The sequence below is a fragment of the Danaus plexippus genome, chromosome 19 (assembly GCF_018135715.1).
Source record: "Danaus plexippus chromosome 19, MEX_DaPlex, whole genome shotgun sequence".
Taxonomy (NCBI): Eukaryota; Metazoa; Arthropoda; class Insecta; order Lepidoptera; family Nymphalidae; genus Danaus; species Danaus plexippus.
This window is the reverse complement of record NC_083549.1, coordinates 412090-484178: the sequence shown is the minus strand read 5'-3', so window position 1 is coordinate 484178 and position 72089 is coordinate 412090. Positions and strand designations below refer to the sequence as shown.

The 72089-nt window shown below is 32.5% G+C and overlaps 2 long non-coding RNA genes across 2 annotated transcripts; both read right to left on the bottom strand.

Moving 5' to 3' along the window:
* Positions 1–16995: 16995 nt before the first annotated feature.
* On the bottom strand, positions 16996–22441 carry LOC116768026 (uncharacterized). Its single transcript, XR_004353355.2, has 5 exons — positions 22054–22441; positions 21707–21924; positions 21085–21230; positions 19500–19717; positions 16996–17135 (listed from the first exon to the last, which is right to left on the bottom strand). It is a non-coding gene; the product is annotated as an uncharacterized LOC116768026 (long non-coding RNA).
* Positions 22442–67684: 45243 nt separating this feature from the next.
* Positions 67685–69330, bottom strand: LOC133319389 (uncharacterized). The gene is made up of 2 exons (XR_009753020.1): positions 69248–69330; positions 67685–68042 (listed from the first exon to the last, which is right to left on the bottom strand). It is a non-coding gene; the product is annotated as an uncharacterized LOC133319389 (long non-coding RNA).
* Positions 69331–72089: the final 2759 nt, after the last annotated feature.

Genomic DNA, 72089 nt, shown 5'->3' with positions numbered 1-72089 from the left:
TTGTCCATTGTGTGTTCACACACTGCTGACTTCGACGCGCGCCTGTTTTTGATGTCTGAGATGTGTTCCTTAACTCTTGTACCGATGCTCCTCTTCGTCTGTCCAATGTATGACAAGCCACAGTCACAGTCGAGTTTGTATACACCCGCTTGTTGTAAAGGAATGTTACTCTTGATTGGTCTCAAGAATTGGCTCACTTTCTTATGTGGTTTGTAAATAGTTTTAATGGAAACCTTCTTCAAGATGTTGCCTATTCTGTCAGTAACTCCCTTCACATATGGTAGTATCGCAGGTTGTCGTTCAACTGTGGGTGTCTTCAGGTGGTTCTTGCGATGCTGGCGAGGCACGGGCAGGTTGTTGATAGTGAGAGCATGTTTTACATGCTGCAGCTCGGCCTCTAGGTGGTCAGCATCACAAAGGTGTTGGGCTCTCTGTAACAAAGATTTGCCAACGGTAGCTAACTGTATAGGGTGGTGGTGCGAGTTACCGTTGAGGTACCTGTCCGTGTGTGTGGGTTTCCTATAAACAGTATGTCCCAAAGTATTGTCAGGATTCCTAATGACAAGTATATCAAGGAAAGCTAAAGAATTATTTGCCTCCAATTCTATAGTAAACTGAATCTTACTATTGATAGAATTAAGATGGTTCAGAAAAGCAGATGTTTTATTTTTATTTAATATTGTGAAGGTGTCATCTACATACCGTTTATATATTAAAGGTCTTATAGGAGGAGAGCAAAGGGCTCGCACCTCGAAGTCTTCCATGAATATGTCAGCGACAACGGGGGAAACCGGCGAACCCATTGCAACTCCATCTACTTGTATGTAGAATTCATCCTTCCACATGAGGTAGCCAGATGTTAGGCAATGCTTTAATAGTTCTGCATATTCTATAGGCATATTGTTATCCTTTAACTTACCTCTTACAATCTCAATGCAGTCAAGAACAGGTATACTAGTGAATAATGACTGTACATCGAAACTGACCATACTGTCATTGTCGCTTAATTTTAGGTGTTTTAAATCTTTGACAAATTGGTAGGAATCCTTAACAAATGACTTTGTGTGGCCCCGGAGTGGTGATAATATCTTTGAAAGAAATTGAAAGGACAGGTACCTCAACGGTAACTCGCACCACCACCCTATACAGTTAGCTACCGTTGGCAAATCTTTGTTACAGAGAGCCCAACACCTTTGTGATGCTGACCACCTAGAGGCCGAGCTGCAGCATGTAAAACATGCTCTCACTATCAACAACCTGCCCGTGCCTCGCCAGCATCGCAAGAACCACCTGAAGACACCCACAGTTGAACGACAACCTGCGATACTACCATATGTGAAGGGAGTTACTGACAGAATAGGCAACATCTTGAAGAAGGTTTCCATTAAAACTATTTACAAACCACATAAGAAAGTGAGCCAATTCTTGAGACCAATCAAGAGTAACATTCCTTTACAACAAGCGGGTGTATACAAACTCGACTGTGACTGTGGCTTGTCATACATTGGACAGACGAAGAGGAGCATCGGTACAAGAGTTAAGGAACACATCTCAGACATCAAAAACAGGCGCGCGTCGAAGTCAGCAGTGTGTGAACACACAATGGACAAACCAGGCCACTACATTCGTTTTGATAAACCTCAAATCCTCGCTCGGGAAGACAAGTATATACCGAGATTAATTCGCGAGGCTATTGAAATTAAAAAACATCCCAATTTCAATAGAGAAGATGGCTGGAATCTATCAAACACCTGGGACCCCGTTCTTAAAAATATAAAATCCCATGTCCGAAACCACACCGCAGGACCTCAAGACACCGTGAGCGCATTCTGCCGGCATCCAGAGCGGTACGCCAGAAAATTAAGAAATCGATGGCGGTAGATGATAAATAACAAGGACCAACTGACAGACATTCACACCTCGTCTGCCCGTGATCACGGTTGCTGCAAAGTAACCGAAACGTCGGGATTATGTAGTTTTTAAATAATAAAATCCGCGTAGTAAATCCGAAAAATACTAGTTTCATTTAAATGAATACTCGCGAAAATCTTAGATCTCATTATGTGAACCAGTACGGACTGGATATCGCAAATAGAATACGCCGGTTGGAGTACCTCAAGACGAAGAAAGCCAAACTATTACCATCCTTGAATTTCCTCAAGAGATGCCGGGATCACGACATCATACCAACATGTGTCAAAATATCACCAAAAAAAGACATCAAACATAGCGGCAGGATACTCCATCAGGCAAGTAAACGGTTACTTTGTCATCTTATTAGACAACATCGGTCGGATGCACGGCAGTTAGATTTTGAAATTGATGTTCTGAGTTACGAAATCGAAAAATGTTTGTCAAAGACAGATTGGCAAAAATGTTTTGATATTATTAATAAACGTGAACAATTCACGTATAATCAATTGAAAAATAATAAAATTAATAAATTTAAAAAATTAACGGAAAAAATTAAAAGTTGTAATAGTAATGGCAATAATTATAATATTAATTTAAGTCGGGCAACACAAACATCGGTAACTGTTGTCAATCTGTCAAAACAAACTTTAGATAAAGAAACCGTTGAGATCCTTAAAAAAGGATTGAATTTTGCACCAGTGCCATCTAAATTACCGTTCGAAGACATTATCTGTAACGTTGAGGAATGTCTTCATAAAAATCATGTCACGAGAGAAGAGTCTGAAGCAATCCGGCAGGATGTTTCGTATGTTCTGCGCCGGAGCAAATTGCCTCGACAAAATATCTCTCGTCAGGAATCGGTTGCACTCAAACAACTTCGCAACAATGAAGACCTGACTGTCCTCCGTGCAGATAAAGGGAACGCGACCGTAATAATGGATACGAGTGATTATGATAATAAAATAATCGAAATACTTTCAGATAATTCTATTTATAAAAAAGTTAACAAAGACCCGACAACTAAAGTTTTAACAGAAACAAAATTTTTAATAAACAAATACAGTTCAAAACTTAATCTTGATATCAAATCACTCGTACCATCGTGTGCAAAACCTCCAAAATTGTATGGGTTGCCTAAAATCCATAAACAAGATGTTCCATTACGCCCAATAGTAAGCCAGATTGACTCACCAACTTATAAACTGGCTAAATTTCTTTCAAAGATATTATCACCACTCCGGGGCCACACAAAGTCATTTGTTAAGGATTCCTACCAATTTGTCAAAGATTTAAAACACCTAAAATTAAGCGACAATGACAGTATGGTCAGTTTCGATGTACAGTCATTATTCACTAGTATACCTGTTCTTGACTGCATTGAGATTGTAAGAGGTAAGTTAAAGGATAACAATATGCCTATAGAATATGCAGAACTATTAAAGCATTGCCTAACATCTGGCTACCTCATGTGGAAGGATGAATTCTACATACAAGTAGATGGAGTTGCAATGGGTTCGCCGGTTTCCCCCGTTGTCGCTGACATATTCATGGAAGACTTCGAGGTGCGAGCCCTTTGCTCTCCTCCTATAAGACCTTTAATATATAAACGGTATGTAGATGACACCTTCACAATATTAAATAAAAATAAAACATCTGCTTTTCTGAACCATCTTAATTCTATCAATAGTAAGATTCAGTTTACTATAGAATTGGAGGCAAATAATTCTTTAGCTTTCCTTGATATACTTGTCATTAGGAATCCTGACAATACTTTGGGACATACTGTTTATAGGAAACCCACACACACGGACAGGTACCTCAACGGTAACTCGCACCACCACCCTATACAGTTAGCTACCGTTGGCAAATCTTTGTTACAGAGAGCCCAACACCTTTGTGATGCTGACCACCTAGAGGCCGAGCTGCAGCATGTAAAACATGCTCTCACTATCAACAACCTGCCCGTGCCTCGCCAGCATCGCAAGAACCACCTGAAGACACCCACAGTTGAACGACAACCTGCGATACTACCATATGTGAAGGGAGTTACTGACAGAATAGGCAACATCTTGAAGAAGGTTTCCATTAAAACTATTTACAAACCACATAAGAAAGTGAGCCAATTCTTGAGACCAATCAAGAGTAACATTCCTTTACAACAAGCGGGTGTATACAAACTCGACTGTGACTGTGGCTTGTCATACATTGGACAGACGAAGAGGAGCATCGGTACAAGAGTTAAGGAACACATCTCAGACATCAAAAACAGGCGCGCGTCGAAGTCAGCAGTGTGTGAACACACAATGGACAAACCAGGCCACTACATTCGTTTTGATAAACCTCAAATCCTCGCTCGGGAAGACAAGTATATACCGAGATTAATTCGCGAGGCTATTGAAATTAAAAAACATCCCAATTTCAATAGAGAAGATGGCTGGAATCTATCAAACACCTGGGACCCCGTTCTTAAAAATATAAAATCCCATGTCCGAAACCACACCGCAGGACCTCAAGACACCGTGAGCGCATTCTGCCGGCATCCAGAGCGGTACGCCAGAAAATTAAGAAATCGATGGCGGTAGATGATAAATAACAAGGACCAACTGACAGACATTCACACCTCGTCTGCCCGTGATCACGGTTGCTGCAAAGTAACCGAAACGTCGGGATTATGTAGTTTTTAAATAATAAAATCCGCGTAGTAAATCCGAAAAATACTAGTTTCATTTAAATGAATACTCGCGAAAATCTTAGATCTCATTATACAAGGTGTTGAAAAAAAAAACACACTGTATAGTTTTAAAAGATATTTATTATGTAAAATTTTTTGTTTGACATCACTTCAGAATCTTTTTCAACCTACTTTAATATGCGGAACATAAGCATAATGTGACATTTTATTTTAACGATATCAGAGCTGTGTACAATTTTAATTGCGTCCCTGAAGGTTCATTTTCTTAAGAAAAAGTTTTTATTTGTATTTTTGAAGTTAACTCCGCGTCTGGGGCCTCGTGTATTCGTAATGTTTGTAAGCCGCTGTTCCAAGAATGAAATCTTAGTAATTAAATAAGATACTCCATCATCATAAGTGGTTTCTAACGAAAGAGAATGTTTTAGCGTTTTAATTTTTGTACAAAAACAATATTTTTTTTAAATATCTCCCAACAGTCAGTTATTTTATATACTATAACAAAACATTTCAAAAACTCTGTTAGTTTATTTATTTTTTTATTATTTTGTCAATATATGACCTAGAGATAGGTGAAATAAATATACTATAAATATTTCCATAAAAGCAAGTGCTCATTAATTAATTTTTAGATAATTGAAAGCCTCGTTTAAGCAAAACGATACAATTGCCCCTTAAGTTAGTTTTAAGACGTAAATATTTTAATAATCTCTTAGATATCTTGCTTACAGCTTCTATAATGTTGTCTTATTTATAATTATGGATCAATATATTTAAAAAGAAATTTAATTACTTAGAGTATATCATGTATATATACGAATACTAAGCTTATTTGTATGTCAATGTGAAAGCCTTAATTTACCATATTACTGCGTGTTCAGTGTTTACTAAGAGTTTGAATTATCGTATCACAGTTTTTCACTTATAAATCTTATCATATTATAGGTTATTCAATGAGGAACGTGCAACGATTCTTATTCAGCATGATATTATAATCTTGTGGTAAGTATACTGAATGAATCTATTAATGATTTGTAGCTAAAACTGCATGACTTTTAGTCTATATATTCGGCCGCTATTCATTTCAAAGTATTGTTATTAAGAAGATGATGTTTGTCGTATGCGAAATATAACAGTGTACAGGGAAAATATCTATAGGTTTTCTAAGTTTGTATAAATATGTACATGAATATATATCGGATCCAGAGGATCAGATCTCCACTTTACGAGGCGGTCAGGGAACCATCCCCAGTACATCTCGTTGAACCATGTCGGCAGCAAGCAAAAGATGACTAAACACAGAAAGGTGCCTTAGAGGAGCAAATGAGGCAGAGCGTTTTCTAGTCGTTAGAATAGCTGTGTCGTCTATTTGGCTAAATGGCTAAAATTTATCACGTGTCAAGGTTTTTCATTCAAATCTCCAGTGGCGGGCGGTTGTCATGATCACGGCGTTCATGATGTCAGTAATGTTGACGTCATGTTTTCTAATAACATCTGCGGGGTCGCCTTATCATATATCTGAGCGTCTAAGGCTCTATAACAAAAAAATAAAATTGCGATCATCGGTCAAACGAAGAACTCCCAAGCAGATGGTCCCCGTCACCGCTAAAGATAAATCATACCTCAGCTCGGTCTGGATTATCTCCAGTTTTATTTAACAATAGTTGTGATAAAGTTATATGTATTAAATAATTGTTATTCTCATATTGTGTTAGTGCTATTGATACTGCTCATTTCAATTTATAATTAGTTAACGAATTGATGAGTGTAAATTGAATTTATTAGTTACATTAAAGCTATTGCTAAATTTATAATTTTGATAGCAAAATGTTAATTGTTTGCTATATTTAATTTTAGTATATAATTTTTTATGATATTCATATTTGAATATTTTGCTATAATGTGTATTAGAATACTCATTTATACAATGAACATATGTATTTTTGTTGAAATGCGGCTATATATGAGCTGTTTAGAAAAACGAACTTTAAGAATTTTTAAACAGATCGATAAATTTACACCGGTCAAAGGTTAACAGGCTCCTAAAAAAGGTCCAATATTGCCAAGTGTATTGGAATTTCATTAAAACGATAAAAAAGTTCTCGATCACGAATTAATTACAAAAAAAAAACGGAGGTTCAAGTCTTATATAAAAAATTGTATAAAATACATAAAGCAAAATTTCATAAAAGTATTTATAAATGAACATATTTTAGAAATTAGTTTTTTGTAAACATTTAAAAAATTTAAAAATAAAATAACGAGATTCGATATTTGTTGAAATATCATGTTGTAATATAATTTTCAAATCAATTTTTAAAGAGTATTATTTTGATGAACCGAGTGATAAATAATTAAATTACTATTGAATAAATAAACTGCACTAGTTAATAATCATGGGTTTCAATTTGATTTCAAATTTAATTAGTAGAAGGCATCCAGTCCTACGTATACAATATAATGATACCATAGTTTGTAGTGATAGATTTCAACCATATGATAGTCTACAATGTCCATTGTAATAATGTAGAAGCTATGAATGATGTATCACACAGAATCAATACGATGCAGGGTTAATTATATGGGATAAGCCAGGGCAGTGAGCCGCAGTATTCCTTAATGCTGTTAAAAAACCTTATGTTAACATGTTATTATTATTATTATTATTTTGAATTCTTAATTAATTAAAGCATCCGGGTATAATGGCCATGGCATTAGAGGTAATATGGTTATATCCTATATTCTATTCGTGGTATGGTTTTTGGCCTTATTTCTTATTACTTGCCACCTATTTTTCTCTGCACCACATTCAGATCACATATCTTCAACATGAGTATAATTTTCGTTTTTACTGAGACACGTTGCATTGGAGCCAGTGCTTGCAGACTCGAGTTTTCTCTACATCAGACACCGCACTTTTTCGAGAAAGTACATGTCCTGGTCGATTAATTGCAGACCTGGCTCATCTATTTTAAATACACAACTTGGTGTGCAATATTCCAGTTGCAAACATGCACGTATTTCTATTTTACTCATAGCATTGGCTCGAGCCAGGAGCCAACTGTTTTTCGTAGTGGTATATCTGTATTTCTGCCCAAGAACATTTTTAACCTGTTATATCCTGCCATCTGATCTTCTTTGTTGATATGATGGTTTAATTGCAACAGCAAAATAGTAAGCAATTTTTCTAACATCAGATATAGTGTCTGCACCTGGTATAAAATGGCCATATGGCCATCGTATACCAATTAATACTTGCCATCTCTGCTATTCGTGCGGAAGAGATGTTACACCTAAAATAAATAAGTCGCAATACGATATAAGTAAATTTGAGGTTAGAATTTTTTATAATTATATACTTTGCAATTTAACTAAAAAGAACCATTATTTTAAGAAACTAATATATCAACAACCTAAAACAAGAACCGTCTCAAAATATTTCTACCAAACAAAACAAATAATAAAAAAAACTTACTTTTTGTTTCTTTTCCGCAAAAAATTTGAACTTACCTTTGTTTTTACACATGTCACGAAGCAAACTAAACTATTACTAGTAACATCTAGTTAACAGTTCAGGAATTATTTGGATGAGCCATGTCTCACTTATGGCCATCTATCCCGGAATTACTCCATATATATATATATGTTCAACATAGTATATATATATATAATATACTATAGAATTAGCAATCTGTTGGGCTGGCTAGATCGGGGAAATATCACCTTCTCATAGAAGATCGGCGTGAAGTAGTCTTAAATGGCTGCGTTTCGTCCGATGAGTGAGAGAGAGAGTTGAACTTTTCCTGTTCCCACCCTTTCCTGCCATCTCCGTATTCCCACCCCTCCCTCTTCCGCAAAAACCAAGGTTGGCAACGCATTGTATCATTTCTTATGCTGCGGATGACCACGCCGTCTGCTCGTTTGCCACGTTTCCCATAAAAAAACCTATAATCAATTGTGAATGAAATAATTATTCTATACTATATTTTATTGAAATTTTAACATAAAAGCTCTGTAGCTATCGTCGATCTGTCCGGATGTTTCTCATTATGTTTATTAAAATGTTCCTTTTATTTTGTTCTCAATAAAATATAATTAATTTAACGGAGAAAATAATAAATCGATCTGAAAGTTATTTGTTATAATTAAAACTAATTGTATAAGTTAACCGCAAGTCAAGATGATTGATGGTAGTATTCCACGTCTAACAAATCTTACCAACAAATTATAGATGATCGCGGATTTCCTTTAGGGATGTTGTCACACCGAAGTACAATAATTTGTTTACATTTAACAGAATAAATACAGAGTTCATAATCAAAAAATTATTGAGATAACGTCTAAAGGAAATAATTGTTTATCTTATCTTATATATAATTAAATCATTTTTCGTGTTCATGTATGTTTTTAATATTAACATATAGTAACTATTTTAACAGTCATCTAATTATTCTTAAAACAAGCTCGCACTCACAAACAATGTTTTACATAGATAATTGCATGATATATTCAATTAGTCAGATTTAGTGTCTATCAAATGTGGGTGTCGGTGTGAGATTGAGGCCGTTGGCTATAAGTTAGTAGCCTTCAAACGTAAAAAAAAACTCAAAGAAATTTACAAAAGAAACTTCCCGTAAAGTTAGAAAGAGGAATAAAAAGTTATCTCATTATAACAGAATTAAGCGTGTTCCAGAACGGGGTGAAAGGGGTGTTGTTCTAATATTCGACTCGCCTTGAATGTTAAACACATCTAGAAACATCTCAAATATATAGCTATGTAATAAAATTGGCTTCGAGGTATAATACTCGTTACTTACTTATTTTACTAACGCCATTGTTTTTATAAAAATAGTATTTTATTGAAAAAGACAAGAGAATGTAAGATGGAGATGAAGAAATCGCGACTGAAGCGGTGACCTGGGAATATTCTTTATATAAAACTGATGTTTTGTTGTCACGAAACAATATTGTTGTTGTTTTGTTTTGTTCATACAGATCACGGCTATTAATACAATCTGAATATTATATAAAGATATGAATATTCAAGGAAATTATGATTAAATAATTAGCGCTAATTAGTTACCCTATATGGATTATCTGCTTAACTATCCTGGGGATGAAATAAAAGCATTATTTCTAATAGAAATAATTAAATAGCTATCAAGCTAATATCAGTAGCCAATTAAAATATATCTATAATATAAATAACTAGGTACTTATACTCGTTCATAAATGTTAATGTTAAGTTTGAAATGACAAAGAAATGTTCATAATTCTGTAGATCTTATAGTAGCGATGAGACTCAGTAGTTTAACGAAAGGATCATTTTTTTAATGCACTGAGATCACTCGCCACTCTGATACCGCCGAGGTAGCTTTTGTAGTCTTTAGACGTTCTGTTAAAATAAATATTTATGCTCTTCCAATTATTACAGTTTGCTTCTTGTAACTCCTATATACTTCAATATTATAGGTAATAGTTTTGTATTTGAGGTGATACATTTTAAGGTTTTTGGGCATGAAATTTAATTTTAATAATATTTAAAGTGAAATTTTAAAATAGAGTATTAAAAAAAAAAACAAATAATTTGCATACATTTCTCATATATTCCAAGTGGGCTTAAAGTAAATAAATATTGTTACTAGTCAAATGGTTAACAAAAACTAAACCGCTAGTGAGATGAATCTTATCTCGTCGGGCCGCGTGTTAACGTAACGTGACGATCGTCGGGAGTCGAACGAGAATCTCACTGACAGTAAACCACTACACTATATTGCTGCTATAATATTCATGGAATAGCGGATTGAATCCACTCCGTAATATTAGTAATGTTATATAAATGACAAAAAATGTCCGCCATCCGATCACGGCGGTATTTCAAAATTGTGTTGCTATAAAAGCAGACAAATAATATCGCTTATTTTCCTTATGGAAGATCGAAGATGATAATATTTTATAAGACTATTAGAATTCATTTTTATGTCCTTTTTCTATATTTATAATTTATTTTTTATATTAAGTCGTTGGCAGTGTGTTATAATGAAATGTGTTCTTCATATGATTTGGCAAGAGATAATTACGAATCAGAATAATATATATCAAAGTTGTTGTTTAATAAACCGTCTCATTCATTTTGTAAACAAGTAATGCTAATTTATCCGAGTTCTGAAATGACGTTTCAAATTTAAATTAGTGCGAAACTCGTTAATAGGTATTCTAGAAGTTGTGAACGAACATCCTGTTTGAACGTAGGCCTCTTTCATCTTGATAGTTCAAAACACCCACAAAACTTTGATAACGACATTTCTTGTGCTTCGAGTCAAAAGTTTTATATGAGTCAATAATACTTTGTGATTCTTATAAATTTCGTGCTATGGATATTCGTGGTATATTTTACATTGCCAATACTCCTGATAGAAAAAATCGAGTAAAATTATTAGTTTTTCATCAATCTCAAATTGTTAACAAAGACTATTCGTCAAAAGCGATTCGTCGTAGCTATCATTGTCTTTAATATCTTACAGTTCGAGACAACAAAAAATAATACGACGTTGAATATTACTTTGTGATTGGAAACAGGTAATTTTAAACAAGATTACAATATTAAACGAGTCACAAACAGAGTTTCATATTTCAAAGTTATTTTAATGTTAAAGAAATAACAAAACATCAAAGTACATTTATAAATATTAAATAATTATTATTGGAAGCTATATAGCTAATAATAAATACTCGATCCTTCGTGTTTGTAAAGAAATGTGGAGGTTTAGTATATATATAAAGAAGCTGTAAATATATTATATTATATTCTTAGAAACAAGGTAAGAATTGACTTTTTAAAAAATAACATTCGATACAATTCCACTGCAAATTTATTAAATTTACACAAAAATAAAAACAATTCTAAATGAATAACTTTCAACTATCTTGATTTAAACTAATCGTTAAATGAAATCCGAATATAATACAATCGAAAGATTTAAACGCACTTCGAAAATCTACTAACGACTAAACTATCACACCAACGCGCGTTACGAACGAAAAAAGAGCCCTGATGTCCTCTGACAACGGCTTATATGTCGTTTGAGTCTCTCCTACCCTCTCATATTCCTACATTGATTCTCTTCTACCCTCTCATATTCCTACACGGCCTTTCCTGACATGAGCACGTCCCCGGGCTCCTTTGTGTTTAACTTTCTTGACGTCCAAAACGTAGTATTAGCACCAAGGGCAGGAAATTCTTTTCATTCGCCCTGGACGTATTCAGTTTTGAATGTCTTGACATTCCAGACGGGCTTGATTGCGGCTCAGTCCCCTCCACAGGCAGGTCAACCTCCGGAGGCAAGTTGGCGTCATGACACAACTCTTCTCCCTCATTGTCTATGTCTGAAATTGAGAAATATAACGGCAGAAATCTTTTCGATTTTTGATTTAACTCAACAGTAACATCATGGTTAACGTCAATGTAAAGTGAGCTAAACAAACATAGCCCACACAAAGTGGTTGTAAAACATCCCAATAACCAACCACTTGGGGCGGGACTTGTCGGAAGATCGCCCCCTCACACCTCGTCAGAGACCCACAAGGAATTGCTTGAGGCATGACTTGGTGTGTGTGTGAAGGTTATTATAAAAACATGTTCCAAAACATACCATCTGATACAGGCAATGTTGGCCGACCAACATCCCATAAATAAACTCATGATCTTTTACAACCACAGCTCGATAGACAACTCACTATCAAAGTCAAGCTTCCGAACATACTAAATTAATTCCTAACCAAGAGACCAGATCCTCAGGATAACGTATCCGATGCACTCCAAGATAAACAATTATCCCAGGCCTATGGTCCCTCCTGGGATAACCGAACCCGATGCACTCCAAGGTAAACGGCTATCCCAGGCTCAACGTACCTCTTAGGATAACCGGCCCGATGCACTCCAAGGCAAATGGTTATCCCAACCTAAGCGTCCCCTCCGGGATAACCGGCCCGATGCACTCCAAGGCAATCGGTTATCCCAGACACAACACCACTTCTAGGACAACCGGGCCCGATGCACTCCAAGGCAAACGGTTGTCCCAGGCACAGCGCCACTTCTGGCATAGCCTGTCCGATGCACTCCAAGACAGCTATCCCAGACCCAGAGATCTAACCTCTAATACAGCGTGTCCGATACACTCCAAGACAAACGCTCACATCGTAACAAGGAACTCATGTCTCCTCGCTTTAACCCCAATACATTTAGAGATTTGTGTCAAAACAAAATTAAAATAAATAACACAATGGGATTAAGTTTCAATAAAATCTCAAAAGGAGTTTTAGTCAAAATTTCAGGCAGAATAAGGCAAATACCTCACCATCAAAGAAAGCAGAACACACATCGGGAGTCCATTCTCACTTCCACGGGACCATATATTCCGCAGCTGCTCGAGTAGATTTGCCGTATGAGCCAGCTAACATCTGCAGCTCATATCGGCAGTGTGATAGTGTCTTCATAACCCGGTATGGTCCCCGCATACATGAGTCCAGCTTCCTTGTTGACTGAGCCACCTTGCTAACAAAAACTAAGGAATTTAGTTCAAAAGAGTGAGCTGTTTACGTCTCTAGTTAGCATAGGCATCTTGACGAGTTTAGTTGGCATGAAGGAGTTTAGATGCCCTCTGACGACTCATTTGACGAAGGACTTCTCGATTACCACTTGAGCCTTCAACAGTAACGTCTCGTATCAAACTACGTATGAGCGGTGTGGCAGCTTCAGCACCTATAAGCAGGTTTAAAGCAGAATATTGAGTTGTCTTGCGTTTTGTTATGTTTAGGATCAGCTGTAACCTCAACAAAACAGCTGGCCAAGTCCTTGACCCAATTAATAAAATCAGTGATTTGAAACATTGAAACATGCGTCCCCGATCAGTGACAATTAATTTTGGAGTTCCAAAGAGAGACACCATGGTAGTGAAGTGTTGCTTTAGTTCGTCAGTGTCTTGTCGGAACATGGGATACAATAAACAAAATTTTGAAAACGCGTCTATAATAATAAGTACATGACGGTGACCGTCAGTTTCTGGTAGGGGGCCCAAGGTGTCCATATGGACTGCCTCAAATGCTACGTCTGGTTTTCTCCCATGAATGAATGAGCCGTGAAAGAGCACGAGCTACCTTTTTATGAGAAAGGCAAACCAAACAATGGGAAATGTATTTTTTTTTTTCTTTGCAAATGTTCTCAACTCTGGGAACTAAAAGTGTTTTGTTATCAAGTCTACAGTTTTATCAACCCCTTGATGATCATGTTCGTCGTGAAAATACACATAAGACAGTCTATGGCCTTTTGGAATATAACAACAAAAATTAGGATTTTCACCAATAGGTGAGAGCTTGACTTAAAGGATGTCATAACGACTGAGGTTTAACTGCCCATTCACCAGTTTTTGTTTTAGAGAGTGAGTTTTCTCGTCAGAAGCCTGAGCAACTTGCGCCCAATTTAGCGGTCTTTTAATGGTACATAAGTTAACCGGATTGCGGCTAAGATAATCTGCATGGGACAAAAAACAACCTTTTCTATATTCCAGGTTAGAATCGAATTCTTGGAGGTATACCCACCACCGAGCCACCCTTGGCAACAGGTCTTTCTTACGTTGGGTAAGTTTTAACGCGTTACAGTCAGTAACCACGATGAAGTGTGCAACCACAAGATAATGCCTGAAATACTCTAATACCTTAATCACTGCCAGCGTCTTCAGTTCGTACGAGTGCTACTTCCTCTCAGCCCCCTGAGTGAGTCTACTACAATAAGGCAGTACTCGTTTACGATTTCCCTTATGCACTCTCATCATGACGACTCCGTAACCAATCGAGCTCGCATCTGTGTAGTATTTCTATTGGCAGCGTAGGATCATAAATGGCGAGTACTGGCTCACTTGTAAGACAATCTATGATGTAGTCACGAGCGGCCTGTTTTTCAGCACCTCAATGAAAGTTAATTTTTAGTAAGTGCCGCTATGCAAGCAGCCCTTTGGGCAAACCCAACTATATACCGCCTAAAATAGCTAGCTAACCCCAGAAATTGCCTTACTTGCTTAAGATTTTTTTTGTTCGGCTGAATCAATTAAGGCCCGCACTTTCTGACGACTTGGCCTATCCTGACCTTTACTAATCGTACGACCCAGGTATTCAATAGTGGTAGCTAAAAACGAGCATTCCTTTATTATTTGCTTTTCAAGCAAATCTGTTATTATGTCACGACCACGGATCGTTTCAGCGTGTGAGAGTTGATATGACCGATTATACACAGGAATGCTGGATTTAAGTTTAATTGACATGCTACCTATGTTTACGGTTGATGTAGCAGTTCCCGTAATCAAGTACCGAGAGAATTCATTAATTATCCTCTTAGTAACCCTCTCTAAATAGTTACCTACCAGAGGTGTATCAATTGTCATCGAAACATCAGACTGAACAATCATCACCATTAATTCATAAAATATGTGCATGATTCGAGCCTAGATAACTTAACGCCCTCACTATTTGATAAACTCCCTGATAACCGTTCGATTTTGGGTCTCTTACTACACAAAGCTTCTTTTTGCCCCAACTGCCCACAGAAAAAGCACCTGATATCACTCAGATTACGTTTACGTGAATACTCCAGAGATCGTCTATCTGTCGTAACGTTTCACAATTCCGAACGCGAGTATAGTTGTCTCGAAACACTAATTGTATTTAGTTTAACATAGATTGAAAAGAATTCGACTAAATCATTCGGAAATAGTTTAGCATTTGTCGCCGTAGCCCTAATATTTGGATCAATGACACTGCGAATAATTATAACCGAAATAAGCTCCTCACCGAGTCCTTTGCACTATACGTAAGCAAAGTATCGACCGGCGTACATATTACGCGTACGTTGGAGAGTGATCGGAATTCTTAGTCATAACTTCAAACAATATTCCAGCAAAATCTAATACTTCAGGACATAAAGGTTTGAATTCTTTCTTAGAATTGGTCCAACTACGGTAGCTAGACACCCATTCATTGAGCCAAGATTTCGCATCCCCTAACAAACAATTTCCTATTCGTGAAAGGCATTCTAAATCATTCCAATTGTTTAAAACTTTCGCGCAATCAATTTGTATGCACTAATCGTCAAAATTGTGTAGATTTGGGTCAAAGTTCGAAATATAGTAATACCGAGATTTTTCAGCCATACTAATTGATCTGATGGCACTAGCAATGCAATCGGTAACACTCGCCTGTACTAATTCCAACGGTATACCCGCGTCGCCTACTTGTCGTGATCGAGCGAGGTCTCGGATCCTGATGATGATAACATTCTGAATGGTAGCTTCACGTCAAGTCACATGCGTCGGAGAAACCAGATGCCCTATCGACGATAATTCACGCATTCTATAGGGTACACGACGATCGGAAACGCGAGATATATCGCGGACGCGCGTTGGTGTCTGCAACTGTCGTGATGACTGCCTATTACAAACGCTACCGGGCGTCAAACCTTTGTAACGCAATTCCTCATAGTCGTGTGAATTCAACGACGCGCGGTGCAGCATGGACGAAGCCCTTGTTTTCGCCTCTAACGTTTTAAGACGAGACATCATTGCCTCCATATCAAGTCTCAACATGTTATTCTCATCAAAGGATTACTCACGGGAACTATTACCCTGACTCTAGCTACGATCACGACGAGGATTACTATCAAGACCACTGCGGCTACAATTGCGTTCACTTTCAGACATTTTAGTAACAAAATAAAATAATTAAATAAGTATGATCGCTAGAAATTAACGTATCAACAAACAAACGCAATAAAAGCTTACTCACCGCTTAATCAAAGTAATTAACACAAATTAATATTCTCGATAATAACGTAACACGATATTTAAAATAACTCAGTGTCTAAAAAAAAAGTTATAAAGAAATATTTAATAAAACACAAAAAAAAATAATGTGTGGGTAAATTGAAATAACAAGGCCTTACCAAACGGGGTTCTCAAGGTACGTATCCCACTTCTGATCTTAGAAACAAGGTAAGAATTGACTTTTTAAAAAATAACATTCGATACAATTCCACTGCAAATTTATTAAATTTACACAAAAATAAAAACAATTCTAAATGAATAACTTTCAACTATCTTGATTTAAACTAATCGTTAAATGAAATCCGAATATAATACAATCGAAAGATTTAAACGCACTTCGAAAATCTACTAACGACTAAACTATCACACCAACGCGCGTTACGAACGAAAAAAGAGCCCTGATGTCCTCTGACAACGGCTTATATGTCGTTTGAGTCTCTCCTACCCTCTCATATTCCTACATTGATTCTCTTCTACCCTCTCATATTCCTACAATATATTATTAAAACCATTTTCTTTTGCGTCATACTGTTAATGTGGCTTTCGGTCCATTTTCTCTCCCCAAACTTCTAAACTATAGAAACATTATTATCTGGAGCTTTGAGCGTCAGTCTTGAGTAATTTTTTTGGTAAGTCCACGTGCGACATGAAAAAGTATATATCTGTAATTTCAAATATAAATAATTAATTACGTTAAGAACGATAAGATCAAATGGGTACATTTTTCCTCAAATAAATGATGACAAACATACCAAATGACACGAAGGACTGGAACATTGTTCATTTCGGTACATGGTTCAAGGTGAGTGTGAACCACACCTTCATTGATTTATGGGCGTATGATATCATTAAATATAATACAGCCTGACCTACTTTTACCAATAAATTTCTTGATAGACTCTGATTTATATATTTGATCGGAAACAGATCTCCGTTCCCTTTGTACATTTAACGTAGAATAATCTCTCAGTGTTATCTAATAATAAAAAAGACCAAAAATAGCGTTGTCTACTTCCAAATAATTATTTAAACAATATTAATTATGTTAATTTTACATTAACGAAAACAATATGTCAATTAAGGAGCTTAACATAAAGTATAATCTTTATTTCCTGAAATGTTAAAGTTGATCTTATCGTTTAGTTATGAAAACAATTCATAATAGATATCAAAGTTAAATTATTATTGTTCTTGCTCCCTTTTAATGACTAGTGCCTTAACTCTGTATGTTAGTGACTTTCAGGCGTACTCAGGCGTATTAGTATCTCCGCAATTAATCAATATAATTATTTGGCTAGCCGCACGTGCCTCTGCATACTAACAGTTATCATGAACGTTCAAGGCGTTATAATTATAATAATTGTGTTACGAAACCACTTGCCTTCATTATAATTACTTCATTTATTCCTAATAAATTCAAGTCTCGTTATATTTTATTTTCAAAATTTCATTTTCTTAAATATCGAATAACAAGAGATTTCCGATTTTAATGAAATTATGACGAATTTTTAATATGTTTCCTTTGGCTGGACTAATAATAATTTATTAATCTATTTACATGCATATTAATGTATTTTTTTCGTATGTATGTATTTTATAGTGAAACTTGCCTACATGACAACATTTTGATTTAATTTTCAAACAAATACATTATTACCAGTAACCAAAAATTTTAGAAACAAATTGTTTAGGTATTCATAAAAAAATCCAATTAATTCTCGTTTACTTTCAATTGTTTTAGTCCTCGAGCATGTAGATAAAAAGAAAAATATGTACCGAGGCGCGTGGCTGCGTAGCGGAAAATTGATTTGGGCAGGTGTTCCAGAACAAATTTCTATCCGACATAGCAAAGTACCAAAAACTTGTTCTAGTGGAGAGGAAATCTGTTATGAAATTATTCGTATTTATTTATGTATGAAATTGGTCTTCCTTTAGTATTACGATAAAACCGCTCAATAGATCTAAAGAAAATCAAATTTTTTAAGTACGTCTGAACAATTAATTTATTATTAGACAGAAGGCTGTGATTATATGTTCTACAATCACCAAAATATATTTTGTAATGATAAGACTATTTTGTCGAAAGTCTGGTGTGTGCTAGTATTTTCTTTAAATCTATTATTATACACTAAACGTAACGGAGAATAACATATAAAATGTTTGGATTAAATCTGTATTCTGATATTATAAACTAAAAAGTTTGTGAGGATATAGGGATGTAAGAATGTAAGGATATACGGATGTTTATTGCAATTTCACACAAATACAACTAAAAGGATTTTGATAAAATTTTATAGTAATGTAGTTTAGAGATCAAAATCAGATACGGGTTAAAATTTATCCCGGGTTTCCGTGTAGTCGCTAAGGAATCAAGACGATATAGTTTTATTTGGTATGAATCATGAACTAATGATGTTGCTGCCGGTTGGTTACTATGTCTTTTGTTTTAATACATTTTATACATTTTTTTCTGAGCCCCAGGAGGAAGGTCACGCGAACATGACTAATGACTTACAAACGTATAAGAATTTGCAGAAAAGATTCAGAAGTGGAGGTAACAGTGGAGTGTTTTAAATAACTGTCCATCTTAGAAGGAGCCCTATTTCAATTTGGATTGTTTTAAGATACAGTGCATATTATTGTATGTTTCTTGTATTCCACATCATATCATTAAAACATGATCTCTGTGACAGTTTTGATAAATATAAAATGAATAGAATATATGCATATATAAATTGTGCACTTCCAGAGAAACGAAAAAACTAAAGACAAAAGACAGGCGTCAATAGCCGGTTGGCGTCTTTAATATTTTCCAGTTTGAGGCCACAGAAAGCTATGTTACGGCAGCTGCAAACCCTAGATTACTTTGCAATTGAAAACAAATAATAATAAATACGGAGCGCTCGGAGCACGCCCCGACAAATTGGAAAAAGGGAAAACATGAAGTACTTGGTAGACCAGCTCTGAGATATTGAGGCGTCGCCAGATGTTGGAATATGAGTTTTATTTCGTGAAGATACACTTACATTGTCTTCAGATGAAGATTCGCCAGATTTCTCTCTCTCTCTCTCTATGGACTATTTATGTCATAAAGTATCAATGTTATTAAAACTGCTGGGTTAGTAGTTCGTATAAATTTACGGCATTCTTTTTTATTTTATTCATTCATATGTTGAAAGTATATTATGATTATGCTGTAGCAGAAGACTAATCGCACTTGTTACAAGGTGGACCCTGAAAATAACTGAAAGATATTTTTTAATATATCAGTACACAGACAGTGCAGTAAAGTCTTAATAAAAATTTATAACTTTGAAAAGAAGGGACAAGCACAGTGTAAATTTGTGGAATCAGAATGAATTTGTTGCACCTGAATATTAGATTGTTTTTGTAATCGTATATAATTAGGAGGATCGTCTATTAAATTCTACTGAATGAAGCATTTTACATTTATATATATAGAAAAGATAGGTGACATAACGAGTAAAGTTCTTTCTTGGAAGTGATATCAGAGAATGAAATATACACCTATTTCTTCTTTTGCCCAAATACATCGGTTAAACAGTTAACGAAATATTAAGTCCTTTGATGTCTTCAATATATACAAATTTGCTGGTAGTTAAAAACTAAAGTTCGTAAAAGTTTAAAGTTTTATATCGCGGCACGGCGAGACCAAGTTTTGAAAACTAGTTAGCAGTTTTGATACACGCATGTATCTGATGCTGTTTGTTATACAAGATGGATGAAAAAAACGAATACTGTTTCTTATATACTTATTTATGTTTCAACAGCTTTTATACTGATAAATAATACTAATAAACCCAGTGAGATATAAAAATGTAACAAATTTAATGTGTTTTTGGCAACCGGATCGTTTAGTACCGCAGTAGCTGACATTAAAATAAAACTCGGTTTAGAATGTTCACAACAACATGCCGCTCAAAACTTTGAAGGCACTTAAAGAAGTTTATTTAAATTGCTAAAAATTTTTCCGTTACTTGCTACTTTGTCTTTATTATGTGGAAATAAAAAGTAACTGTTTAAATTTTTTCACCAAAATATATGTATGCATTATTTTAATCGAGGTATATGTAGTTCTAGAATTACGTATTTTAAAATGTATTAAAAATATTGTGGCACTACTGTATTTTTTTTTACTTCAAAGAACTATTGTAAAGAACATGAAATTTGCCTGCGATTTAAGGAAAAAATATATATATGTATCCGTCTTAGTACAGTTTAGTGTAAAAGTTTAATCCTGACATACATTTAGGTAAATATAAATAATTTTAAAGGTTACTTAATCGTCAGCCCATAACAACATCGACTGTTCCTTTTTTGTGTTCTATAACAAAATAAACTAATATTTTATCTTAGACTTTGTTAAATTGCATTCTAGTTGACCCGGTTGAAATCGTACCTTTTCATGAAAGTAGTAATCAAATTTTGACGCTTTCGACTTTTTTAAAAACTACGTGAATTTATTACATAAAATTACACATGTTGAAATTTATTAAAAAGCCTTTACGTTCTTATGAGATTAATATTTATACATTATGTTCGTGATTTTAGCAATAGTTTAGAGAGTTACGGAGCTTGCACTTCAGTTACCTTTGACTTGTGGACAATTAGTGACAACGTTCGTACATGTCAAGTGTGTATGTGTGTGTGGTTGTATACTAGTGTGCGCGGTAATTGTGTTTGTTGTAGCTAAGAATCCTTGCCTCAGGCCGTGGACTGAGTACCACCAGTATTGACTGCGAAAACACAGTTTAAGTTGTAAGAGAAAAGAGATCTAAATGCACTTACATTTTAGTAAATTAGTAGTTTACAGTAGTTTAGTAGTTTACAGTTTACTTAAACTTAAAAATATATCTTCTATATAACACTTATATATTATATAGTAAATCTGTTCTTTAGTTCCCGGTTTTGATTTTATTGTTTTTCATAGATGTGTTAAATATTTGTTAAAGTCTTCTAAATAATCGGCTAATAAATGATACATCTGTAATGAAAACATGTAGTATTTAAGTATTACCAAGGGCGAGTTAACCTGTAAAAGGAATGCAGTCAGTAGACTAATCGAGTTCAGTGAGGCTTTATCGTCGTGTTTTCTGGGATATGTAGTAGATTAGTTTCGAACTCCTCAATCTCTACCACAACTAGTGGACTTCCTACGTATTGCTAGATTGCGTTATGTAAAATACAAACCGGTCTAACATTTTCAACTTACACCAAGCACTAATACTTCGGTATTATTGGCTTTATTTAAGACAATCAGCTCTGTTTCCTCGAGTAAATAATCAAACATATATAAGTTGAATTCCAGATCATCGCAGAGTAAATAATTTATTCTGTTTACATTTTAATGACTTCTTCAAGATTGAGTTTCCATTATATTTTGTAAGATAAAGCTTAAAATATTGTGATTCCTTATTCCTTTAATTATGTCTGAAAATTAAAGTATAATAACTTTTACGAGTGCGGCTTCACCTGTACTTAGTTTTAGTATTTTTAAACATACAATATTACAAAAAGAAATTGTCATAAATCAAGTAATTCAAGTAATGTTGTACCCACATGCGAAATATAAACCGTTAGAGGTTTTATTAAAGACACAATATAAAACACGACTTCCTTTATTTCTACATTTGTCACGAATAAATCACAATTTGAGAGCGCCATAACCGCACTCCGCCAAGGAACGTTGCTAGATGAGTGCTCTGATGGCATTGACAATATACAGATATGTGTTTGGTTCCGCACCTTATAACACTCATTATAAATTGCTTTTATGTTATGTACTTACTTAAATAAACTTAGAAAAATACATTACTAAATTGGAACTTACTTTCAATAAATTCATTGTTTAATATCAATAAACTTTGTAAATTCGCGGCTGGTAAACATATTACAATGATTTTTTTTGGTAAATAATTCCTAAAAATAGTGGAACTGATAAACTAATCACACGGTCTATTGGGTATTTTTATATAATCAATGTTTTTGAAATTAATAATTATCACAAAGTAATCAAAATGTGTTATGGGAGAAAGAATTTAACAGTCGTGTGTTTTACAACCTGCCTGGTTTCGCTTTGCCCGTGTTGATATGAACTTTATATTCCTTAAATTTACATAACCTATTTTACGAAAGACATTTTGTTTCTGTGTGAGGCTCAGAGAATGTTACTTCCTTACTTATTACTATAATAGTGAAATGATTTATTATAGTTGTATCGAAGCCTGATGTATGTTTTAGATTATAAAGCGGAGAATACTTTGTCACAGTTCCATGGTTAATATATTATGTCATTATAAAGTGTTAAAACCTAACAAGAGCACACTCGACGCTCAGGAGTGATAATTGATCGTTAAAATAACACGTAAATGTATTAATTCACATCACTCTCTTTGTAATTACGTTATTACGAAGGGGACAATTTTATGTCTGCAATATTTAATTAACGTCAGAGTTTTGCTTTTACTTTACACAGTATTTATTATAATAAATATATCGAGAGTATCGCCTTCACGTTTATTTAAAATTGCCTCGGCAACAATTTATAGGGTCCGAGATATTTTTTTAATCCGAAACCCGACGAAGAAATCTTAATTTACGTTAACTATGAAACGAAATTATTAAATATTTTTCAATAGAATTTTTTATTCCGGATCTTAATTTAGATTTTTCTTTTTTAAATATGAAAGAACGAATAACTACAGTATTTCAATTTATATTTAAACATAGTATGTTAATATTCCGCGGCGGTCAGTCTTGATGGATGTGATGATAAGGGGCCCGTCCTAGCTAAACCAATCAACGTACGATCAAGTCTCAAATCGGCTAACGTAAAATGGTTTACGTGTAATCCGACAGTTCGTTCGTGCTATTCGGTCCATTTCCGGTCTGTAATCGACTTCCGCTGCCGTCCTGTGAGGGATTAGTCGAATATTAACGACCCGATCCCGTCCGGGTGGACATCTGCTCATTTATATAACATTATATATTATAATAGATACCGCAGTGACATGTCTGGTTAGTTCAGCAATAAGTCCGACGGTTCATTCGGAAGACCGACAAAGGAAAAACAACTTACGGTATTTGGAGGAATCAACCCCGACGAAAATTAATGATGAATTTTTTCTAATTGGCCAAACATTTATAATATCAATTACAAAACAAAATTTTCGGTACGTTTTGTTTAATTTTTTTTCTTGTAAACGTTAGTCATAAGTGTAATAATCTATCTTCTCCACTTTATTAATAGAGAGTTGATTAAGTTTTTTAATTTTAAAAATTTCTCACCATTAAAAACAGATAATCTTAAAAGCAGCGGTTTAATTCCTCGGAGAAATCAGGTGAATCGCAGCACTAAATTCCCTTTCTATTGAATTTTTTACAAGAAAAGGTTTTGCGGGAAATAAGTAGATAAAAGATAAACAAAGTGTGGTCTGGAAGGTAAAAATAATGTTAAGTTCATTTACATTTGGTTTGAATGAATAAGTGATATACAAACTGTAAACAAACTCAATAAATCGTATGAAGAACTTTTTCTGATAGAACCCGAGAATGTTTTGAATTTTTTACCAGAGATTCTATGGTTCAGTTGCAGTGGTCCGTGTTAATAGACATTTTTAAAAATTGATTATTTCGCCATAGAAGTTAAATTAATATTTGATAAATTATTACAGTATGAAACTACCAGTACTGCGATTTCACTAAAAACAATGAATAATGAATGATAAACATATTTTTTTCATGTTTTAGCTACCATCTCGTTGGAAATGAAAAAGTTACATGTCAATAGAGTCCTGGTAGTGAGATAATGTACATACGTAATTAAGTTTTCTATATTCATAGTCCTAAATGTTATAACTTTTAGTTATATCTTTTTCTTCTATAGCTTTACAACTCGCAAGTTATACGAGCAATTAGTATTGCTGGCGTCCATAGGCGGTAACCGCTTCATATAAGGGAGGCCTTACGCTTACTTGCCACCGGGCGGGAAAAAAAATTGAAGAAATTATAAATAATTTAAATAAATTTGATAAAATAAATTACTAAAATAGTATCAAGTAAAATTTTAATACTCGTATAGGACATATAAGACAATTCGAAAAGTAGTAGGTAAATATTCGAAAGTTTATCCAAATAACATAATCCAAAATTGTCGCAACTAGTCACCATTGTTTGAAAGTATGTTTAATGTTTTAAAAATAAAACCAGAAATACAAAGCCTGATACAAACTGTGCTTTACCAGTTACCGAGACGGCATTTAGCTACAAGCTGAACATAAAGCTTAGATTCATTGCACATCACTCACCCATGTGAATATGATAACTTTTACCGCTTCAGCCTAATTGAAAGCGGTCATGACCATTCCAGCCTGTATCTTCTTTCAATATCAAAACCCAATATTCTCTTTGTCTTCAAATTTTTCTACCTGACTCATAACCAACTTCCATATGTCTCCAAGGATCACAGCTTATTGACAGACATTTAATTTTATTATAATTATTAGTAAACCTGACAGAGCAAAATAATTGTTGGTGAATGGCGTACAACAGTTAGTAAAACAAACACGCGGATAACATCAAAGGGCCGAGCTCGAATTCGACAAGTCGATTTGTAGGCAAATCTCAAGAAGATCATAATCATTCCCTTTATATTCATGAGGAAAAAATCTTTTGCCGACTTAAAAACATTTCCAAGCTTAAATTGAATGCCTACATAAATATTCTCTATTCGGACCCAATAGACTTCGTAACGTATGAATCTAAAAGAGCCGACTGGAAAGCAAAGTCATTAATTCCTCCGAGAAGAAATTAAAACCCGATACGACACAAATTTTCCTTCTTCCACTACTTAATTGGAAAATCTTAACAAAAAAACTGTTTCCAAGCAAAACTTTACTTTATTAAAGCGAACTGGAGTTGATATCACAATGGCATGAAAGGTTTTTACGCCGTTCCGACGTACAGCCGGGGTGAAGTTTCCAATTTAATTTGCCGAACATTTCTTATCTTTTTTCTTAGCATTTATCTTCATTTCATTACATTTAACAGTAATGTTTTCTACCGTTCGTATCGGTGTACTTAATTTAGTTATGGTACTTTAGAAGTATTTTGTGCTAAATTTTTGTACGTCAGGTGAAAATAACGGAAGAATGTTATTATGATAAATAAAATCTGGTAACCATAGTCTTTGTTCTATTTCTAACACACACCTCTACATGACACATATAAGGTAAATTAATTCTTGTCGAGAGCTGACACTGTTATACCGTAACAATATACTTGAGCTTCACAAAATGTCTCCATAAAACATACCTACCTTTATGCACCAGTTTTATAAAACGCTCTTCGTTGATTTAAAGTTAATAAAATTATAGTGTGTGGTTTTAATATAACTTACTAAGTGGTAATATACCACTTAGTAAGTTAATTATTTCCATAAGAAGTCGGCTCTTATCATAAATAAATAATTCTATAGCGAGGTAATTAATTAATTTGTTATATTTCAGTAAAACGTGTCTAATGCTGAGTCCCTATATTTTATATTTAGTTAAGTCCAGCCTAGGAAAACAATTTAGGACATATGTAGCCGAAGGTTTAGCTTGAGTTATGGAGACCAGCTGTCCGAATAAAAATGGCATTCAAACTGCGAGTCGTCAGCTCGGCATGAGCCAAATGCAAATAGTTGGGACATTTAAAATACTCGCTGTACGCTGAGCTGGTATTACAGTGTTTCGGATTACTCAATGAATTGAATATTTGGATCCAAATTTTTTATTTATTATTTTTTTACGTGTTTTTAACTTCCTACCTAAAGTTATCGAAATATTGTTTAAAAAGGCTTAATTAAATGTATGTTTATACTTTTTAATAAGTGTAGATCTATCAAAATCTTATATGGTACAAGCTAAATTTTTTTAAGAATCCCACTTTTAAACGCAATATGCAATATCTCATAACAACTGCTTCAATATTCTGTATAGAAATTGTTGAAAAAAAAAATTAAATTCGAAGCAATTGAAAAAATCAATAGTAAAAAAATTGTAGAAAAATCAAGAAAACAATGAGATAAATTGTAAAGCCGTTAACTTAAAAAGAAATGTTTTACATATAAATCTAAAGTAATCTTGACATTTTTATGAGTATTGCAATTCTGTGCCTGATTTTAAAATATCCAGAGACGCAATGAAAAAACTTAAGAGTCAAAAGATATACCTAAAACTATTAAGAATAAATATTTTTTATTTCATGGGATAGAGTACATATGCCCTCGATTTGGAAACTCATTAAACATATAACGTCAGTATAAGAAATGCTTATTTTGAATTCTGTTGCATTAACTGGTTTAAGTTAGTAGTTGTAAGTTTCTTATTATTTTTGGTCCAATCACTTCATGTCAATTTCTTTTATAAAAAAAAACATATCTTTTAAGATAATGTATTATTTTCATAAAAAAAACTGTCGACTGGTATGTTTTTTTTATGTTAAAGGTGGCAAACGAGCAGACGGCCTACTTGGTGGGCATTGGCTACCGTCGCCCATGGACAAGGGTGGGAATAAGGGAATGTCAAGAAAAGGTGAGAATAGAGAAAGGGCAACTGGCTCTCGCACTCATCGGACGAAACGCAACCATTAAAGGCTACTTCACGCCGATTTTCTGTGATGGGGGGGGGGGGGAGTAGTTCCCGGTCGAGCCAGCCCATGTTCGATCTGTAGTTACATAACTACAGCAAGGCTCTTCCACGTATAAAATGAAAATCTTGATATGCTTCACTATGTATAGTAGTATAAAATATATTTAAAGCAAAAACCTGCTGTGTAATTTTATACAACCACGATTTTAGTGAAAGTTTTTGGAAAATAATTGAAATTCCAGCATTAATATCACGTTTTTATTATTAATCTAGTTGTTGAACGACGAGAAAATATTTGTTTAGAATATATCATTTTCAAATCTTAATTTCATTTTGTGTACCTATTCGAGTATGGAGCGTATAGTAAATAGGATAAATAGGATTATTCACATCAAAAACTGCAAAATATTGATTTTATTCACTTGCTGAAATAAATGACAATATAAATGCTATCCCATCAGCTGATGTGAAATTGGCCTTGACTGCTCTGATGACAAAAGCTTGCTAGAATATTTATCGGTCGAGAACAAAACAAAAAAATTCAAGAACAGAAATTAAACTGTAAAGGGGATGAACGTGCATATCTTTATAGAATTATTCGCATTATAAAATTAATACAATCTAAAAAAAGTTTTAATGAATTTAAACTTAAAAACAAAAACTAAATAAATAAAACTCAGGCAAAAAGAAGACTATGTTTTCCTATTTAGGTAAAATATTTTTCTTTCTATCTAGCATTTATTATTGAAATTTTATTAGAAATTTTTAATGAGGCTTTTTATGAGAGATCTTTTGGGGTTAAAAGGGCTTAAATAGTTATAAAATGTCATAAACAATATTATAAAAAAATATCATTATAATTATTATTTAAGTCAAAGTAAGTATATAATAATTAAAAATTTTCGTATTTTGTCTTTTAACTTTTGCCATTGAAATTCTTGGTCGTAATTATTTTCAAATTAATACGATAAAGACCTTATAATTTTTGTTTTTAACCTGCATTTGGCCTCGATTCCTCTAGCAGCACCTTCTTACAGAAGCTTAGTGAAGCTACTGTAGCTTTTAAATCCATAAGGCAGAGTTCTGGAAATACTAGCTGACCTCTTTCTATTAATATATTTAAAAGCTTATGTGAGAAGATTGTGTCATTTATCAACCACATTGAAATAATAAAAGCGCCTTTATATTATTTAGCTTAAATAGGCTTATTGCAAACAGTTATACTTAAATCTAATATGAAAAGATGATTATAGGGATCACACATTAAGATTATTTCAAAAATTATAAGTAGAGTAATTGAGCTGACTATGAATTACGAAAGAATGTGTTGTAATTTCATTTGAGAGAGCGCAACATACACAATACAGTAGTTACTCTGAAACCTCTCTAGTGTTTAGAGAATAAATGAAATTCGCGAGTAGTTAAAAATTTTGAACTAAATTTTATTAAGTCCACAGTTAAATATTTAGAACGTAGCTAGGAAGGACCGAAATATAAAAATTTGCTTTTATAATATAACGGAAACTATAAAAAAACTACAATCTATAAATGGTTCAATGTGCATAGCAATTTAAACAAAATTACAGTAAATTTTGAGTTACCAATTCCCCACACATTCGTTGGCCCGCAGCCAAACTGCGTCACCTGGATATGTTCTACAGTAAACAGAAGAGGATATTTTATTATCATTGTCATGCTCAAAAATATTTTCCTACTAGGAATAACACATTAAAGTTTTTTCATTAATTTCACTGTATTACAGATATATTATGAAGAATTCTTATATATTTTCGAACCATTCAATGGTTAAATATTTTTATCTGTGCTATTTTCTATTAAGATGTTTTATAATGTTTCTTACTTAATTTTTTATATATATTCAAAGACCACAAGAAGTATTCAGTATTTTAGTCACGATTTTGTTAAAAAAGTCAACCTTTATATTGCTTTCCAGTGCGCTCATCCTTACTACAAACAGCCTATCCTCTAACAAAATCTTTAGTTCTATGCAAAAATTTTCTCCCACGCCACATTGAGTCGTATTGACTTCCGGCTATTTTACACAGAAAAATGATCTTTGGGCCTTCAATTTTAAGGGTTCTTTTTCATTATAGTATTTCGGAAATGTAATAAAATTTGTCTAGCATGCAACATTTGCGTCGTCACCCTCGAGGGATATTGCAATGCGTTAAAGTATAAATACGATAAAGGACTTAAGGGTGGAACTACTGGATCCGGCGCTTTTATGTTGACAGGTATGGATATTAAGACGAGCCTTAACAGTTTACGCCATGAAGCTAATCATTAAAATTGAGGAAGATAATCGTAAAAATACTTCCTTCCTTCATTTCATAAGCATTTTCGGAATACTTTATGGTTGCTTTTCGATTAGCGCGTCTGTGGAAACGGAATATTCAATCTTGTTTTTCTTTTGCGTCTTCACGTTTAAAAGATTTCTATGATTTATAATATTCTTTTCTTATGGGATTTAAAGGGTCGCCTCACTATTAGTAGAAAGGATTTTTCTGCCGAGTTTTTTTTAAAGAATGGTGTTCTACTTTAACGCGGAGTTCTTTTTATCTCTTAATGCCGGTCGTTGTCGGTGAAATTAATGTGACAAGCGATGCAGCATCCGTCAGGGCAATTTTTGTTTTGTTTTAAAGTCTTTATTGCACAAGGATTTCTTTATCATTATATTATAAGTGTATAGAGTGAGTTAATTGTGTGTGAAACAGAGACGATAGTCACTATGATGTAAGGTAAAGGTTTTACATTAGTATAGTATAGTGTTGAATAAATGAATATTCTTTATGATAGAAAACTATGCTACAAACTAAATTTGGCTTTAGCTGTACGAAATGAAAAGTGGTTTTTAAAAAAACCGGTCCAACTAGGATAGTTCCACACTCTCAAGTAAAATTGGCGTGAAATGACTCTTAAGGCTCCGATTTGGTGGGAAATAAGCATGCCGGAAGCTGTAATTTTCTTTTCTTTCCATTTAATCTGATTAATCATTTAATGTGTATACTACATACAGTCATATAGAATTCTTAACGTTAATTGTTTCGACGTATGACGTACGACCATATAAGAGAGTAGGAGTAAGGAAATGGACAAGGTCACCATTAGGTTTAAATAAAAAAAAATTAAAAGGAACATCCACAGTTTGTACAATAACATATAAAATACTGAGAAGCATTCTACGTTCTAAAACTTTTCTAATATTTTTTTTATAATAAAGCTATTTCCTTATTGCTTATGGCATTTGATAACTATTTTTATAGATATTTATTTCACACTTCTTTGTAATGATAGCAATTAACCATGTTAATGATAGTAGTTTGTTTTTTGTTTTCATAAACTAATGAAAATATTTCATAATTATAGTGAAGTGAACTTCGGATTTAAATTATCTTATTTATTACTTTGAAATTGAAAAAAAAACACAAATTTTATATTAACATACATTGATTGAAATAAAACTAATATTTTGTCGGATTAAGTACACTTTAATAATTATTTTTAACAACATACTCCCCACGCTTCGGTTATTCTACAGCAACCGCGATCACGGTATATAATATAAATTATATTTTAATGAATGCTTGCGAAAATCTTAGATTTCATTAAACATTGATTAAGGAATATTTATTACGGATAATTTTAAAAGGTATCTACTGGGTTATTGAACCTGATCCAAAGAAGTAATAATAATTTTTTTAAATTTAGAATCTTCTCTACTTATGTATATGCAATCACCTGAACTGATGTGCTTCCTCAACGTATCGTGTCATTGTATATTATTGAAATGACCTGTATGATTCGATGAAATACTAAGTTCGTGTAAAGTTTATTGCATTTCAATGATGTAGGTGTTCATATATATTTGTAATAAGACAAACTCAAGTCGACGATTGAAATAATAAGGAAACATAACTTATAAGGTTTATTATTTTTTTTACTATTGGTCTTTTGTACATGTATTTTCTTTAAAAAAACACTATTATGAATCTAGAAATAAATATGTTGTATTTTAATAAAAAAATTATTATCGTTTTTCAGTTTCTCAAGATTTTAAAACTAACTAGTTAAGATGAAGAAAAATCTTATCGATAGAAATAAAGATGTCCTCTAGGGCCCTGTTGTTCTCTATTGTGACCTGAAAATCACTACTTATCTACGATATACAGGCCGTGCCATAAATCAATCTTTACGATTAAAGAGATTGTATCAATCAAAATGCTTTCTGTCGCGAACCGCAGGTAGAAGGCGCAGAAATATCCTCTTTACCAATAGAAAATTTTTTACGTTCTCAAAAAACTAATATAAACAAAATGATACAGTAAACGCTCATATACTTAATGAGGCCTCAGCAGTGGTATGCAAGGTTTAAGTGGTCATCATCATGCGTCAGTCGTCAGGTGTTGCTGGAGTAGATATACTAAAGAACGATTTAATTTATTTGTAAAAATAAGATATTCATTACTAGTGTAAAGTTAAACCGTTTCCTTCGTTTTTTCAAGATATTTATTATAGTCGAGAGTCACTTCTAAATGGTGACATAACGAATGAAGATAATGATTATACTTATATTTTTCTTTTTCCTTGGCTTAGATGTAGTAGCGATTGTAATAAATCTAACCAGACACCCACCTAAACCCTACGATTCACACATTTCCACAGTCCCTGATAATATAAAACCACACACGAAACGAGTGCATTATAAATTCCTCGTGTGTTCTCTCACGTTGTAAACTCCATTGATAAGCTACAAACTTTTGCAGCACATTCCACCGCTTGACGGCGAAATTTATGTGATAGCAGTTTCATCTACGTTTAGTAATATGGCTCTGCTGATGTACTGATGTATTGATTTCAATTTTGAGTTTATATTTTAATAGAATGTAGGAAAGAAATATTTTGAAATATATTTTATTTAATATTATTTTAAATTTATAACAAATGATGTCTGATTGATTTAATATTTTTTCTATCTGTTTAATGAATTTGGACTTATTATTTTATTGCTATAATCAATATACTAAAACAAGTCAACAATAATACGAACCATAAATATATGAAAAAGTTACTCACTAATAAATGACTTTATTACGTAGTAATTTTTTTTGGAAATCTCACGATCTAATTATGCTCATGTCTGTCATTATTAATTTCAATAATAATATAAACATTACAATATTAATATAACAAAATGACAATTAAATGTTATTAAAACGCAGTTAATTTAGTTGCTTCCTTGCCTTACCTGTACGGAAACAATTTAAAGAGGATCTTCTCAAATAAAGAAATGTTTCACTGTAAAAAATAAGATTGTTTTTGATTTAAACAATAAACATTTATTGCTAGTACTTGTCATTGTTACATCAATTTTATATTTCAGTGTAATATCGTCTTGGCACTACCGTGATTAAGTGTCTACCGCACGTAGGGTATGCAGTCCCGGTCCCGGATCCCGGGATCCCGGCCTTATTCCTGTCCTGAAAATCCCGGGATTTTCGGAATGCTAAAATTTTATAACAGTAATTTTTTTTAGAAATTACTCATCGTACCTTTCTTTGTAAACGCAATGTTACAGTCAATGTCACACATGACACAACACAATGTCGGCCATCTTGAATTGACAGCTGATTATTATTCCTACAAATTGTTTCCTAAGAAGAATTTTATGTTTAATTTGTTAATTTTAAAGATGACTTCAACTTGAAGTTGTTTTAGTTAAAAAGTTAATATTTTAGAAGCCTATTTTTGTTTTGGTTTTGTTCACATTGACACGGAAGTTGACGAAAGACTGCCGAGTTTATGTAAAAATGATAACTGACGATTTTGTTTGTACATAGTTTTTAATTCAAATTTTCATCCCAGGGCTATCCCGAAATCCTGGGATAAAAATAGGGGCTGGGATTGCATTCTCTAACCGCACGCCATCTAGTTTTTAGAGTTGAGAATTTGGAATGTACTAAAAGAAAAATAATATCAACATAAAATAGTTGAAAATTATAGAAGGTTTATACCCTTATTTTAATAAATTGATTTAATTAAAATGAAATAAAAATAGTTCTCTTATATAATATAATAATTTAAGTCATTGAAACTTGGTTTATAACACAGCAATTTTGAAAGCTATTATTTTTTATCAATTCTTAAAATGTTTCTTGTCATTTTTTTATCCCGTATAAAAATGTGTACCCTCACAAACAGAAATGGAAACATAAAATGTTTTAGAAGAAGCTTGTTGTTGATTATTGACATTCATACATTATTTATTGCTATTTAGTGCTCATTTAGAACTACATATGTATCAACGAATTGTTTTTTGAATGAATGTACAAACAAAATAACTTCTGACTAAGGACTATAGGTTTTGACAGAAAATTCACGGTTCTGACAACTTCCTGCTTTCACTTTTCCTTCTGCACAAAAAGAGTTCAAAATTATTTTAGAAAGAAGGAAGGCATTAATTATATTTCAGATTTTTGCGAGTTAAGATTTAAATAAAATAGTTTTCGGGGGCACAAAATGAAGGTGGTCACGATTATTTGCAATTTCCCTAAATTTCATAAGGTGAATTTTGATACATTAACCATATATCCTGACCTATTGAAGAGTCGTTGAAACCATTTGAAAGCAGAAAAGAATAACTTCTGTAAGTAATAATAATATTCTGATGGTCCGCTTGTAAATGCAATTGAAGAGAAAGCCGACCTTCTTTGCAATTTTTCAGCTACAAATTCAATATTTGACGACAACGTCAAACTGCTGTCCGAAATCTCGAGGCACAGGGTTACAATGTGCGATATTCATTTTACGCAGAACTGAATTGACTTCACTTTCCAAAAACAGTGACAGAATGGACCTACCCAATTGCAGGTTCATGGTCATCACACCTTTACTCTTATAGGTGGTTGAACTTATAATAAATAACTGGTTTTTAGTTATCTAAAAGAGAAACTGCTTGGTGTTTCAGTAGTAGTCAAAATACCGTTGATATTCCAGTATACAGCACTTCTTAATGTTTTAAAGTCATTAAGAACAACGGTGGGCAGTCACGGCTGTTAAAGGTTAACACTAACTACGTACACTTCATATTGTATAACGCCCAGTAATTTAAATCGTTGACCATAACAATCTTGCATAAGACCCTGGACCCTCAGACCTCCATAGGAATATGAGCTCACTCTGTTTGTTTTATTCTTTGTATTATTGGGAATGTTCCGAGAAATTATTTTTGACTTGATACGAAATCGCTAGGATCATCGCACTGTAAGCCGTCGCCATTACTGTAAGCCATTGCACAAAACCACCTCCAACGCTATCCATCTTCGCAGGCACGTGCAGAAGGTGAAAAGATCTCTCCTCTGGACTTTTTCCTAAGCATTATAACTTATGCAGGAAATTAAAATAATGATATCAAATTACTATAATTTTGTAAAAAAAAAAACACTGACCGGTATAAGTATTACATATAAGATGAACTATTGTGCCCTCGAAACCTCAAAAACGTCATATAAATTTTGTATATTTTTTATCATTTATAAAATAACATCTGCAATGTCTCTATTTATTGAAATATTTTATTAATTATTGCCAATAAAATGTGTATTTTTTGCTGGTGGTAGAGCCTAGCTGTGGTAAAGTTACTACAGCTCGAACATGAGCTGGCTCGGCTGGGAAAGTACCACACTCTCACAGAAGATCGGCGTGAAGTAGCCTTTAGCGGCGGTATTTCGTCCGATGAGTGAGAGAGCCGATTACACTTTCCTCGTTCCCACCCTCTCCTGCAATTTCCTTATTCCCACCCCTCCTTTTTCCTCAAAAACAAAGATTGGCAACGTCTTTTTGTTGTCTTTAATGTTATCATATAAAATATTTCTTTTGGGGGATGGTATTCTTTTTTGTTTTTTTTTTTAATATGGTGTGGTTCATTTTTATCAAATAAGTAAACTATGGATATGACCTCATTCATTAAATCCAGTTTTTAAATTTTGCTTTCTAAAGAGAAATTATTACCATAATAAATTGAGCGTAACTATTTTTAAGGAAAAATAATAAATTATTTTTGTTTTTTCTTAAAATTTTTAGTATGTAATGAAATTTACTCAAATTTCATTTAAAAGAAATATTTGGCTTATAATATGAATGGGTACTATAACAGTACGCTTGTGCTATTAAGGTACTTATATTTCTGAGTTTTGTATGCTTTAATGAATCCTGATCATAAATATTATGTTTCGAAAAAAATTCCATTCTGTAGCTGGGGTGGAAAATTATTTTCTTCCTTATTAAATTCTGAACTTATAAGTGGAAAAATATGAAATTACTCTGAAGATGTAGCAGTTAACGATTTCTTTCTAAAATTACAAAAGAAAAATCTCAACGAATAAATATCATTTGATAATTTAATCTCCAACATTTACACTATCTATATGTAAACAATAATTTGATGTAAACATAACTAGTAATGAAATTACTGCAACTTCTCGAATCCTCTTTGAAGTTTATATTCAATCGGTAAACTACAAACTAGTACATAACTATAAACAGTTTGTTTAAACATCTATACACTAGCATAAGAGTCGTATGTATTCTGGTTTGATTAAATATATCTTTTTACCAGGAATAGAACCAAACAAGGTGCAGAAGAAGAAAGAAGGTGGACGATCAAGGTGGCAAGATAGAGAAGCAAAGATAGAAGCAACCAAGTTGAGGATTTTTATTTTTTTATTTGTTTCTGTCTCGGAAGTTGTTGCTTATATAAAGATAAACAGATTTTAATCATTGGTTTTAATGTGATTACTTATTTAGAGTAGTCATTAAGTATTTTGAAAGATTTCTCATTGCGATTGACGAAAAGACACTTTGTTTAGTTCGGTCAAGTCTTTAATCGGGTTGAATTCATCAAGGGTATAGATTAGTTTACGTGATGATTTTTTTATTAAATTATAGATAAGTACATTTAAGGAACTTAATATTTTGTGGATAAATAAGTTGATACAAATAAAGTAAAATGTGTTGAAAAAATTAATGATAAATGATAAACTTATTATCGGTGGCAGAGAACAAATTAATGTAAAAAGGACCCGTGACTAAAAGAGACGCTCAATCGAGGGCTGGTTCAACATTTTCAATAAAAGTTGTAATTTATTTGAAGGCAATGATTTAAAAATATCTTTGTGAAAAGAAAGTCGTAAATGAGGAATGCAGTTTCCTTGTCACCAAATTTTATTAATCACAAGTAGTTAGACTGCTATCATTGAGTTTTTTAGGACAGAAAGTTTTTAATGTCGTTTATATTTTTATTGTCATCAGGAAATATAAAAAGCTGGATAGTACATATAGATAAGCATCAAAGATGCACATACTCTTACAACGTTCCCTTTAAAATTATCTAAAAATAAACAATAGTCAATGAAAATTGTATAAATAACGTTAACTTTGCCATATAAGCAACAAAATAAAAAATACAGATTTCATTATTTATGTTTTGAATATATTTAAATCAAAATCAAAAATATCTAAAATTAAAAAGCGTTCAATAAATCACTTATAAATCTAATTTGATACATTAATAACAGGAAGAATTTGGCCAGAGTTAGGAATAATGGTATTAGAAAAAAAATAAGAAGAAACTAAGCAGTTTCTTTGTTCGATCACTAAAGATTAGTAATCTGAGTATTTATAAGTCTTAATATTTTACATTTTACTTGTAAAGTGAAACAAGTAAAGAACCTAATGAAAGGTCTGTTTACTAACATGGAGTATATATGAGTTAGAAGTGAATACGGATAGTTATAATATCAGGGATTTTTCTTAGTAAATAATATTTGAATTTAGAGATAATACAAACTCATTAACTAGAATAAAAATAGTTGTCAGTTTTGATTTTTTGTTTATTTTATAGTTATTTTTTAATTCAACATCCATCACGAACAGCGGCAGAATAAGTGAAGCTTTCGTTTACACCAAAACACTAGACTAACAGCCACAAACACACTCCTTTTGTATTATTTCTTTGTGTTCACTCAAATCAGATGATAAAAGCACAGTTAAATAGAAAAAGTTTCAAAATTTGAATCTTTCGAAATAACTAGGTCATGTTTGGTAAAGTTTCCAAAGAATAAAAATAATAAAAACTGTATTTAAATATAAAGTCCTTATATAACAGTTTATTTTAAGGCATGTGGGGCTAGTTGCTGCAACTGACCAATGCTACTTTTATGCAGCGTGGTAAACACAAATATTCTATATCTGCAGTATTATATCTATAAATGTTCTAACAAAATTTTGCACAAACACTGCACATCAAATACCCAGAAAAGAGGTACTGCATGCTTTAATAGACCAAAAATAACATATTACTTAACGATTTCTATTAAAATATGTGAAGACAGTTCTCGTCCCAACTACTGTTATGGAGAGGGATGCTCCGGAAAAATCACTTGTTCTAATTTTACTGTGATATTGTTAGGAAAATTTCGTTTCACTAAGATTATAGGTGAGTTCTTAAATGATTAATGACGTCCAAAATTTATTCAATCGTTTTGGGGACAGTTAATTTAAGTTTAGTATACACAAATGAAAATTTCCCATAAAGTTATACAAATTTTCGCTTTTAATATTATTCATTATATTGGAACTTATTACTTTTCACGTCTCATTTACAATATTAAGTTTGATGAAAAATTTTTAAATTGCTACCGAATTTTTGCAATAAAAGTGAAAATTCCGAAAGCATTTAAGTGCAGACTGTAAACACGAGACATGCGATTGGGATTTGGTTGAATAAATACTGCGATTGCAATAGAATCTGTTTGATGTCGTCGTTTTCAGATACCCCATTTAAAATTTATTTTTTATCTTTTATTAATGTTTTATTATTTAAATATGATTTCACGAAAATGATGATTGAAATTATATTTCATTTTACATTTTAAAGTGGCTTCACAATAGCTCTTTTAATGAAACTTAGATTTCATGTTTTTTTAATATTCACATGTTTTTTATATTTAATGTTAAAGGAATTTAAGACAATTTTAATAGGTGGTAGAGCTTAGCTGTGGTAAAGTTACTGCAGCTCAAACATAGGCTGGCTGGGCCGGGATAGTACCACCCTCTCACAGAAGATCGGCGTGAAGTAGTCTTTAATGGCTGCGTTTCGTCCGATGAGAGAACCGGTTGCCTTTTCCTTTTTCTCACCTTTTCATATCCCTCTTCCCTAATCAAGGGTGGCAACATATCCTCAAAACTAAGTTGTGGATGACGCAGGAGTTTAAATAAATAAATGACTAACGATAGTAATTCAAATAGAAATTAAATTTTCTGTGAACTATGTAAAAATATTTGTCAATAAACGTATGATAATGAAATTGTTCCTGGAAGGATATAATAAAGCTCTCATTAATTTTGTAACATATCTCTATAATATTCGGTTGCATCTATGGTTAGCGGCGTTTGATCAAGGTGCAGGTTACGTAATGTGTTTGCAAAATTGATTGAATCGACTATACATAAACGGATTTATCGACGCTCAAGCAAAACCAGATGGATTTGGATATAGTGTAATTGAACTAAAATAGAAATTTATGTTTGTGGAAAGCTATTTATGTCTTATATACATCTATATAAATAGAAACAGTATAAAAGGCAGACATTCAAATAACTTCACATATATAAAAATGAAGTTCTTAAATAAACATGTTTTAAATTCTACCCTCGTGCGCTACAAGAATTGTTTCGCTAAACATTTCATTCAACAACATGAAACAATGAAACGTAAAGAAACTTCATGCGATTATTAATTTCTGAGACGAAAATTCCAGGGAAATTTAACAAATCTTTTGTATGATAAGGACTTTTCATTGCCCATATCAATATCCTTGGGTTGATATAACGGTATCCTCTGTTATAAATACCGAATATATCTTTAATTACTACTGAACCATTTTAAAGAAGAGCAATAATTTTATTTCTCGAACTTAAATGTAAAAATATTTGAAACGTGTCCAGTATTTTAAAACGACATTCTGTTTCTTTCAATTCTTTCGTGTTTTTAACTGAAACATGGTATTATTATCTATCTGTCAAAGTATTATTTTCAGTTCCCAGTCCCTAAAGGTAGCATAATATAAAACCACACACGAAACGAGTGCATTATAAATTCCTCGTGTGTTCTCTCACGTTGTAAACTCCATTGATAAGCTACAAACTTTTGCAGCACATTCCACCGCTTGACGGCGGCATTCATTTTATCACTATTTAAACTATGTCTAGTTATAAAGTTATTGGTACAATGAAATTCGATAGGACTTTGAAGTTAAGAATTCTTCGCTCGGTCTAACTTATAGATGTATTACTGATTTTTTTCGTTATAAATATGATATAACTAATAAAATACTGCCTGTATTTTCAAACTGAACGTCGGTAAATCGAATTACTTTTGATCGATTCAATCAGCCCCGTAAGACTATCTCGTGATGAAATGAAGTTGGCCGTCGATAATGTTGTAACTGGATATGAAAAGAAATATAGACTAATGTGAGTATCATAAATGATATCATCAAACAGACATTGAAGAAAATATGTTTCAGTAACAAGTGATTCTCTTCCAGCAATGAGAATGAGAATACTTTTGTTCAATTAAAAACAATATCTATAACCTCCTTTAATAAAATAATTTGTTGTTAATATTTATTTATGGGGTACCCGTTAAATAGTTGATTATTTAGGAAGGAAAATTGGTTCTTTTTAAGCTCTAGCATAATATAATATCATATTATAATTGTTACATACAATAGATTAATGTTGTACTTTGTCGAATTTATATTGGCTTGTATTCTGTATAACGCTATGGCAGTCTACAGGAGGCTCGTGTAGACTCATCCTAACTTTCGAAAACTGGGAACAGTCTGTTAGCTGTATGAATTCCCATTCATTTTGTAGTTTTCTACGTTATTTACAAGCATTTTTTCGTATTTTATTCTAGTTTCTGGTGTTTGCGTCGTCTTTGTACTAAACTTATATATAGCCTGCATTTCCAAAGATGTTGTCTCTTTGTTCTTTATTACTATCTACACATTGCAATAAATAATTTAACTTGTCATTTTTTCTTTAGTCTAATATTTTAAAGAACTTGTATATTGAAATCTAAAAACTCATACTTATCTCACTTGTCGAAAAACAGCTGTTTTATTAATATACATAGTACCAAAAACAATTTGCCAATGCTTCTAACTTGTCATTTCGATCAACTTTTTTTTCCATTTTATTAAAATCTAAGTATATATTACAGTAATCATAAAATACAAGAGCATTTTTGTGATTTCAATTTCCATTGACCTAGAAGTATGCTGATTATGTTCATTCACATATAATTTGGAAAGTTGGGATGAAATATAAATTCTAAAATAATTAATAAGTCCAATAGTCAGGCGCTGTTTTTTATTGAATAATTTTTGTCACCTTTATTCTTCCCGAAAAAAATAATCTTCTTACGAATTAACTTAAAATTAAGTCAGCTGTTTTACGATCCGCTGCTGCCATGATCGATGAGAACGGAAGTATTAAAACCCACTGAAAAAGTTGCCGGAGACGAGTAATTCTTTATTGACTTTTAAAATTCCATCCTCATATTATTGATTTTAGATGACAGTCGAAGTTTAGGAGAATTGAAAGCAGCTTGCGAAAGTAGATAGCGATACTCTTAAAGTAATTCCTTTATAATAAACCGAGTATCGTCATAGATGTTAATCAATATAAGAATTAACAGTTAAGATGTATGTTAACACTCAGACATCCGAAATAAATATGTGATAACGACATACTACTGTATAAAAAGTATTAGTGTAAAATACTTTTAAACATATAAACACTAATAAATTAAAAAATAATGCGAGTACATTATTATGCCTTTGTCCTATTAAATCAATTTTATGATAATTTGACTTCATAAATCCATAATTAGTAATGTCCATCAGTTTCAGTAAAATCCCACGGGATAATATGGATGATAGATTAGTTTAGCTCTCAAAAAATAAACTATAGATAAAGGGAATGTACCAAAGATAGAAAAAATAAAAATTTCAGTACATCAAAGACGGAGTAGACTGCTTTTAGTATATATTGTATTTATTAGATTCGAAAAATATTGTGTAAACCGAAATATTATCTTCTGTTTTGTTTGTTATTACCTACTGGCAGACTTTATTTTCAGATTCATTCATAGGAGTTAGTAGGAATCTCATATTATTATCAACCGACTCAAAAAAGGAGCAGATTATTAATCAGTCCGTATTTTTTTTGTTTGCCACCTAATAACTTTCGACTGCGTGATGTGGTTTTTAATCAAGCTACTTATATCTACATTACTAAGAAAAGTCACTTTATTGTTTAATATTATGGATTAGTTTTTAATAATTAATTATAATTACATAATAAATATTAGTAATTCGTCAATCATAAACCTTAAAGTGGTCACGTCTAAAGCTATGGCTATGTGGAGGCTTTGCAACTGTAACAGCACTTGTATTTGACATATGTTTGTCCGACTGTCCAAGTTCTTAACACTAATATAGAAACTTTTCGAATAATGTTATATATTGTAATTGGTTTTTTACAGATCATAAAGACTAGAATTTTCTACGATGTTTCTTATTCTTTAAATTTTCTTTTTGTTAAAAATCTTTACAATCAGGTTTTTATGTAAAATATAATTTAATCAAAACGACAGATTGAATGCGAGAATCCGCTAGAAATAGCTTGTTATTTGCACTTTTGCTTTAATAGAATAATACATTTATATATTTTTAAATTTTTATAATAATTATTTTATCTTTCAATAAGGAAATATTTTATGTAAACTTCAAGAAAATAGTAATAAGTAGTATGTAAATGTTATTATTTGACATCAGAAAATATATATAGTAAAGTGTCTCTAAATATTTCTTCAAGGAGCTTTAAGTGACCGATTGTGTCTAATTTAAGTAGAGATCGCTCACAATTGGTTTCAATAAAACCATCTAATGATTAACTAAAAGATCTGAGCTCGGGGATGCAAGACGAGATTGAATTGCAATTCAGGCGACACCTTTACGGTTGAAGGTAACGGAGACAACGAGTTATGTAACGGACATGCACCCTGTGGATAGGGTATAAAGTTTCAGTGTGAATCAGGGTTTTCATGTGATGGACTGATATGGATGGACTTAGTGAAAGTTGTAAAATACATTGTACATTGATAGTCCAAGACTGTCCAATCTTGAAATCTTTTTTTGTGTACACCAGTAGACGGGGTTTGGATTAATAATAACATGTTTTTGTTATTTATTTTGAAAGTACCAACTGCTGTATAAGATTATTATAATATCATCAAAGTTAACTAACTATACTTTTCATTTGATGTTTTCTAAGCTGTGTCTTATAGTGAACTCTACTTTACAATTTAAAGACACTGTTTGTCCAGGGGGCGTTTAAACAATGACTACTCACTATTATTTAAATGCAAATGACGTCTTTACCACGTCCCAACTCGAAAGTTCACAAACTTACTTAGACAAGGTACCGTTTGATGTGGTATTATTGGGGCAGTCTACACTGTACCAAAATACATCATGCACCATCACTGTAGAAGTTGTTGTTTTGATAATTTGGAACGTATAAGTTTTTTAATTTCAAATATTTACAATATTTTTTTAAGTTTAAGTATTTTGAAATACTATTTTAATACGTACCCAGGCGTTGTGGGAGGAGCAGAAATATTATGTTAATAATTAAGTAATTACCACTTTTAAGTACATATAATTTTATGAATTTTATAAGATTTTAAATAAATAATTCCAGAACCGTTATATATTTCTGTATTTCTATATAGAAAAACCGATCGTTAAGTAGTTATTGTTGTATCAAGACTTGCTCACTTCACTATCGTGTGCCTAACTTCAAAAGTAACGTTAATGTACGAACATTGGATGTGATAAGCTTGATAATTGACATTTATTAGTAAAATATATCCCAATATTTATAATACTCCGATGCTAGTAGAATATTTAACATCCAATGTTAGGTATCTTTTATATTTTACCTAACAAAAATAAAAAATAAATATAATCTCTTATATTTAATCGAATTTTCGAGCTATGATTTATTCAAATCGCGTATTTGTTTTGAAGAGAAAGTTTGAGGAACGACCGGGCTATGAATCTTAAGAGAATATTCATGGCTGGAAGAGTTAATATTTACGTAAATTTTAATATTGTGTAAAAAAATATATAAACGAATAAATTTCATCAATATTCAAAATATCGGTGAAAATTATTTCAGTTATTTGTCAATTTTATAAAGAAATATTTAAGAAACTGTAGATGATATAAAGTAAGAATTTGAAAGAAAATCAAACCTTATAAATAACCAGGGCCCTTGAATCAAACCTCGGTTAACAGATGACGTAATGTTAATCAAACGTTTGATCCGGTTACCACATCCAAATTTATGTACTCCTGGTGAAGTCCGAGTAACTCGGTTAAGTGAACAGTTGTCTCTTTAAGACCGTAAGTAAACCGGACCGCGACACCAACTTCAAAGACGCCCCTCTATTTATTATACGAGATGCCATTTTAGAGCGGATATAAAACTTATGTGGTATTAAAATTCCGTCTTAACTGCATTCTTTATATAGCGGAATTAACTTTGCTTTTATTACAAACTTTATTGCTTCAGAACAAAATATTTCTAGAGGCCAATATTATTAATTTAATGTCTGAAAGTCGATTTTAGTTCAGTGGAACACTGAATTTATCTTAAAGAATATTTAATGGTATATTTACTCAAACTATTCAGACTATGTTTCAGAATTTGGAATATATGTTATTAATATAGAGTTTGGTAGGTATTAAGTGTATAAGGATTTATAAAGACTGTAAAACAGACGACGTCGGATGTTCTTAGAAGTATTATCGTAGTAATTTAATAATATAGGTACATTTTTTCAAATATATTTCGGTCAAAGAAAAAAGAAGTACACTTAATTGATTTTAAGCTAATAGAACAAAGACCAAGGACTCGATTTTCATAATAGGCGTGTCTCGTATAATATTTTTGATAATAATTTTTAAACATAAATAATTAAGCTGTAACAACATTTTCCTATTTTCCATCATAAATTGTTCGCCATCAAGGTTTACGGTATCAAATTATCCGAGACAACCTCTCGTCCTTCATCAGTCCGTCTGAAGGATACAATTTCGGTTAAAGCTGATGCAGCTCTCACACCAGGGACGTATACAATTTGTACTATATTTATTTCTAAAAGTGATCGAATACGAATTAGATATTATCAACATTCAACTGCATCTGTCAGAAATTATTTGTTGTATTTGATAGCGGAATTTTTAAGTGAAGAAAACATTATTTCATTAATAAAAATGGGTCCATTGACAACAATGTCAGATGGCATGGACATATAGACATTTATATTTAGTTGATAAAAAACTTGAAGCTCCTTCAAACATTTTCTTTGTTTTTATAATTGAATATGCAATATGCACGACGTATCCTTTCACAGCGACGTGTCTTCTGTGGATAAATATCCATGAGTCGGCATCATATATTAACATATTTAACATACAAGCACAGCACGAAATATAATACGCTGACTTTAAGGCTTGACTTACTTTGTTCTGTTATAAAACACTTTTTACTTAATTACAATCATTGGAAGTATCAATAGTGCAGTAATACTAAATAAAACAAAACATTTGGTTTTAAATAAAATATAAGAGACGTTTAAAATCGAATCCCAACAGGAAACTTATCGTACGTGATCCTTGTAATCAAATTTACACGAATTCGGAATGTTATTGGTTTTCTGAATTCAATTTTATATAAACATCAGAGGACTTGTGACGAATTATGTGGTATTATTGAATGTCTCTGATATAGGCTAGAGGTTCGGAAATCTATTAATCTATTTACGATATATATGTTACATTTTAAATATAATAAAAAATAGTTCAGTGGAAACTTTTGTTGCTTATGTAATTACTATATTATTTATCCAAAAAACAAATGACTATGCTAGCCAATCTATACACAGGTGCTTGTAAGCGATCTTCTAGTTATATCCAATTATAAAACTTCTATTCTGATTTTTTGTACAGTAAAATATGTTTTATGGTTCACCATCATGGTAAAAGACGGTAAAGCCTAGCTATGGTCAAGTTACCACAGCTCGAACACGGGTTGACTCGACCGCGGAAGTATAACCCTGACAGAGTAGATCGGAGTGAAGCAGCTTTTAAGGAGTGTTTCGTGGGATGAATGAAAGAAACGGTTGCCTTTTCCCTTTTCCTAGGCTTTACTCTTTCTCTCCCACAAACAAGGTCGGCCACGCCTGAGCACATCCCCTATGTTGCAGATGTCCATGGGCGACGGTGACTACCTTCTGCCAAGAAGTAAGTCTGCTCGTTTGCCGCCTCTGATATTAAAAAAAAATATATTTAATTACGAGCGATTACTTTCAAGTTACCTTTTGTGTAAAGGTCATATTAAAGATGAATATTGGTTGAGATTTAATAAATATACACAGAACAGATATACAGAGAAATACAATCGTAAATATTATATCAAATTTATTTACAATAATTTTATATCAAACAAAAAGTAATCTGAACTTTCCTTCTAAGAAGACGTGTGTTTAAAGTCACCATGTTGCAGCGTTAAATTGCTGATAAGACTGCCATCTGTTATTGAACACGCCTTGACGTCAGCTCTGTTAATTGTTTCTCGGTGTGTCTACAGGACGTCGTTAGGGCAAAATTATACTGAAAATGTAACTGAACAATCCATCAATTGAAGTAAAATTTTAATATCGGACATATAACATTGTGTATGATTCTATGCCATTCTGAATGCAAATGAAGATTCAGTTATAATTGCTGTAAATGTATATTCTCAATTTAATAAAAAGAAATAATAAACCAAACTCTCGAAAAAGTAGACTAAATGACATTCACGACATTGTACGATGTTATACCTTATTTATAAAGTAATTTTCCTCCTTTATAGTGATCAAATTAAACATGTTTCATATAATATAATCGTGTGTAGATCTCTATATGAGTGCAAGGAGTGTCTAATTTGAATAACAAAGGAGGCTGCATGCGCGAGAATAATTGACTCTGTGACGTGAGATGTTGCTTTGAGGGCGTGATGACGTCTTCAGAGATATTAAATGTCACAGTATGAAGAAAGCTATTGACGAAACCTGCAATTGAGAATTATACAATAAGCTTCATTAACATGTAATGTAAATTAAATTTACTCATGTTTTACGTACTAACGTAATAATATAAATATTAATATTTGATTTCATTGCACTTCTACGTATTATGGATTATACACATACAAAATTACACATATTACACGGATTGGAAAGGCCATTTATCAACTTCTTATTCTATAAATCTATAACTTCGCCGTATTCATTTGAAAATTTAATTTAACTGACATGACACTGTTAGAGCAGGAGTTAAGTGTATCGACAGAGTTTAGTGCACGGTCAGATTTTCTTTATGTAAATGTCAATAGCGCTCTTTGTCTTAAATGGATAGCCAAGGAAACCTAATATAACGTAATATGTATTTATTTTTTTCATTTAATAATTATTTTTCTATAAGATACAGTCAATAATTAATGTAGAAAAGTATAACTGTTAAGGGCTGTTATTAAATTTTAAAAATGTGAGATAAAACATCAGTGAGAAGTATTAGTATAACATCGACTAAGGCGACATCCCTACATGATCTCTTTTGGTTCACAATCGTCTGTTAACGATATTTATGGCAAACGAAATGAAATCGCGATACAAAATTGTAATATCATAAGAACATTGCTTTTCATTGAAATCAAAAATAATTTCTTGAAGTTTATGCTCCATAAAAAAAATTTGCGATTGTGAAATTTCTTATACAGAAAGATTTTTGATCTTTTATAAAGAACAAATAGTGAGTCTAACCAAACAAAAAAGTAAAGTACTTTAAATATTATAAGTATTTAAGTCGAGTTAATCTGAATAGTATGTTGTAACGGTAACAACATCAATAATAATGAACTGTCAAATAAAAACGATATTATCAATAAGCGAAGGAAAACTTATTTTCATCGCAAACTTTTAAGAATAAATCATTCAAAGTCATAATTTAAATGGAATCTGATTATGCAAAGGTAGGTGACGGCTAAAGGCGCCCGAGCCGTCGCGTGGCCGAAAATTAAATTTGCAAATGGATCTAAAGTTAACGGTCGAATTGTACAAGAAATTGATTAATGCTTTCCCACGAGATCAAACAATTAGTGAATTGAATTATCTCAGATATAAATTTCTCGAAGATTCCAGACTTGGACGCTTTGTTGTTGGATCAGGATGAAGTTTTTAATTCGGTTTCCTATTAAAATTATGTTAGACGCTAAAATTATTATGAAATATGTACTTTTTTTCTTGAAGTTGGCAGACTGTTCTATCAAGTTTGTAAATTTCTTTTGCTGGTTTCCTTTTCGTTAATTGGATTGGATTTATATGTAATAATAAGTTTTTTATGTTCAGTTAATCACTTTTTAAATTTATCAGACGAAGGAACCTTTCAAAAGATCTGACAGATCGTTTCTATCTTTCTATTTGGTTGATGGTGGATATTTTTTGTATGCTTTATATTTGTGACGTATATCGTACAAGACTAAGTTACAAAGTGCTATAAACATAAACATTCAATGATAACGACTTGTCCCAGTTCTACTTAAATTACAAAACCGAATGGCTCCAAATATTTTCCTATTCAAGTCTACGTGACAATGTTAAATGGAGACAACTTAATTTCTTTTCAAACGGCTATTTATTTTTTCCTTCCATTAGGAGCGTTCCAAGACGTGTATCTACGGAAAATAAAAATGTATTATTCCTTTATAACATCAATCGTTGTTTTGATTTCTTTTTTATTTCTGTCACGTATTTATTCATTTTAGTACCTCGTTTAATGGAACTTTGGATCGTACTAGAATTTTCTACATTTTTTATAAAACATATAAATATTAATTCAATTAACTTAAAGTTCATTTACAATAAATTTATCTGTATAATAAACATTGATTTTGTACCTCCTTACGTAACAAAAAAGGGACACTAAGGTGGCAATGAAGGCAAACTTGCAACATTATGGAGTCCGACCCTTAATGGTGATCCCATAGAATAAACATAAAATGCAATGTAAGCAAGGCACAAAGCCATATTAAAGTGGAAACTTTCAGGTGAGTACTAATTAAGACACCTAAAGGGCTCTCGAGTCAGACAAGAAAGACCCTGCTTAGAAGCTCATTCCCTGAAATTACACAAGGGGTTCGTCTAAGTCATGAGGCTTTAACTTACAGATTTGGTACAAGTGACAAAATTTAAAGTGTCTTCTGTTATCAATAAGGTTTAAGTAAATATAATGCTTATAATATTAAACTGCCATATTGATTTAATTTATTAATTATTTTTTTCATTTCTGTATCTCAAAAGACAATTCTATAGTCGTCTTCTAATGTGACATATCATTTCTAAACAATCAAAAATATCTACAGCTATAACATTTTATTAAGAGGTGTAAGTTTAATTTATTTCGTAAATTAAATATTTGTCCTAATATAATGTCAATCGCTTCTATTTGTAAATTAGATCGATGTTGAAGGTCGCCCATAGGAACTTTAGACCGTGTTACTGTCGACCGAGTGTTTATAGCCGGGCCGCGGGCCGACCCTGTTGTTGCTAGAATAATCGGGATTGAACCGGTTTTAATCAGTTTCGTTCTGTTCACAAAAAAACTTTAACAGTAAGTAATGAAAACCAAAATCTATTGTTCTCAAAAATATATAGGTCTAAGTGAGTTAATCAGCTATATTATAGTGTTGTCTCAGGAAAATAGAGAAAACAAAAGAAGAAAACTAAACGATTTTAGGCTAGGTGCTAATTGAAATAAACTTACATTTTTGGTCGTCCCGTAAATAATCAAAGATAACCAAAAAAAAAAAAAATTAAAGCTTTATAAAATTTTAAGAATATATACAAACTCTTATTTACATATGTATATAAATATTGGCATGGTAACCTACCATAGAAACCCTCAAAATTTCAAAATATATATTTAAAAATGTCATATAATTTTTCACTAAAATGTCCCGCACGGTGCTTACCAGCCTTATTATAATTTGGCTTACGAACATAGCCGGCAATTAATATTAATGAGACATAAATTAAAATTGTTACAATGTTAGCATTAAATATAATGTCTCGTGAAATATTGACAATACCCGTTTAATTTGGTCATTTATCGCTTTTAATTATTTCTATTCCGAAGGAAAGGTTGAAATTATTTATCTGATTTACAATATGTGTTATTATTATCAGCTGATACGCATGTGTTTTGAGGCTGATCGTGGAACATTAAAAAAAAAACAAATTCTGATACTGGAACAACATGTACAGAAAGGTCCCAAGCCTACACAAATCAACATAACATTGGCGCCAAAAGTAATTGAACTTCTGAACTAACCTAATGTAATTCAAGACTAACGAGAAATTGTGGCAGAAAAAGTTAAATTAATCGAGTAGTCTTATTTGTTAGAGTTATCATAAAGTTCTTACAAGAACATACTTGAGACGGAGACTTGTTTGGGAAGGGAGAGTCTTAGAGTATTCGTTTAACACTACTATTTAAAAGAATGTTTGTTAGGGAGTCTAGCTCATAAAAAATTAAATATATGGATAACGCTGACACAGACACAGTTTGAAGAATAACTACGCGAACTCTGTTAATAGCATATTCAATATAATTTAAAAACATATACTATGTCTTTTTGCGGGACTGCTCGAGTTTTGGATTCAATGTTAATTATTTTCAACAACAGCCCAGCAGAAACGTTTATCAAAATGCTATTTACAATTTAATAAATAAGAAATGAATACCGACAATATATAAAATATAAATAGTTGGAAATATTTTACTTAAAACGAAACCTTTGACTAAGTGTTATATGAACAATAAAACCTACTTGATGATACTCAGGCCTGTGATTCTTTATACAGCATGATTTAATGTTTTGCTTTTATGTCAATTCCGCTAACAATAATATGAATGAATATTTTCTTCAGAGATTCAACAATTTCTAGAAACTTTAGTAACTTAAGTTAGAATTTTTAAGATTTTAAAATTAGTGGACTTCATAACTTTATTTTTCTTTGTTAAAGAAGCGTTATAATTTTTTATTAAATAAGTGAAGTCAAACTCAATAAGTGTGATTGTGCTATTTTAATAAAATATATAAGTTTTGTTCATTGACAACATTAGAGAAACTTATTCATAAATTATTTCAATATCACAAAACATGAATTATAATAATTTGGAATATATGCTTTGCGGGCTGGGTTCGAGTAGATATCTATGACCGCTCGGTGTTGTAGGTAAAGGGCCAACGATGTCTATGTGTGTGTGTTGGAATCTGACGACTAGTGGAAATGATGACACGGCTCTCGATGTATGACGCTGTATTTTACTTCTTTAACACTGTATGCAGGTTTTCGCCCAGTTGTTGATATCAGTGTTCATAGAAGGCAAAAAAAAATTTTGCGACATAAGTTTTCTTGATATCTTTGTTCTGGGATGACTTATGTTGTGAATAGAGTTTAATACGGTACGTCGAAAGTCTTGTGGTATATACAGACGGATATATTTGGTTGACGTTTCGAAATTAGTGCAATTGTCTTGAGTTTTAAGTTATCTTGTGTGAAGAGTGTAGGTAGCGTGCTATCTCGCTCTTGCGCACGTGATAAGCTCTCGTAGTCAATTGCTGACGGTGTAATAATACTTTCGATACGACTAAAAGTATCGGCGACGATGTTATCTTTTCCACTGGTATGTCATGCATGAATTCGGACATGAAAAGTATTTGGCGAGCTCTTCTTGGGGTTTCTATTGACGAAGACTTTTTTGTAGGGTGAATATTATTGGCTTGTAATCGGAGAATATGGTTAATTTTTGCCCTTCGAATATCTTGCGGAAATATTTAACTGCAATATAGATAACTTGAAGTTCGCGATCGTAGGTAATTTATTTGCGCTTTTGTGAATTTCTTCTAAAAATAGCCAAGAGGTTGCAACTGATTATTTATATATTGTTGAAGACTGCTCCAGCGACGGTGTTGGATGCATCGGAAAATAAAGCGATTGGTGCTTTATGGGTGAGATACGCAAGCAAAACAGCGCTTTTTATGCTATTTCTGCAAGCCATAAATGCTTTTTTAGATATTTCGTTCCACTCAATCGGCGTTTCGTCCTTTTTTTTTGCATTATGAAGATGAGTGGGTAGCAGTGCTTGTAGTATAGTGGCTTTTGGTATGCTATCTCGATAGAAATTTATCATACCAAAAAAACTATATTCTTTGGTAATGGGAAATCTTCCATAGCTTATAATTTGTCTTGTAGCAGTTTGATCCCTTCCCTGTTGACTGTGAAATCGAGAACCTTAACTTCTTGCTTGCTGAACATGCAATGAGCGGGATTGATCGTGATTTCATTTTCTTCAAGGCGTTGTAGAACACACCGCAGATATTGGCGATTTTTTTTCTTCGCTGTTCAGTGTTACTAGTAGATTGGTGATGAAGGAGAATACGAAATCGTAGCCTTGCAGAATTTCGTGAATTAAGCGTTGAAATGTTTGGCCTGCATTTCTGAGGTCTGGAGACATTCGCGGAAACTTGAAAAGTCCGCATGTTGTGAATATAGCGGTCTTCTCAACGTCGTTTTCATGAACTGGCAATTGCTGGTGTTGTCGATTTAAGTCGATAGTCGAAAATATTGTTTTTCTAGCGAGTTGCCAGGTGAAGTCTCGTAGCCTTGGTATAGGGTAACGGTCGGGTAAGGGACCGCGTTGAGTCGTCGGTAATCACCGCACACCCTTATATCCCCATACTTCTTCGGTACGATGTGAAGGGGTGAGACCAGCAGGTCTTGTTGGGGCGACAGAGACCTTGTTCCATCATGTTTTCAAACTCTTTTTTAACTTGGTTTTACTGGTGTGGTTGAATCGACCTTGCGCGACAATGAAGTGGTGGGTCAGTGGTTTATATGGTGTGATGTTCATCGCTGTTAATCTCGTGATACTGGGAAATTCTGCCAATAATTCATATTATGACTGTTTTACATCAATGTTATGAACCGTAGGTATGACCTTAAAGCTTCCTGGTGCGTTGATATGTAGACTTGTTCTTCCGTCGATTAATTTTCTATTAGTAAAGTCTACAATCAGCTTGTGATGTTTTATGAATAGGTTCCGAGGATAGGTTTTAAGATAGCAGGCACGATGAATTTCCGCTTGTACGGTCAGTGAAGTCAGATGTTGAGTTCAATGGTTTTTTCGCTGTATGTAGGTATGACAATGTTGTTGGCGGTGTCCAGTTGAATTGGTTCTTTTTTGGTATGAAGGATATGTTAGCACCAGTGTCTACCAAGAAAGTTAGCTTCGTGGTCTTGTCAGTGACGAAAAGGCGGTATTGTTTATGATGAACCCCGGAGTCCGCCACTGTTCTTTTAGTTTTCCTGGTTCTTAAAAGTACATGGTTCAGTACATTTTCTTGCCTCTTTGCCAAAGGTCTTGTGATTATAAAAAATAGCGATGGAGACTTGACGACGAAAGCTGACGGTGTCTTGATGATGACATAATTGTTCTATTATCCTATGGATAACCCGCGTTTTTCAAAGCGTTTTAATAATTCAACTGCGGCATATCGTTGCGTTCTTTTGAGAACGTTTGAATTTCTGTTTCAATTAGATTCATATTTCAAACGACCACTTATGCGATGTTCTTATCAGGAGATTGATTTAATGTTTCAATGTTTAATGAAATCCTTCAATTCGAAGCTTAAAATTACGAGGCAAGTAAAGTTCTAAACTGATTTAATATCAAGCAATGATTACTTATGTTCTGTTTGATACGAATAGCGTTGTAAGATAAACCTTACACTGCAATACACTACACTGAAGTGTAAATAAACCTATGGAACATGTAGAAATAAATTAATTAATTACGTTTAGTTTAACTTTGTTTGATGTAAATGAACTTCAGTATTCTTTATTTATATTACAATAGTATTATTGCTGCTTGCTAATTTCATAATTGAATACTGACAATCGCGTACTCTATTAAAACATTAAAATTCTCCTAAGAAAAAGATTCATTCAACAAAGAACAGATTTACTGTTCACTGTACACTGTATAATGTAAACAATTATAATTGTAGCAGTGGGTTTCATTAACAATCTCGAACTTATAAATGGTGAAATGGCTATTGTAGCCGGTCATAATTAAGAAGCACATTTTCAGATACATACGTACATGAGCGAAATTTCCACTCTTACTACAGCAATGCAGGACAAAGGAGGCTTATACGCTTAAATAGTTTTATTTAAGTTATAACTATTCAATATAAAGATTATTAGAACAAACAATTCAATACATCGTCTTTTAAACACCCAGAAACAATAACGTTGTAATTTAAATCAAACCAAAAAGAGAAACAAAAATAAGTTGCATCCAATAATATTAAATCCTCCGGCTTTTCATTTAAATATTTTTTGTATTATTATGTTTATTTTTGTAAAGAACTATCAAGAAAGTTGAGCTCATTTTATGGATTAATATATATTTAACGTTTACAATTAATTTTAAGCATGAATCCATTATTGTTCGTTATTTTGTTTATCTTTTTTTAATAAAAAAAACATTTCATTTCACTTACGTCTTCCTTGAAGTCAAAACCTTATAATCATAAATAAATATAATTTCATTTTGAAAAGGTCTATGGATAAGGTCAAATCTAAGATATGACAAATAAATCATAAAAAATTCTTACGAACTAGAATGGTTTTCATTTAAAAGAGCTACTATAATGGTAAAAAAATGTCACTCATTGTTTTCTCAAATTTAATATGGACAAAGTTAAGGATTTTTATGACTCTAACAAAGACTTTCTTAACAAATAAACGAAATTGTATTTTTAATGATCTTATTATCAAAATATATTATTTTTTAGCATAAAATACTTGGGGAGAGCCCTTAAATATTTTTAAAATATGCCAACAGTATTAAATTATTAGACATGCCTAATGAGATTGTTCTCGAGCTCTTGAAAGTTGAGAATTTTATGAACTAATATTTGTTCTTTTTGTGCTCAATATAAAAACAAAAAACACTTTTTACATTTTATTTTATAGGTAGAATTTAGCTGTGGTCAAATAACTACAGCGCAAACATGGGCTGGCTAGACCGTGGAAGTATGTACCACCCTCTCAAACTAGATCGGCGTGAAGGAGTCTTAAATGTTTAAATGAAACTAATATTCGGATATACTACGCGTGCTTTATTTTTTGTAAAAAACGACATACTTCCGACGTTTCGGTTACTTTTCAGCAACCGTGATCACATCTCGTCTGCCCGTGATATATATATATATATGTAAACAATATCTCTGAAAACGCCAAAATATTTATGTAGGTAATAAAAACTAAAAAGGAGAAAATTGTTATAAATACCTTAGGATATTTTCTGTTATTTGTATGAAATGGGATTATCATTTAAAAGGGTTGATCATGAAAATTTATTAATTTTAGTTTCGTTTTTACGGCTGTAGCTTGATAACTTTAAAAGGATTTCAAGATATTCTATTTATCACGCTTTTATTTGAAATATGATTAATAACAGTATTACTGTCGGCGTGGTTTATATAGTAATAACTTAAATTATAATTAAACAATGATTACGTTCTAACAAAAAGCAAGCTTATTCATTAGTTCCGCCATGTTCTATAATATGAGTTTATTGAAATATAGATATATAAAACACAAGGAACGAGATTATTTGAATTTCGGAGTGGAACAGAACTACTACATTTAAAAGCGCTATCTATGAAAGTGTGTAATATTATTTTCATATAAATAATGGTAATTGGTATAACCAATTGAGATTAAAATAGCTAGTTATTTATGTTTGTCTTTCTAAAATAGCATTAAATAAGTTTATATAAAAAATATCACATGAGTGTTCGATGTATTCTGAGTATTCAATTTCTCTATAACTAATAAATCATTGGTTTAGTTGTTCGTCAACATGGCATAAAATTATATATATATATATATATATATAAAATTATATATATATATATATAATTTTATGCCATGCCATATATATATATATATATATATTAAATACACGAAAAATGTATTGCATTTTTTTTCTTTTCTATTAACAAACAACAACGTCTTCTACAGCTGTGAGAAATTCAGGAGAAATACTCCAGATATTTTGCTTAGAACATCCAATATGTAGTAAATCTACGAAGTACGAAAGACGCGTTCGAAGAACGGAAATTACTAGTGGAAAGATAATGGACATTTGATGCAGAGGTTCACTCTGATCAAGGAAGAGAGGACCAATAAAAGTTTTCATTGCACTCAAAAGAATTATAGAATATATCTTCTGTTCTTCAAATAAATGTGAAATAATTTTAACGAAGAAAAACTTCTGATACTGGAACTGGGCTAGATGCATTCATGACCAGCCTCCAACCTAACCGAATGTTATTTAAGAAAAACGAGAAATTGTGGCAGACCAAGTTTAATTAATTAAAAGTCTTATTTGTTACAGTTTTCACACGTTCCTATCAAAAACATACTTGAAAGAGAGATTTGTTTAAGAGTCTAAATATTGATGAGGTACTATAAATAAACAATAAGATTATGTTTATGCAAAGTATTGTTGAGTTAAATTGTTATTTAAAATTAAGTCGGAAAATTCAGTACATGGAAAAATTCATTTATTCGATATGTTTAAAGCATGTAGGTGTAATTCACTGACTCATGTAAGGGCACGAGAATTTAATTGGCAAAGTGACTGTGACGCGGTATTCCTAAAGACAGAGCAGTGTTTTATTTCGATAAATTTTTGACATGACATTGTCATTCTCTAATATTAATTTGATCTTCAATTGATATTTCTTTCTTATTTTTGAAAATTTTAAATAAATCCTAGTTAAAAATGTGACCAGTTACGAATATTTGATAACTTATAAAACTCTTAAAAGATATGAAATGTATAACTTATACAATCCTACATCATAAAGAATACATAGTTAATTAATTATGAAATTTTGACAAAAATATGTTCTCTTTATAAGGAATTGTTTTTCTTAAAATAACCGTCAAGTTTAGTCACTTAGTAAATCAATTTAAATCATATGTCATAAATATTAAGCTAAACTACACTGTGTTATATAAATAACAATTTACTTAAATGTTATTTAGTATAAACCATCTTACGTTACAAATAAGTTATCCCAAATCACAAAGTCACAAAACAAGGGCAACAAAGTATTAAGAACTACAATAAAAGATGGCTTTGCTTGATTGTTCAGAAATATATTAAAAAAAAATACTAATAATAGTCACAAAAAGTGTTACAAAAAATATAATATATGGAAAGATGTTATATAGTATTAAATATCCTTACACAGTTTTTTTAACATACCAGAAAATCTTTTGTTTATTTGCCTATTTTCGATATCAAGTTTATTGAAATAGCTTCAAGTTCATTATAAGTAAATAGCTAAAAATAAAATAACGACATCACGTAAATATCCAGACATTAATGCAACTTTTTAAACAAAAAATATTTGAATAGCATATGTAGGAATACTTAATACAACATATATATAGGGTTTTCCAATAGAGACGCTTGAACTTTGACAGCTGATTGCGGCCATGTTGTTTGAGTGACAGCTGTCAAATGCAGTGTGTTATATTCATTCCGTCCTCCCAAACCACCATGGCAGGTTACAGTGTCGAGCAGCACGTGCAAATCATAAAATTGTTTTATGAAAATGGGTCTTCAGTTCGAGCAACGTTCCGCGCACTTCGCCCGTTTTACGGTCGCGATGATCGTCCTGCCGAGTCGACTATCCGTCGATTGGTGGACAAATTCGAGTCAACCGGGTCAGTTAACAATCAGCCGGTTCCCGTGCGTCAACGTAACGCGAGATCTGCCGAGAATATCGCCGCTGTGCGCGACAGTGTCCTCGAAAACCCGCGGCAGTCAATTCCGCGTCGCGCACAGGAACTCGGCCTTTCGCAGACGACAACTTGGCGAATTTTGCGTTGTGACTTGAGCCTGCACCCGTACAAGATCCAGCTGACCCAAGAGCTCAAGGTTAATGACCATAGACAGCGCCGTGTGTTCGCTGACTGGGCATTAGAGCAGTTGGAAGTTGACGCCGATTTTGGCAAAAAAATCATCTTCAGCGACGAGGCGCATTTTTGGATGAATGGCTATGTCAACAAGCAAAATTGCCGTATTTGGGACGAGACCAATCCACACGAGGTTCACCAAGTGGCAATGCACCCGCAGAAAGTGACTGTTTGGTGCGGATTTTGGGCCGGAGGCGTGATTGGTCCGTATTTTTTCGAAAACGATAATGGTGTGGCCGTCACCGTCAATGGTGAGCGATACCGGTCGATGATAACCAACTTCTTTTGGCCTGAAATCGAGAATATGGATCTGGACAACATGTGGTTTCAACAGGACGGCGCTACGTGCCACACAGCACACGCTACGATGGAAGTTCTGCACGAGCAATTTCTGGACATGGTCATCTCGCGCGGAGGCGACGTGAACTGGCCACCGAGATCGTGCGATTTGACCCCGCTGGACTTTTTCTTGTGGGGTTTTCTTAAGTCGCAGGTCTATGCCAACAAGCCGCAAACCACCGATGCCCTCAAAGTCAACATACGCCACGCCATCGATCAAATACAGCCCGATTTGTGCGCCAGAGTCATCGAAAATTGGACCTTTCGTGTGCGCGCCACCAACCGAAGCCGTGGCGGTCATTTGAATGATGTCATATTCCATACATAATGGGGTCGATAGACCTTCTAAATAAAAAAAAAATTTCGCAAATATCTTTCCTACATGTATTTTTTTTGCATTTCAAAGATCAAGCGCCCTTAATGGAAAACCCTATAGATTGTTTTGGAAATTATCACGAAATGTATATTTTAATTAAATTATATATATATATAATTTAATTAAAAAGAATGGTTTCCAAGTGGCTCGTGTAGTTAAAATGCCAAAGTCTACTATTACTCTGATAGTTATATGAAATATCTCCCTGACTTCGCCAGGAATCTTGATAAACTATGTTAGAAGAATCCTAGACATTTAATATGACCGCGAGCACGACACGGCCAGCTGACGCAACTTTAAATATTTTAATTAGCTCAAAAGGGAAAGGTAAAAATTATCGGATGTACTGAAATTACACAATTCGGAGATCAAGTAACACTTATACCTATCAAAGTTTTATTATATAAAGTTTCACGGTTATAAATCTAACAAAATATATGTAACTCAGCAGTAGGTAAATAGTAAATTTAATGTTTTTTTTTATTCAATATGTTAAGTTGAAAAATGGAAACAACTACAAATAAATAAGAACACTTTTCCCAATCAACAATTCAAATGCGAGGAAATTTAAATTAATTAGCAATGTTGAATAATTGTTGCGGTATTGCATGTTAAAATGGATTGAATCCAACTTGCGAATTAGCGATGTGATTTCAAACGTTAGCCTGACTTAACATGTATGAACATATATTTTTGGGGGAACGATAGTGTCGGTTAGTTATCGTACCGCGAAAACTCCTCTCATTTCTTATTTTTGATCTTTCCCTTTTTCTTATATCGTCTACAACCAATTTCCCCCCCTGGGGTCACATATTTCGTATGTCTTTTAGTGTTTGAATGGTCTCAACGTTTACTCTTTCTAAAATTCTCAATATTGGAAAAGAATTAATTAAAATCTGTTTGTTAATGAAGATTACGCTTTAAAAGACCACCTTATAGTTTCTATGTGACAGAAATAGTGATCAACTACTATTTGATATCAATAATATAAATATTGTGATTTATTGAATCTAGTATATTTTTCAATAAAATTTAATGAGTCAATCTCTTTCTTCCATCTATAGATTTTTCAACATAATTCAATGTTTAACGTTGATCTCCCCAAAATGATTCTCATTAATCATCCTCCAGTAAATCCTTACAACTTTAAAATTTATTGGTAAATTGATTGACACACCAATGATTACGACACAACGTCTAGTAAAAGTATGCCTTCCTTTTAGCTGTTGAGTTGTAAGGTAATAAAAATTAAGTCGAAAATGCTTTAGAACGGTTTAATTTTACATAAATCTAAAATTGATTTTATAAAATTCATCGATGATGTCAGTTAATAAGATGAACAAACAAACAGAAAACTTATTAATATTGTCACTGTGTGAACAAAGACCTGCCCGTGTGGACTCGAAGATTCCCGATACCACGCAAGTAGTGTGATGGCAATCCTTTTCTTAAAGTTAGGGTTATCTTAGACATAATGTAAAAGTTTTATTTATCTATTTTTTACTATCATATACATATGTTCCTATGTCTAATTATTTTTTAGTTTCCTTTCAATTTCTGTCTGGCCCTGAAGTACACTCTATATAACTACTATAACATAAGAATAATAATATAACTAGCACTATTATTTGTCTTTTTGTCCTTTTTTTGTGCAAAATAATTTCATTGGAGGTATATTGAAAACATGGCGTTATATACTGAGAGCTACATTAACGTAACTCAGATACAGAATATTTGAGTTGAAGGTAAATACATATTTCATGCATCCATTTACTAATTTTATTCTTAATTTTATGAATTATATATTTCTTTGATTTATATAACACGACAGTGTTTCTAGGATTTTTTTATGGTGTTGCTCCGAGTAACGTCGTAGAGATTAGGTTCAAATTGGGCGCATTTAAGAGTTTACTAAACTACTTAAACTGCTTCACCAGCAAACAAGAATTTCACTGAGATAGAAAAATACCATAAATATTGTCACATACCGATGAAGTATTTTCTGTAAAACAATAAATTTAATACTTACATAAACAAACGCTTAGTATTTCTCTAGCTGTTAATAAATAACCGGTTGAAAGTAATTTTGGAACAAAGAAATTTTTGATGCAAAATAGACATATTTTATACAACCTTAGTTCAAAAATTATTTTAGGTGAAGAATTATACATTAATAAATTTACTCCAAAAATTTAAATCTTATATAATGAAAGTAAGACATAGTAAGCGCATTCTGCGTGTATCCAGAGTGGTACGCTGGGAAATTAAGAAATCGTTTGCGGTAGATGACAAATAACAAGGCTAACTGACAGACATTTTCATCTTGTCTGCCGTGATCACGGTTACTGTAAAGGAACTGAAAGGTCGTGAGTATGTAGTTATAAATTAAAAAAAAAGTAAGTGTAGAAGCGAAAATATTAGAAATAATTATGGAGAATGCAGTATAGCACACTCAAGCATTTATTTAATAATAGTATTTATGTATTATTTTTTTGTTGTATGGATAAATAATCTTATTACGAGTGGCGTTGCTGACTCTGCGGAACGAACACCAAGCCGTGTGAACCAAAAGATTCCTGATACCACACAAGCAATGAAATAGGATTGCTATCCTAACGTCGGGGCAATCATGTAGTCTCAGGTGGATGTTATAAGTTTTAATATGTAATTCTTATTATAATATAAATATAACTAAGTTTCGTTATTTTCCTGGAAACTCTGGCCGCTATGAAACGCACCCTACATAATAATTTCAAAAATATTATTTGTATTCGCCTATTCCATTGTTAATAATATACTACCAACATCTCAATCAACTTCAATTATAAAGAATAAAACAGAAGAGGGATAAGCGGCCGTAATTTGATATTGTTTGTATACTTTTACAATTTCTAATATTGAAACATGAATAATACACTTAACGAAATTATATATTAACTGTTACATCCCTTACTCTGACAAAACAAATATTTTGTTAATAACTAGACCAGAATTAGAGTAATCATATATTTAATAAGTTTTTACGTTAGCTATTAGATATACCTTTGGATGCAGTTTTCTGTGCTATCGAATAAAATAAATGTTTCGGTAAATTCTGTAAACCTCTCATCTTGGGGCGGCGGAGCGCTCTATCAGATAAATCTCTTGAAAACATTAACAGATGAAAAACATGAAACCAATCCATCAACATTTTTCTCAATATATGTATTTCATAATATATATATATATATGAACATTATAACAATCTTTGTACGATGTTAAGTTAAATATTTATGTATTAAAATACGGTTAGTATTAATAACACATATGAAACGAAATCAACGGATTTGTTTCAATTTTATTGTATATTATACATAATTTTACACTGGAACAATTTTAAGCGGTGCTAAAATTTGAAATTTGAATCTGCCTTTGTCATACAAATAAAGCTATTTTGTGGCTCATCCCTCACGCAATGTGGAGAATTGTCACGGCAACTCTGCAAATTAAATTAAAATTAAATGGTACGTTGTAAATGAGGTAATAGTACAAAATATAACATATAAATCAAATATATTATTCTTAAAGCTTAAAAATGTTTATCAAATAATAAAGAGAAATATTTAAAAGACAACAAGTCAGACGATAGAAAAAATATTTTGTCAAAACAAAGAGGAAAAATCTATGTGTTAAGAAAAAGATTTTTTGGACTTAAATGGAATAGGATCTCAAAAATTCGATTAAGATATTTAAGAATTGGTCTTATGGTACGAAGCAGGTTAATTAAAACATTATTGTTTAATAGAACTAAAGGAAATTCAATGTATAAAATACTGTATTTTTGCTTAGTTCCTGAAGTTTCTCGTAATTGTATCGTGTAGAATATCGTGTTATAGTTCTTGAAGATCTTATATTCAATTAAACTTACGCAAATCATTTTCGTCTTCATTTTTAATAAGTTGAAATCATTAGGAACAAAAGAATATCGAGTTGCTTAAAATGTTGTAAAATAACCATTGAAGTGTCAATCAACTTAGAAATAAATATTGAACTTTTAAGGATTTAATAGAAAGTGATTAATGGGTTTCTGTGGAGGACGTCTATGTTAAACAATGAAAGTGTGGTGACGAATTTATACATAGTAAGAAATTAGTCCATTACTAAGATAATTTTATTTTATTGTATTTAATCATATTTAACTTTGATAATTGAATAGATCACACATAAACGACTACTATATATTTTTTATAAATACCAAATAAAATCGACTTATATTTTCTTTTACAGAGAAACCTCTAAGGATAAGAAAGAATAAACAAAATAAATAGAACTTAACAAAAAAGGTATTTCAGAGGATGGTTTTTATTTTTCCCCATAATAATATTGATAATCTTATAAAAGCATAAACGTTTGACCAATTCAAACAATAAATGATTTACAGGATAGGAGGCCTTGAGTTAGGAATAGGTCTTAGGATGATATAACAAAGGATAGAATCTGGGATAAGGAATTAGGCGAACTTTCATGAACAATAAAATAAAACACAAACTATCATTCCTGCAAAAACTACTATAAATATCCCTGATTGTATATAATATACGTTAAATACAGCTGATATTAGAAACTATATCTATACAGTGTGTGTACACATTTTATTAGGTAACTAATAATTATGGATGGTTGCAATTATCAGGTGTTACCTGCATAGCCACCTGTGCAAGTGCAGTGACAACAATGAGTTATGTTAGTTGACATAAATAGAGGCGAGGGTACAGATTAAAAATATTCGCGCTAGGGCCTGTGCATTGATAGGACCTCTTTGAAATAAAGGATTCGTAAAAAAGTTTACGTGCTGTCCTTCGAAAGTCTGAGGGGCTGAAGATAATCAAGAACAAAGGGCTTTGTGACGTCAGTAATAAAGAGTGACGTCCACTTTTTTAAAAATAATGACCCTGACCCAAAGGTTCAAACGGGCTGACTGTCTACCTGATGGAAAGTGGTCACCGTCGCCCATAGACATCTGCAACATAAGGGGTGTTATAGATGCGTTGCCTATTTTGTTTCTGGAGGATCCACCTGAACAATTGATGCTTGAAAGACCCCTTGTTGTAGCTCTCTGGAGACACCTCGGGCGGAAAATCATCCCACATCCTGCACATGCTTGGAAAAATGACCATATACAGTCTACGGCGGTGACCCTAAGGCGAGTAGTGCAACGGTAGAAGGGTGACACTGGCACTATTTCAAACAATTTCTCGGAACATTCCTAGTTGTACAAACTAGACGATAGAACACACAGAGGGAACTCACATCCCTTCGGAGACTTAAGGGTTCTAGATCGTCTGTGAGCATGGGATCGTCTACAAAGCTAACAGCCAGAGATTGTACGGAGTCAAGTAAAAGAAGTTGGTACTGTGGGGCACTGGACCAGAGGTGAAAATAGTACTTCATATTGGGACGAATCTGTGCTTTGTATAGTAAAAGTAAGTATTCCGGTGTTAAGTACTGCCCCGCTCTAATCAGTACCCCTAGTTTTTAGAGGCTAGTTTAGCCTTATCCTCTAAATATCTCCGAAATTAAACGTCGTTGGCTATGTCAACAATATTTTGATTGATCTTAAGGGTAATGTTCTGGAATGTTGGGGCTACAGTAAATGGGGCTTTTTTAGTGGTAAACGCTCAAATTTGTGTCTTCTGGGATTAGACTGAACTAAGTTCAGCTTATCCCATTCGGAAACCTGCTCCAGGGATGTCTCAATGACAGACATAAGTCTCTTTTTGCTCTCTTATTTTTATTAACGAAGAAAATTTGCTCGGCCTATGTAGTAAACGTCACCAGTACTGGTATCTGCATATTACCGAATGCTGCTGGTTCGCAGCATGTCGTTGATATGCAGAATGAACACTATTGGTGATAACATTGAGCATTGGGGCACGCCAACGTTAATGGGCATGGGTTCACAGCATAAACCGTCAACAACAACCTGTATGCATCGTCCATGAAGGAAGCTGGCTACCCAGTTGTATAATTCTTCCGGTAGTCCGTATAATGGTAGCTTCGATAAAAGTGCGCGATGTCAGAACCGATCAAAGGCCTTTGAGATATAAAAGCTGACAACGACAGGACCTATACAAAAAGACGGCCCACTTCGGTTTTACCACAATTGGACCTGTATTGGCACGCGTAGACATGGCATGAGAAACCGTTATCCAACCGCGCCCATATCACCGACAGTTCCCTATATTTGAGGTCGTCAAGACGTTGACAACAAATATCCTGTTTGTCATATAAACAAACCTCGGCAAGAGGTAAAAATAGGTGCTCAATTCTGTAACCGGGCCAATGCAGGAACTATGTATCGCCAGGATTGGATATTTAAGTCTCTATCACAAATAACAAGGCCGGCTTAGTCGTCTCTAGGTGGTGATGGACGGTATTAAAATTGGAATTCATACCCCTTATGTTTCAAAAGTCGGGCGTCGCTGTAAAAATTATTAATTCTTTTTTTTGTGACAGCCATAATTTTGGTTCAGGTACAGGGAATGATGGAAGGATGTCGATGGCCCACCAACCATACTGTCAAAGCGCTTTGCCCATGGTTTGAACTGAGGGTCAAATTTTAGGGGTCGCTGGCACGGGGGCACGGGAGGGCCCACCCATCCAACCCGCGATTGCAAACTGGGTTCTACAACTGGGTGAACAACCGACGAGCTTTTTTCGTTTGCGGTGGGACAGCCTCCTAGATCGAGACAGACTAGGATCAGGTCCTCTACGGACCAACGAGCGGCCAGTAGTAAATCGTTTCATCTGGTTTCCCTGGATCCCATGCCAACGAAACCCGCTCAATACCTCAAAACGGACATAGGCTAATGCAGGGTTGAAAGTCGATGCCCACATCACCATCCCGGAAGAGGAAAGGGTGGGAAAAGGGAAAGAGCTACTGGGTTTCGGACTCATCGGACGAAACGCAGCCATTTCAGGCTACGTCACGCCGATCTACTGTGAAAGTGTGGTACTTGAGATGTCGAGCCTCTAGTTGTATGACCACATCTAGGCTCTACTACTCTATATCGTAATATAAGACCATTTTTTTAAGTTTTTGTTTATGTCTTTGCTTATTTATGAAACAAAGTTTTTTATTTCTCGTCATAAAAAAGATAGAAATAAAGAAATGTATACCGTTTGCCATAATGGGGTGATGTGAAACCAACATTCTATAAGAGATGTTTTGCGGGATTGTTAATATGATAATACTCTCGGTCTGACGGATAAATGTGTTATCATAAGTGAACAATTGCATGATAATTGAATAAAAACATAAATGTGTTGGCCACGTCGCACGACATGACATATACAACAGAATAAATAGCATATTATTTAAAACTGTTTTATGGTGACGTGACAAGATTTTAAATTTTGTTTATATATACACAACTTTTATAAATAATTTCATTTAAAGATGTTTTATTTAAAACACCCGTGATGTTAAATGCAAATATAATTTACAGTTTTATGTGGTCGAAAAACAAGCAAACTAACACAGTAAAGGAATCGTCACAGTTACACGCTTGATGTTAAAGACATTTTGCAGCTCTTCAAATAAAAAAAAAAATATTTATGAGAAAAAACAAAACAAGTTCTTACTTTAAATCATTGTCGATACTTAACTTGATTCATTTTCTATATCTCTATGAACAACATACGAAAAATTAACAAGTATTGGAACAATGTTTAGACTTTGTAAAATCTTTCATCTCTCATGTGTATCGTTAATGTGGCGGATGGAGTGTGGACGTCACGCTCTATCGGATAAATTTGTTATAACATCTGAACCATTGTAATAGGATTAGAGTTTTAATCACATTATAAGAATCACATCGATCCATCGCATTATTGATGTATCGAGTGTAGCCAATTATACATTTGTGTTTAGCGAAAGCTTAACCTATAAATAGAGGCTTTATTGAACACACAATAAGTAAGAGCCTCTTTAATATCTCAGCAAACAAGAGAATGCACAAACGTGCTCGTTCTCTGTTGCTTGTTCTTTGTTGTATCGTACAGTGGCAGAAAAAAGATCGAGGTGCCGCCAACGATATAACTCAGCGCTAACGACTGCGCGTCGCCTCCAACAATCTATTTAGCGTTGTCTGATTATTTAAACGGCTTTTCATTTTATATTTTAGGGGACCAAAAGTGAAATAAATTTATAAGAATTATATACATAATATTGTTATGGTCTTTTATATACTGGCCAATATAAATAAAAATAAGACATATGTTAAGTAATTTTTCTAGCTTAGAGTTATAAGTAACTACAAAGAAAAAATATAAAATATGTTAGATATTGTTATTTTTTGGAAGAGTAAAAACAAGATCAATTCTTTATCTGTTTACATCGCATTCGGTTTTATCTCAAAATGTTTAGCTAATCACCTTAAATACCGGTGCAGAAACAGGAAAATTATATAAAATACACTTCCTCTATAGAATTCACGTAGTTCTTAATGTATTTCTGTTAAAAAAGAACATCTGAAAAGGAGGTAAGTATTTATATTACAATTAATCTAGAGATTTGTGGAAGTTTCAAATGAACATGTGCGCTTCTAACCAAAACACATAAATAGATATTCACAAATTGTACAAAGTTACTTAAAAAACTTAAGTCAGATTTTTTTCTTATCTTTTGTGTAAGAAGTATGTGCAAGAAAACAATTTCAAAATAATTTAATCATATAATAAAATAAAGAGGAAAAAGTTTGAATAACCAATAATTTTAAAATACGCCTTTAACGACTAATACTACTCATAAAAATAGTCACAGGGTGGAAAATGTAAGCAATACTTAAAATTTTCAAACATTTTATTCTGGATACTTAATTAGTAAACTTACAAGAATGAGAAAATGCTATTAAGTTATTAATATCTACCCAAATCGAAGCCTATTTGCTTTTCCAGTAGATTCTCTATATGTGAGACGAAATTTCAGTTTTATTAACTGTTTTGTTTGTTATACTTACATAATTTTACCTTGAATATTATGACGCATTCATTAAGATTTTCTATAGCAAATGATTAGTAATATTATTATAGCTCTATATAATCTTATCGGTTAAAGAGTTAAATTTTATTCTATTTCACATGTATATTGTATTTCAATCCTGATAATTTTAATGTGGTATTATAGCTTTACCCGGCAAAAGTACATTCATAATAACGAATTTGTTCGTCAGACCGTGCCAACACGTGTATTACTCCATTAACATCATCCAAACGATGCGGTAATATCCGTTAGTTTCGGTTTGATATACTATCACAAACTATATACAACGCCTGTTTAAAACACGAACACTCTAGCCGCTCTTAGTAAAATCAGCCGTGTATAAAATGCATGAGTCTTAACACAAGTTTAAAATAATTTATGAATATAACAGCATTAAGATTAATTTACTCTGTTGTTTTGTGTTTCTCATTTTCTAAACTGGGGCGCAGTTAATAAATATAAAGTTAAACATATGATTGAAAAATAAATCAAAAAAAATTATAGTTTTATTTAATCCTTAAGGTTTTGTATACAAACTACAAACTACAAAATATATATATATTTATTTTTATCATGACTAGGTAGTGCTTGATTGTCATTTCCTTTGTTGGTAGGTGGAAATGAAATCGTGGGCGGAGAACGCACTATATTAGTAACATCTTGTTCACTCGAGCCTTGAAGACAATAAAACACAGATTCACACTCACAGATAACCAGACACACAGACAGTCATTTATGTAACCAAAATCTAACTGGTAGTATTTGCAGATATTTAATGTCCCTCAAAAATAGAGTTGAGGAGAGGTGAGGTGACTCCTATTGGTTCCAACGAGCAGCCACAAACGACTATTTCTGAAACAAGGTCTTTCATAAAGTCAGAAATCCAAACAATCAGATAGCATGTAGATTTGCAGATAACATTACCAAAGATTCCTTACACAACACAGCAGAATGATACTCGGGATTAAATGAAACAGTGTTGAATGTGAACACTGCTGTGATACAAATTTTAAATGTTACTTTTAAAACGGCTCCAAATAAAATAAATTAAATGGACCATTCCTTTGAATATCAGAAAGTGTCGTAATCCTTGGGTCTACAGAGCATGACGTTAAATTTCAAAGTGATTTGGAAATAAAAGTTAAATTATCTTTAGAACAACAAAGTATGACACACCGTATTTTTTTTTTCATATTTGTTTAAATATACAAAGTAGAAGGTTCTTCTGTATAACGTTGATTACGGTTTGTTTTCCAGACTTGCGAATGATCTTGTTTCTAAAGTTTTCTTTTCGAGGTCTCTTCACCGTTTGGCTAGAGATTTTTTCTTAATTTAAATTAATAAAGAAATTTAAAATGTTTATTAAAAGAAAATATCAAATACACACGACCAGAGACGTCACTAGAGTTTCATGTACTGAAACTCGGAGTGTGGTCAACTGACTCCTGTCTCTTTGACTCCGAGATACAAAGGTTTTACTTGTATATTTTCTTCAAAAATAATCACAAGAAAACCTACAGATTTCAAAAATCATTACACAAAATTCTGTTACCATTCTTTAGTCTTTAATACTAATTAATTTAAAAGAAAAACTATCGACATGTTTTATAATAGTTCTGAAGTAGTAAATAAATATTGAAAGTCCATTCAAATATTCCAATTTTGGGTTGAACTCTCAGTTTTTTTTTTATATCTTACTTTTTTAAAAATATTTATTAAAAAAGTATTGCATTTTTTTATTCGTATTAAATCTAATGATTTTTGTTTGAGGGTCCAAGATTTTAATATAATTTTGTCAAAAAGAGCAATTATAATATTGATTGTGTGTATAAACGATTTGGCTACATTCAGTATATTAATATATCATCACAACATTATACTTAATAAACCGTACTAGGGAGGTCTTAGGATTTGTTTCTCTAAATGATATATTTTATTTTATGTAATAGAAGGGAAGGGATTCCTTTCTCTCTCTTCGTATTATTTCATTAATCATACACATATCTCGTTTGAAGCAATATTCTTTGTTACATTACCTAAATTCACTTGCAGCTTACCTCTCGGCGCCAACAGCTAATTCGTATGCGCGGTATATCCATATAATTTGAGCTTCTCAGTCAACGTCGAATTTGGAAGTCCTAAAGGAAATGTACGGTCGACGTCCATTAATCAAACTTTATCTGCCATTTAATCTTTGTCTTAGGAACGTCATTTTGTAAGACAAAGAATAAATTATTGTTAATATAATTATGATAATAAACTCGAAATACGTCACCATATAAAAACTCCTTTTCACGGAATATAATGTGAAATTATTCTATAACTATTATAATTAGGAAGCTCTAGCGTAATTGGCTATAATAAATTGATATAACTTCAAAGGTAGATAATTAAAAATATGTTTTTTTAATATATTAAGACACATCCCTATAGTATATTTCAACATACAACAATATGGCTATAGGAAGATTAGTTTCGATATATTTGTAAAATATAAATTATTAACATTTACTTTAAGGATAGTTATAACTAACTTGCCTTGTTATAAAGGAGTTGTCGCATTCATCGTACCTTGAGATTGTAAGGCAAATAAATGAAAATGGCTATGAAATCACAACATTATTTTAGGTGCACATTTTGCTGGATGTCTGGGGTCCTGGATAGTTTTTGCTGACCGTAAAATAAAAAAGGTAAGCATCATATTTTATCATACTATATATTAAGACTAATAATATACTATTAATATACTTGTTGTCTAAATATATAAAATAACTATTGCGGTCAAAAAGAGCGGTTTAGTTGAAAGCATAAATAACGACGTTTAGTACATTAAGAATGCTTTTTTCATTCTTCCCACGTATAAACTACATATATTTACTCTATAATACTCTTGATACAATGAAATTAAACACGCCCCTCGCAGTTCCAAATCATTTTTATTTAATATGAAAAAGAAGAGCAATATGTTACTTATATCTTAAGGCGTATTTCTCAAAATATTTTTTTTTTATTGGTATGTGAAATTTTTATAATTAATTTCCTTGTTAAGTTCACTTTTGTTTAGAAATTCAAATGTTATAACCGAATGCAAAGTGATCTCTTTTACGATTTGATTTTCGGAGCATGCCTCTGTTTAAAATATTAAACGTGATTCTATTGTCAAAATTCACTACCACAATGTGATATTGAGTGTAATGGTGTTAATGATAGTACTTACTTTACAATATAGAGTAACGATCTAAAATGTATCGGAATACGGACCTTCCTTTATTGAAACTAACAAAGCTCCGGGTCTTAATTAAAATACAAATGTTTATTAGCTTGATTTATAGGTTAAATTCAACGCAATGTAACAAATGTCATAATCATAGCCCCAAATTATAGGGTGATAAAGCAAATGGTGTAAAGGGAATCTAAATCGCGTATTCAATTAGTATTATTCACGTAACAAGCCGGCAGGTTGTGTTAACTATCGTGTTAGTGGTGGAGGGGCGCTCTTTAAACTCATATTATCATACGACGGTCTGTTCTCGTTATCATTTACATTCAGAGATGACCTTTGATCGATACGTTTACGAACCGTAACAAATGATATTCTCTTTATTAAAGATATTTTTCAGCATTCCCCATTTTTATAAAATATTTAAAGATCACATAACTAATACAAATGTCATTAGCTTTATTAAGTTGATTCGATCGATAAATAATAACTGATAGGTTTTATGTACTGCTGTATATAAATAACACAATGTTGTACGTTAATAATGTTAATGGAAACGCGTACTAACAGCGCGCTAATGTGGCCGGGATTTACATATAATTGCGAGCCGGCGACCACCCTCCATGTTTTATGCCGACCCTCTTCATAGCCGTTTCATATTTTCTTTTATTAATTCCCCTTTAGTTTGTGTATCTCGTTGGAAATATGAATACAGCTGGAAGCCGTAAACAACTAGGTTACTTTGGTTGAAATGTGAACTACATTTCATAAGACGCTCCATACCTTTGATTTTTTTGTTCGTCTTCATTTATTATATTCTTGGTTTTAAATTAAGTAATAGTTTAATTTAATTTTGGTTTACCTTTAATTTGTACTTTTGTATACATTTATTAAACTCATCTCACATCTTTAAGAATAAGTGACGCTTTTTTTGAATTAGATGTATATTTTACTTAGAACTAAACAAGTTATCATTTATGTATGTATAGATTTTAGAAAAATGAATACATTACTATTTAAAATTATTTGTAAATCCTTTCAAAACTTTTTTTATAAATTTATGAAAAATAAATTGGAAATTGCAGTGTTTAACTACTTCAAATAAACTAATTTTCCTTTTAAAGAGTTCAGACAGGCCACTTTATTTTAAATATTTTTTGTCCTTAGCGCGAAAACAGTTGGTAATATGTACATCAAGTAGTCACTAACCATCAAGTGGACAAAAAAATATCGCACCCAAAATATTACTCCACATCGGGAGTTAGCAAAACTACGTCACGTTGTAAACATAAAACGCTTCAGAAAACACGTAGGACGGCATCAAATTATCATTATCTTATCAGTTTAATAAATGTAATTCGGAATCTCTTGTAATTTAGACAGTCATTACACCCACGTGGCAATTGCTTTAATGTCTCCGTTTCACAGTTCTTGCTCAGTCGGTGCAGTGTTTGTGCTTGATAGTGCTAACCTAACTAAATGTATGTCCTTAGTGCTAATGGGCCTTGGAGCAGAATTGTGACAGAGATTTTAGTTAGATGGCTAATCGAATCTCGTTTCTAATTACTGGTATAAATGGATTAATTGCTATTATCGTATAATATTTTATAATTAGATTTAGACATGTATATTGTATATATGTTTAAATTAAGTTTATGTAAATAGGTTATAATAATTAA